A 71,739-nucleotide genomic window follows, 5' to 3' on the forward strand; every position below is an offset into this window, starting at 1 on the left:
GGTACCATTATCACCCAGGACCTCAAGTGGGAGAACATCAGCTCCCTCACCAAGAAAGCCCAGCAGAGGATGTACTTCCTGCGGCAGCTGAAGAAGTTCAACCGGCCAAGACGAGGATGGTGCACTTCTACACCGCTATCATCGAGTCCATCCTCACCTCATCCATCACCATCTGGTACACTGCGGCCACTGCCAAGGACAAGGGCAGACTGCAGCATATCATTCGATCAGCTGAGAAGGTGATTGGCTGCAATCTGCCATCCCTCCAGGACCTGTACGCCTCTAGGACCAGGAAGCGTGCATGTAAGATTGTGGCTGACCCCTCCCACCCCGGTCACAATCTCTTTGAGATACTTCCCTCTGGCAGGAGGCTGCGGTCCATCAGGACTAAAACGTCTCGCCATAAAAACAGTTTCTTCCCGTCACTGTCATTGACTCTTATACCCCCCCTGTATATAAAGTATGCATTACATTAATGCACCCATGTTCTTCTGCACAGCTTTCTCTTTCTCTTCTTATCTTTATCTATTTATTTTTTGAAAGTACTTTATTTTTCTGTGTGATTTGAATAATTGTATATTTGTATATTTGTATTTGTATATGTGTATATTTTATGCACCAACTGCACCAGGTTGGCGTAAAAGCCTACTTGGCAATAAACAAAATTCTGATTCTGATTCTGACCACAAGCTCGCCTGGGCCTTTCGAACCACTCCGCAATACTGCCTGTAGAGGCTCCAGTCCAGCCAGCAGATGTCCCTATGCTGCAGCAACCATCGGACAGGGTCTCCCCCCTGGCTATTGGTGGTGCCATTGTCTTCTCTCTACCTGTCCCTGGCACTGTCTGGGCAGCTGGCCAGCCCATACTGGGACAGCCGAGGAAACAGCAGGGTAACTCCCCCATCTCCCGTCGCAGGATGCTGAGGGAGGCGGTGATTAGATGGCCTTCCTCGCCCGGAGCCAACACAGTACCAGTCTTCCAAGATGGATCCCTATTGCTTTCACTCCCGACCACCTTAAAAACTATTATTGTTCACATAGGAATAAACATTACAGCCTTGAAGCTGACCAAACTTTTTAACCACCTTTGTAACCTTTTTCAGCAATGTTGTAAATCTGTCCCATTCCCACGTTGGGCTGAGGTGCTGATCGCTTCAAAAAAATGCTACTAGTGTACTCCCATTGTTACTAATGTTTGCACCACAGGTAGCAACTGTGCATCGCCCACCCAAACACAATGCCAGATCTCTAAATTAATTCTAACTGAACTGGGTTTTTAACATCAGTTGTTTTAAACTTTGACAACATTTTATTCTCTGGGGATTTTCATTTTCATGTGGACATTCAATCCAATGTCAGTGCAACTGAGTTTCATGGAACTATGGACTCTTTACACAAGCATGTTGCCTGCCCAACTCACATACCTTGAACTTTACTCTTGGTCTGACGATCGATGCTCTGGATGTGGAGGATCTGGGTGTCTCAGACCATCAGTGTATTAGGTTCTCCACTTTGTTTTAAACAGTCCCAAATTATAATTTACCTGTTTGTTATTGCTGCTCTTTAAATCATCAATCTACAGCAAATAATTTGCTTACAGGGCAATTGAGCAATACTGCAACTTCTGCTGAACACAGACCAATTAATTACAAAGGTAAACACAATCTGTAGAAACATTCTAAAAAACATACTGGACACTGACTTTGACCGTGCTCTACAAACTATTTTACAACCATTATCTCCCCAAATTCCGACGGTCCTAAAGCTCTGTTCCACACAGTCAATTTAGTTCTCTTCCCTGTTGCTGCTACCTGTCCTGCCAAACCACTGCCATTTGTGAGGACTTTTTAAACTTCTTAATCACAAAAGTCTATTGCAATCGACTGAATATGGCACCTATTACTATGATCCCTCTGTCTGCCTTCCTAAATGTCTTTCAGCTGGTGTCTCTGTCCCACATTTATGACATAATTTTGCACCACCTGCCCCACGCCTGCCACCACCTGCCCCACAGACATTGTTCCTACATACTTTTTAAAAGAAGTATTGGACACTAATCTTGAAAAAACAGAGCTAAGCCATTTTCGGCCCATCTCCAAGCTCCCATTCCTGTCAAACGTACTGTAAAAAAATATTACTCTCAGCTTTTGTCTTATTTGGATAATAATAACATTATGCAGAATTTCCAGTCAGGTCGAGCCCTGAAGCTCATCACAGCACAGAAACTGCCCTTCTCAAAGTACTACTTTTGTCTTTAGACTGTGGTAATTGTGCCATTTTAATTTTATTGTTTAATTTTGTTAGACCCCAGTGCGACTTTGATATGGTGGATTATTGCATTTATTTAAACCATTTTAGGGACAAGGTTAGCATCCATGACGATGTCCTCAAGTGGTTTACCTCTTACTTACATGATAGGGCCTTCAAGCTCCATTTGTTTGCTCTATATATGTTCCCTTTAGGCTCCATATTCCGCAAGCACAATGTCTCCTTTCACTGCTATGCTGATACTCAAATCTACTTTCCTTTGAATCCAGGGTATCACAACTCCTTTCTAAATTGCCTCCAGGATGTAAAATGCTGGATGTTAAAAAATAGCTTTGATGACAAAACGGAGGTAATTGTTTTTTGGTCCCCCCAACACCACAGGGAATATAGTTAGCAACCTGGGGCTGTTGACTTCAAACCTTCATGCCCATGCCATGAATCTTGGTGCCATCTTTGACTCAGCACAAAAATATGACAAGCAAATAAACTCTGTGGTGAAAGGTTGTTTTTTTCAGTTATGGATCATTGCAAAACTCAAATCCAATTTCAATGATTTGAAGAATCATTGAGAGAGAAGAATGTTGCCACCACATTAATCTCCTCAAGGCTTGATTACTGCAACTTGCTGTACTTGGGTGATGGCCAGTCCTCTTTGTCTCACCTGCAGCTTGTGCAGAATGCTGCAGTGATACTCCTCACTGGGACCAGGAATAGAGACAGCATTACACCAGTGCTTGCATCCCTGCACTGGCTACCTGTCAAATACAGGATTTATTTTAAGGTTCCTTAAGGTTCTCTGCCCCTACTCAAACTCCAGGCCTCTCAGATCCTCAGAAAAGCTGTTTATACGATCGAGGTTGGTTGGTAAGGGAGATCGTGCCTTTGTGGTGGCAGGTCCAAAGCTTTGGAATAGCCTTCCACTGTCATGAAAAGCGTCCCTCCCTGACTTTTAAGACGAACTCACCGACTTTTTTGGCTTTTTTTTCTTTTTTTTATTTTTAATCTTTTATTTTATATATTGAGTTTTGGTTTGTCTCTGTTTTTACATTTGTGCACGTATTTGTTATTGCCTTATGTTTATATATATATATATATATATATATATATATATATATATATATTTTTTTTATTGTCTTTATTGGCGTTAAGTGCCTTACAGATTTGCCATGCACTTGAATTTGTAAAGCACTTTGGTCAACAACAACTGGTTGTTTTAAGTGTGCTATACAAATACACTTGATTTGATTGGAACTGGATTTAATATGTAAAATTTCCAAATTAAAATGTCTAAAAACCACTAGACCTATGTTAAATATTTTGTTTAGTTGTGTACAAATAACATTATTGCAAATGTTTCCAACAATGTTCAGACCCTGAGAACCCTCTGTAATTTTATTGAAGGTAGCATATGTGAGAATCTAGGAGATTGCTGAGCCACATGACATGGTCACATGACTAGCAGGTAGTCAGGAAGTGATAAAAAGTTTGCTGTTCTCATTAGAGAGCCATTTGACTCTTTCAGAGGGCATCTTGCTGTGGTGGACTCTCCCTCTCATACAGGTATGCAGACTTGATTTCGGCCATATTAATTCTGGCAGCGTTTGTAACGAGTGCAGCTTAAGGTTGATTTTATGATTTTGGTCTCAGTAGGGTGATAGCCAGACGCGAGTGTCCCAATCTTCAGGGAGGGAACTGCTGTGTGATGCTGTTATGTTAATAGCATTTTTAACCTTTATTGAACAGCACCTGTAATAGTTTGTTTGTAGTAAATTTTATTTGTATCTTTCAGTTTACAACTGACGTGACCACCAACAAGCTGCTGAGGCTATAGAGACCCAGAAACCCTGGTAAATAATGTGCTTAATAATAATCAGTATATGTCAGTGTTTTTAGCCTTGTGATATATTATATTTATGTTTTATATGTGTTGCACTGGAATCCATCCTCCCTCTTCCTGCATTACTGTGCTACAGGAGTTGGTATATTTTTGCAAAGTAGGCTTATATTTTATTTTTTCCTTTTATTGATGTTTTAAATATGTATTTGGACTGGTAACTAATGTGCTTTAGTTGTTTTCTCAAAAGGGACATGGTCCTTTTTTTTTGTTAATTTATTTCTTCCAGCTTTCTAGTTGTTGGTTCCTATGGCTCACCACTCTGGCAATTGAGGTTTATATTTGGTAGCATAGGCCAGGTTTTAAGCCATTCTATGTTGCATTTTTGGATGGTAATTGTAATTGATGGAGGTTGCTCTCCTCTCTTCTGTGCATCCACAGCTTGACTCCGTACCAGGCTGGGTCTGAGTCGACACAGCTTCTTTACCGTGGGGGGACGACACAGGGTGATGCTCTGTAGTGGTGTGTATGCTTAACTCTGACATGATATTTTATAGTGCATATTATAGATGTTATGTGTGTGGTGCATACTTCCTTTTTGGTGGTGGGCCCGCTGTCATGCTTTTTCTGTCTCCCACAGTCGCCTGCTTAGGTGGTATGTGTGAGCAGACACAACCTTCCTACTGTGAGGAGAGTAAACTCCTTTCTTCCATCCAACCATTGATGTCTTGTAATAAATGTAACTAATTACGATATTAAAGGTTTAAGGTTCCTCCTGTCCCTCATCAGGAGGAGGCATTGTCAGGTACGGGAGGGTATTCCTGTTTCAAGACATGTTTCATTTGATCGTCTGTCAATGGCATTCATATCTCCATTACCCCCTGGCTGCTATAACTTCTGGAGAAACACAGAATATTGCATAGAGTGACAAAAGGGCTAAAAGGGTGAGTAAAGATAACATGAATAAAACTTTAATATTGCCTCGTCTGTTATTTCTGCCTGAATAATGTCAGATAGGATTTCATTGGCAATGGAGGTTGAAGACAACAACTCCCATTATGCCAGACTACTTCTGTTAGGGACCCTTGGCGTCAGAAATTACGTATGGTGCATTTAATCCAATTTTGAAAGCCACTCATACAGATCCCTTTAGTAGTTATGTCACTTGATTTCTTACCAGCCATCAGAACTTTTGTCTTAAATCCTTCATGTGTGTAGATCAGCGCTTCTACCTACTCTGAATGCCTTGCTGGAGAAATCCGATAAGGAACAAACAATGCTATTTTATCCAGAAATAACAATTTTAACCTTTGTGAAAGTTTGACCTGGTCTTGAACTAGTTTCCCTTGATATTAGTATTGATCTCTTGTGTTTTTATTGCTGCACTGTTACCTAACAATTACCTGTACTTACCTGCAATTGCCTAAGCATCAGAGCAACATCTCCTGTCCTTTTTAACTAACTTAAATATGGGTCTTTTCGGTTCAGCATTTTTTCACCAGCGTCTCATTCACTTCAGCTCCATGCCATTTTTTGATGCACAGGTGGTGTACAGTTTGTTTGAGCTTGTGAGCTGGCAGCTGCCCATGGCTTTTTATGCAGGGGCTGGTGAGAGCCATTGGACCTCAACCAGACGGACCAGTGAACCAAAATAATGAGCTGAAAGTGGCTGAGGGCTGCATAGAGCTGCAGACTGCGGTGTTACTTTTCAGTGGTGTTGGCAGTGATAGTAATCCTTTCACCTCACAGGGAGTCATTTGATTCAGAGATAATATCGGCAATGTCCCTTAATGGAGATGGAAGGTTTTTTTTCAGGTTTTATTTTAGTCATGGAACAGCCATATAGAGACAACCAGTGGTTCATTTGTCACTGTGCTGCAAACGGAAATTCTGTTTTACAAGAAAATATATGCATGTGCTTCTTTATGTTGAGCATGCGTACATTCAACAACTTACATACTGTATGTAACCGGTGGTATGCTGGTTCCATTTTATGTACATTTGTAATGCTATTTTACACACATAAATACAACTTTTTTTACTCCATTGTAGACCTGATTGCCCTCTTTACAACTTACGTGTGCAAAGAAAAGACTACATTTTAAATATGATTAAAGTATGGAAGTAAAGTTGAAAGTAATCTGCAAACCACATTCTAAGAAAGAACAAAGCAACATTGATTTTACTCAAATTACACATTTGTAGAAGCTAACAGCATAAAATACACAAAATAATTTAGTAATAAAATCCCTTCCAGTGTCTATTTTTCTTCTGTGAAATCTTTGAAAGAAACATGCAACATTAAAAATAGAAGCTGCTCCAAATTATACTGTACCTTGATTCCCTAATAGCCCACAAGCAAATTTGGAGGCCACAGTGTAGCCTTTGTCAGACAGTAAATGCAGATAGATGCTAGATTAAATAGGAAAAAAATGTAGGCATATAGAGTGGAAAATGCTACTCTAAGAACTACTTAAGGTGTTTCTTTGAGCAGTTATTTAGAAAAGTGCACATCTTATTTGCACCAGAACAGCAGTTCCACACATGACTGGTGCTAAATCATCTCCTGAGGCATAACAGACATTTGAGTATTGATTAGTTAATTTTCCTCTATCTGCCTCCAGCTCTACCAAACTACACTTCAGAAGAAGCAATGCAATCATGTTGCTGCTGTGATTACATAACTGAGACACAGTAAATTGTACTACATGAATTACACTGATACTTTTACAGCTTTAGGGAGGGTTTGGACTGATACTGTAGAACTACTTATCTTTTGAATTTAACACTTTAATGTTCACATAGATGACAAGTAGTTTCATTCACTGTGAAAGATATTATCTGATATGGAACATAATTGCAATACGTTGTCTGGCCTGTTTATGTTTTGTTTTATAGACCCATTTGTCCTTGGCTCTAGGACTCAGTGCAGTGCTGTTGCTGCAATATTGTTTAGCACTACCACTTTTCAAAACTGGCAAGTCCATTTGCGGAGAGCTGCAGAATCTCAGCAGAACTCTTAAGTCAAGAATTTAGAGCTCTCTGCATAAGCAAACAGTGGCTGAAACTTGTTAGTCCCATTTTCTAGCTTTCTATATTCTCTTTTTTTTGTTTCTTGTTTGTAAGTTTCATGAAAATCTCTCTTTAAAACTAATATATGATTTATATAAACTACTTAAGTTGAAAATTTTGCCTTGAGTTTGGCTTGTATGTGGCAAAGAGGTTATGGTTGACACTAAAAAGATTACCTCATGCAGAAAACATAGCTAGATTTTTGACGCACACTCATTAAAGGTCCATTGTGTAACATTTAGGAGGATCTATTGGCAGAAATGGAATGCAATATGCATAATTGTTTTCATTAGTGTATAATCTACTTATGGTTTTTTACTTTAGAATGAACTTTATATCTACAGATGCCAGGGGTCACCTTCCATGGAGTCTGCCACGTTGAACCATCACGTTTCTACAGTAGCCCAGAGGGACAAACCAAACACTGGCTGTAGATGGGGATATTTGCATTTTTAGCGAATTTCACGACCACCGTACTTTCTCCTACATGCTTGGAAGCAAGGGAGTTCAGATGTGATCTGAAACTACACCGTTAGATGCCACTAAACCCTACACACAGGGCATTTAAACACAACCATTAACACATAGCCTTCCTAACAACTACATGGCAGATTCATAAATGCAAATCCACCCATTATATTGAAAGAGTATTGCATTAGTTTAGCATTGCACTCCTATATGGAAAGTTAAAATTAAAAGGATCAAAATCGGTACGGCAGAACAAGAGATATGCGCTTTTTAATTTGCATTCTTATTCTATGTCAAAATCAGAGCTATAGGTGTTTTATGCAATTAGCGGCTAATGTAGTCTCTAGCCACTAGCCTCAAGCAAAGATGAGGAGTGGGCTACAGAAGTCTGGTAAACTCACTTATTTAACTCCATACCCCAAGATTTTCATTTTCAAACTTGTAGTCTTCAGCCCCAACTGAACATCACTTGAGGCAGTTATCAAACTTCACACAGTTCCCTATAGAGCCACAAAATACTTTTTTATATGCAGTACTACTCCCCAAGACTTGTAAACAGACTTTGATGTGTTCCCCTTTAAGTGCTGCAGAACATTTATGAAGATGATTGGCCATTGTCTGAACACTCTGTATGTATACATGCATGCATTATCATTGCTAGTAAAAACAGTAGTTAAATGTACCTTGGCGGCAGGACTGAGCTACCTGGATGAGGCTCTACGGCTGCATAGTTGCTATGGACCCACATTTCTCTCCAGTACTATTGTTGCAAGAATTTCATTTTCACTTGGTATTATTTCTTCTTAGAGGCGTTTTAATTAAAGCATCTAAGTATGTCCGGCTCAAAAGGCTCTGGCTCTTTCTTGGCTTACTGCTCCAATAAAGTCTTATAAAGTGTTTTATACGTTCCTTGCTCAGAAGCTTTTATCCAAAGTTCTCTAAATCTCTTGTTCCCCTTGCATTGATAATTTATTAGCCCATCCACAAGGTTTTGTTTCATGTTGCTGTAGTTTGCTTTTTTCTTCATGTGCCCCATGAGTGTGTTCATGGGTTTATGCATGTGCACATGAACATTTTGATTGTGACTCACGCTTCATTGCAGTCTTTCGTCATGTCATTGTTTTACTCAGAAACCTTTTATGAAGTTCAGATTGTTTGGGGATTTGGAGACCATCAGCACAATTGGCAAAGGCATAATGAATGTTTCTCTATTTTCCCCACTCTCGTGGCTAGTTTGCAGTTGTGGGAAGGTTTAGATGCACTGAAGCTGTAAGTCTTAACTGAAAATTTATTTTATTTCATTCATAAAGTGTACAAAGGGAAGTTTGGGCTTTGGAATTGAACAAACCTCAGGACAACTGAACAGATTTACAGACAAATAAACAGTCAGTAAACTGATTTATTTTTGCATTTCAAAAGGATTCCATTCAAAAACGTATTATATACTGCACATTTAGACGTGAGGAGAAGCAGGCAAAGGGACTATTGAAGGGGAAATGTAACATCAACTGGAACTCATAGTGCATTAATCATAATAGTGCATGGAGAACAGAGTCTCATATGTAAAATAAAATGAAGTAATATGTGGCTGTGGTTAGCCATACATTTAAAGCAGGCATGTTGACAACAAAATAACATTAACTTTCCAAAGTGAAATAAATATTCCTTATGGGTGATACTAGCTGAAGGTCACAAAGATCAGGGTCAAAACTGAGTACAAAATCCTGCTTATAAGCTTTGACAATGTGCAGGAGAGTGGAACTCTACTCTAATTCAGAGTAATCTCATTCTATGGGAAGGGAGGGAATAATAAGAGTCCTCTGCAAAGGCCTCTGCTGGTCACTTGTAACACAGGCTTCTGGCTATTAAACAGAACACAGGTATTGTTGAGAGGTCTACACTTGCTGGATTTTCCTGGGCAGCCATTTGAACAGGGTCTTGCACAGCTTTTTGCTTTTCACCTTTGACTTTGTTAAGTTCTTAATGATGACATTTCTGAGCAGGCTAAAGTTGAGGGGCTGGGATAAGTGCATGGTGAAAGCATTATTTCCTCTCGCTGAATGATTCAGAACCTCCAAGAAGCGTCTTTCCTGCTGCCTGAAGTCATACTCCACACTGGACAGACAGACATGCAGCTCAAAATTACTAAAACCCCAAAAACACAGATGTGACACAATACAGAATCTGTAGAATTCAGCTCTTGCCGAAGAAACCAAATGAATGCTTAGGTGTGTCAGATCTGCATTACAGCTATTTTTTTTTCTATTATGCATCAAGCTTTTTTAGCTACAGTCCCCCTTGCTTTGTGTGATGCTCCTCATGTGGGAAGCTACGTGCTCGTCAGATTTCAGAGTGGTTGATTGGTTTCGGCAGGAAGACATTACCCGGCAGGGTATTTTCTGAAGGTGCACACGTCTTGTTCGAATATCCTTATCTTCCACTTGGCCTTTAAGGACCAGATGCCAACACACACCAGTCAGCAGATCAACTTACATAACATGTTTTTGTCATGCAAAAGGGGTTTTGAAAATAAGTGGATCAAGAGGAATGTTTTGAATATTTCAAGATAAAGACCGTTTTAGGTTTTGCTTTGTAGAGCACAAGGCATTTCTTTTCCAAAAGATGATGAGAAGACTTCTCAGATTTCTCAGCCTCTCTTAGCCTCTTTTCCACATACATTTCTGGGACAATTGTTTTTCATTTCCATTTTTCTATTGCTTCTAACTGATGCAACATTTCAGCTAATGGGTGCAAACCAAGACCAAAGTTTGAATATTAGAGCTAACCACTATTGCATGATAAGTCTTCATGCACTACATCTTTGGCAAGAAAATTGGCAAGACATAATGTATTAAGAACTTTTCTCAGATTACATTCAAACAATATCTGTCATTATCTTTCTTTAATTACATGAGAATTACAGTTTCACCTTTGCCATGCATGCACATATCCAACAACCCTCATTATTGTTCCCGTCACAAAGGTGGATTTAAACTGATTCTTAAAATTGCTGCAGAATGTGTAAACATGCTAAATGTCTCATTTTAAGATACAGTAGGGCTACTGTAGATAAACTCCCCAGCTTCTTATAACTCACCTCATCTGCTAAAATATTTTATTTTTATATGAAATGAAATCACCTGCAAATTAGCAACTCTAACAATAACCTCAGTAAAGTCAATAATCTTTGTAAATCATTATAAACAAACCATGCAGGATGCTTTGGCATGACTTGTTCCTCTTTGCTATCTTGAATTTCTCAATCTCAATCTCCATCAGTCTGCTGTGTGAATAGATTGAGTCACATCAAGTGAGTGCTTAAACTTGACAGTTGTTTCAAAAGATTTATGGTTTGCTCAGAGAGGAAAATGTAATCTCCCTATGTATTCTAAGCGAGAAACAAATGAGCAGCACAGAGCTTTTCATTTGGTAAGCTGCCCATACAGTAAGTCATTAATTTCCAGTGAAGTGAAGTTTGCAGGCCGGCAGAGAGCTGCATGGCAACTGGAAATGGGAAATGGACTCAGCCTTGTTGAATTCTGTCTCATCCACAAAGGAAACTTTAAATAAAACCTACATTTTGAAATTGTCCTTGAATGAAGTGATATATGGTCCCACTGCTGCATATGTCCAAATGTTTAATAAAGTAATCCTGAATTTGTTGGACTTGCAGCCTATCAAACATAGTGTTGTTCCAAAATATTGATTTCATTTTAATTGTTTTCTTAATATCCTTTTGAAAATAGCTCTTGTGGGAATGTTTTAAGTCCAGACATCTTTATCTAAATGAACACTTTCTGCTCCACCCTTTAATCAACACCAAGGAGTAACACAAAGCAATGTCCTACTATATATTCATGATATTCTGCAACCATAGTTTTATATTTGGGCAAGAGCTGAATTATAGAGCTGCTCTCATCACTTATCAGTTCAAACATTGTATGCAGGCAAAATTGTCAATTTCACTATTATCTCACCTGTAGACAATACAAGCAGTCTTCTGGCAGGTTGAGCAGTTTTTGAGATCCTGTCCGGTTTTGTAGCATCGCCGACTAGGATAACAGAAAGTAAATTAATGCATACGGTAAATAAGGAAAACTTCCAAAACTCTCGTCCTTTCAGATTTACAAGTTAATATGCTCTCCACTCATCCTCTCTGTCTGATATTAATGCAGGCTGCTGTTGGCAGCAATGAGCTGTATAACATGCATTATGTCAGACATCAGTGGGTTATTAGGAGTTGGTTATTCTGAAACATGACCTCAGAGGCAGTCACAACTTATTAGCACACTACAGTGGATGAGAATGATTGACAGAGACACATTGCCAGAAGGCGGTTTTTAATTCCTGTTATTTGTCCCAGAAGAGTTATATGGCTAAATAAATCTCTCTGAGACGTGCCCCCTTGAAATGCCCAAGTAGGTTTCTGTCACACTCAGGCACACATTAACAGGCCTGTTTGCAAACTTGTAACAATGTTAAAGCTCCACATCATCACACTACGATCCCTGTTTTATAGCACATTCATAGTGGCCACAGAGCCAGCTTTGTAACATTTAAACAGTATGTTCGCTTTTAAAAGGTGTTTGTGCAACTTCTTACTTCATATGTAATAAATGGTCTAAATCATAATTGCTTCCTCTTGTTCAGGTTTTTTTTTCCAGTTTGGATACTAGTTCAATGTCAGCAGAAAGTCAATAATCGATGATTTGCTGCATCTAAAAGAAACATCAACTTCATCTATTTTACATTTTGAGATTATGTTTTGGAGGGAAAGCAGTGCTTTATATACGTATATTGTTCGATGTATCAGACAGGATGACCATATATGTGACAAATATGCACTGCCATTATATGTCACTCTGTTATTCTGCAACGATATGGGGTGTGAAATAAACATATCTGTGCCTCATATATAAATAAAAAAATATGTCTCCCCTATACAGTGTGTCCTCAGATATAAACTATAAGTAGGTATAAACAGCCAAGAACCTGGTTTGCTATTGCAAATGGTTTGTTATTGCCATCACAGTAACTAGTAGTTTCTTCACTAAACCATACATATAATTACACAAACACACATACAAAACTTTTAGATTGCAGTTTTTGCTGATGAATTACAATATCACTAAGTGGTTCTGGTAAATGCAAGTGATGAGTCACTGGAAAGTCAAAGATCAGCACTGCAGGACGGCTTTTAAAGTAATTCCCTGGACCAAATTCTGGCAAACAGCTATACGTGTTATTGGACTGAATATAGAGTATATTGATAAATCATATCTGACCCCACCGCTTTGGTGACATAGTTAATGTTTAATAAGCATCGTGGAATAATTAATGCATTTCTATCACAAGTGAAGTACTACCACAGGCTGGTAGGGCAGGTGAAATGTCTGAAGTCATTTCATCTGCCCTACCACACTTACAAACACACACACACACACACACACACACACACACACACACACACACACACACACACACACACACACACACATCCCCTTACCCACTGGTGGGAGTGTGGCATGTCTCCAGGTCATGGATAATGTTAAGCAGAGTAGTGATCCTGTCCTTGTTGGCTGCCAGGCTGGCCTCAACAGTCTCAAGCCTCTGTTGTAGGGCTGCTGATTTGCAGCACTGTGGGGAAGGAGGCAGCAACAGGGCTGCATCAGCTGGGTGGGCGTGAGCCAGGCTGGTGTCCTCTGGGCACGGCTGAGGGGGAGCAGGGCTAAACTTTGAATCCGGTCTGACGATTGCCTCTGCCTCGCAGGACTGGGGGCGGGGAAGGGATGCCAAGTGCATTGTTGATGACGGCAATATGGAATTACATTCAGGGCCTGTGTCCATACAAAGCTCTCCTTTGCTGTTAAAAGGGGCTGGTGCAGTGAAAGAAAGCTCTGGACTTGTGTGTGCTTGTGGTGAAGTATTTGAATCAGAGTTTTGGTGGACTGAGGATTCTGTGATGGGAGCGTCATTTGCACTAGCATTTTCCAGGGATGATATAATGGGTTCACAGTTTGTTTGTGCCATGACAGAGGGTGTTGGGTTGTTGGGATGTGCCTGTTTATCTGCATCAGATTTAAATTTAATATTTGCATGCCTGACTGATATTCCCAAGGCAAACCTTTCTGTATTTGAATTCATCTCCTGGGCTGTTTTTACTGGTGGGCATGTAGCACAGTGTCCCTCATGTTCTGTTTCTGTGTATCCTTGATAATGTGCAAGCCTTTGTTGTTCTGTGTTTATGCAACCCTGCAGACAAGAGCTGCTTGACTTAATTAGTGAAATGTAATTCTGAAGGCTAGTGACCTGTGATAGATTTGAATTTTCACGGTCTTTTGACTCATACACAACTAATTCATTGATTAGATTACCATTGAGTTTGTCTTTATCAGTATGCAATTCGGTGTTGGGAATAATGGTTGATTTAGGATTGCTTGCACCACTGCCTCTGTTATGATTTTTTGACACATTTAGCAGCTCAAATAAAGCAGCTGGAGTTGTTTTGGAGTTGTTTTCCTGATTTGAAACAACACTGCACAAACCAGATTCGTTATTGGTTTGAGTTCTGCAGTCTGTTGCTTGTGTGTGACCAGGTTGATTTGTGTGGTGCGCTTCGTTACGACTGAGTTCTTTTCTGTGTTGTGTAGTGTCTGCTGATTGAAGTAAAGTTGCACCTGATGCACAGACATTCCTTTGGTTTTCTGACAATGTAGATAAAGACGAGGTGGTTGTGGGTGCTGAATTTTTCAGATTGATTGAGAAGTTCCTGAAGGCAAAATTTTTGTATAGAGTGCTGTTACCTGTAGATGTGGAACTGGGAGCTGCATTTGAAAGCAACCTAGCCCTTGAGTCTAGGGGTTTTGTTGCATTAGGAGTTGCTGTAGAAACATGAAGTGTTGGTTCAGAATTTGAGTAGTCAGGTTGAATTAGGTGAATTTGTGTAGCTACAGATGTATGTTTAGTGCTGATATGGGCAATTTGATCTGAATTAGAGTTACGATTCAAAGTGCTCTGTGGGAAAGTACTGCTGAGAGGTGGATGTGGTGTAGTTGTGGGTGGTGTTTTAGCAAAGATGGGCAATCTAGCTGAGTTCATTACAGTGGCAATAAAAGATGCTTTACCTGGGGAGACCTTTGAGGACGTCTTTTCCTGATTAGGTGAAGTACGTGGGGGACTTGGGGGCTCTGTAGTTGTTTGCGGCTTATGAATGCGGTTTAATGCTTTGGCTGCCAGTGGTAAGGTGGGACATTTAGGGGTCACTTGTGGGCTAGCAGTTGTATTTGTTGCTATGTTTACTCTTGTTGTAAGCATTGAGCGCCGGGTGCCATGTTGAGCATTGGCAACTTTTGCAGGTATACTTTCAGTGGGCGTCAGTGTATTATTAAAGGTAGTTGTTTTGTGCGTGTTGGTGATGGATGTCTTCCCATGTCCAGCAGCTGTAGTGTACAAATGACAAGGTGGTGACAGAGTATTTTCAGGTGTAGCATGTACAGATACACATACATTTTGAGGCACATTATGTGGTGTAGAGTTGTGTTGTGGTATTTTCAGGTGCTTAGGGTAAGTATGTGAATATGGGTTGTTTGGTTGGGTGGCTGTGGCCATCTGTGGAGTCAACATGAGACTCGTAGGTCGGGGGATCTTACCGTCCTGTAAAAGTTTTGCGAAAGGTTTTGTAGTGGAATCGTTTTGTCTTGTTTCAATAGTTGCTTTAGTGACGGTGATGGTTTTAGCATGTAGGATGGTTGTGGATTGGGTGGAGATTGCATCACTTTCAGCATGTGTTTGTGACAAAGTGACCAAATTGTCCCTAGAGTGCACTGGGCACGCTGGATGGGGTGTTTTTTGATATTTTAGTTCTTCGCTGAAATATAACAGTTGTGGATTGACTGTAATGTGTGTCCCTTTGTCGCTGTTTGTGATGCTCTCAGAAATTTCTTGATGGCTTGGTTTAATGTTTCTCTCAATATGGGGCATCTCGAAATGCGCTGTAGTCGACAGTGAGGTGAGGGCTGACTTTAATGGTTTCTCTCCAAGGCAGGCGTCAGCAGTAGTGTTCTTCTGGACCGAAGTGACAACTCCGGTGGTTACAGACTGTCTCCCGCCGCAATGGCTGCATATTTTTTGTGGCATACCGAAAGGTCGGGTAGCAGATAACAGCAGCGTCTTCCCAGACTGCTCTGCATAATGACCTTGCAGTCTGGTCTGGCTTCTGCCACGAGAGGTTGCACTCTTTACAGGCTCTGCTTCATCGTTATCAATGCTAATACCGCCGATCGCCTCTGAATCAACTACGCTACCGTTGGTGTAGCGGGTAGCAGATTTTAACTTCGGCCTGACATTTGTTACATTCCCTGCAAAGTGTGGGTTGGTCTTGATTGCCCTGGCATAGCAATAAGTCCCACTAGTGTTCCTCTGGCTGCAGGTCACATCCTTAGAGGCCTCACCTCCAAGTGCTTTGAAAGTCACTTCCTTTTTGGTCTTGGATTCCCCACTTCTCTGTTTTAAAATAGCCCTTTTCTCCTTGTCACTCTTTGTAAGCAGGAATATCTCCCTGTACTCAGTTGCCTTGGTAATATAGCTGTTGGATGTTAGAGTAATGTTATCTGATGGCGTAGAGAGTGTATCAGTTAGCTGTACACTGTGCTGGGTAGGTGGTCTGCTTATCCCTGGGGACGTCTGAACACCAATGCTGCACTGAGGTCCCCACGTGTGCAGCAAGGCTCCTCCGGTTCTGTCGCCTCCCGTTGTCCTCCAACCACGCACTCCAACCAGGGCAGGGACACCTAAAACTGGAACCGGAGTTGTCAGGTCAGCCGCTCGTCTCCCCATCCCTTCTCTGACTCACTCAAAAGTCTGATAGGTCAAGAGAGCTGCGGAGTTTCCACACCATTACATCCGTCTAAAAGTAAGAGAGGAACAAGTTTACTGTGAGAGGCATTTGAGATGGTGATGTGAAAGAAATCCATGAGTAAGCAGGACAAGTTGAAACAATGCACAGAGCTAGAGCTGAGACAAGGAAGTGATTCAATACTGCAGTAATGAGGGATAACTAGAGCTGTCAAAAATCAATTGCAGATTTGAGATAAGACAAAAGAGAATCATGCTCTCATTTTTAAACTTTCCTGACAGAGTGTGACTGGGATATGAAATAGGACTGTCAATCTGTTAATGCTGATAATAAGGGGAGGCTGTTGCTATGAAAACAAGTGTTCTATATTATATTAGCATTTCAAACATACTGCACTGATCCCCTTTCAATGTCTGACAGCGAAAAGAATAATTTATTTGTGGGATAAAATTCAAAACATAGCTCCTGTGGTGAACTCTCTCTCCTTTCTCACTGAAATGTTTGACATAGCAAGCAGCTTCCACTCTGTTGTCCTCCACATTCAGCTCACCTTGGAAAGAGGCCATAATGTATACACTGATGCTACAGTATAGACTTCATTAAGCTTTGTGTGCATTTAAGTGGAACACCCTTTCACAGAGGTGGCAGTTTGTGTGTGTGTGTGTGTGTGTGTGTGTGTGTGTGTGTGTGTGTGTGTGTGTGTGTGTGTGTGTGTGTGTGTGTGTGTGTGTGTGTGTGTGTGTGTGTGTGTGTGTGTGTGTGTCCATGGCACCCATGAATTCACATGTGCCAGTTTCCTCTTGTGTGCAGGAGGTCATTTTAATGATTTACGCAACAACAGTTCAGTAGTCAACAACGGGGCGATAATGTTGGGATTTCTGCATATGAGCAGGCATTTGATTACTATATGCTAAACATTCAGAGTGTGAATGTGCTGCTTCGCAAGCTTTGATTTATGACATAAATTTCATGCAAACACATTCTGACAAGGCTCCCTTCAATCCTTCCTCCTCTTCATCCTCCCCAGCAGCCTCCATCCAGGGATGTCAAAATTGCAAAAAGGACATTTAGTCACCTATTAATTTGGCTCTCGTGTCATCCAGTGTTACTTGAGCTCAGTCATGTGACCTATGTCTGTTGTCGCCATCTAACGCTAAGTGACAACTGTCCTGCCCTGTTAATAAACCATTAAATCCTACTATACAGGAGAAAAACAAAGAAACATGTTTTCGCAGTGCCACACACTTTTTAAATGATCAGGACTACAGAAAAGAGCTGTTTCTTGCTTCAGTAGAATTGCTACCTAATATGTGCTTTTGTGATTCTGTTTAGCAGGCATACCTGAGTGATTATTTGATCCTGCTGCAAGATGTCTTGTTTTCTTGAGTCCAAATTGTCAGGAGCTAGTTTGCCGCTTTCTGTTTTATGTCCTCGTGGGTCCTCAAGGTTTAGAGTGACTTTGTCTTCATATCTTAAATCCCCTTGATGGTAGAATTCAAACTCAAAGGAGTCTGCAGGCAGTCTGCAAATGCTCAAATTCTGAACTAATCTACCTTTTATTGATCAGGCATAAAGCCAAGCTGTGTCCTCATTGTATCCCCTTCTCCTCTTGTTTTGGTCCTGCTGCTCCATGCTCACTCCATAATCACAACACAGCAGTATGCTACAGTATGCTGCCCTCCAACACACTCTGTCCTACTATGTCTTGCCTTTTTACCTCCTTCTCCTCCTCCTCCTCCTCCTCCTCTCTCTCTCTCTCTCTCACCCCCTCTCCCTCTCTCTCTCTCTTATTTCTGCCACTACCCTCCTTCCCAGCATTCATGTATCCTGATCTACAGCTGGGTGGAGAAAGAGAGAGAGAGAGGAGAGAGAGAGAGAGAGAGAGAGCGAGAGAGAGAGAGAGCGAGAGAGAGAGAGAGAGAGAGAGAGAGAGAGAGAGAGAGAGAGAGAGAGAGAGAGGAAGTGACTTGCATCAGTGGGGTAGGGACTGTGTGTAAATTACCATGCAAGTTAAAAAGCAGGAAAATGCACTGACAACAATAGTAGTCAAATAGTAGTTGGACAAAGCAATAAAAAAAAATAATAACAGTGAGACAATGATTTTCCCCCAGCTCTGTGCTGTATTTTTAAACATGAACATTTACAGTGTCTCAAGATCACTGCTATCAGGACACATTCATTTCAAACAGGTATGTACCCTCTGGAGTCACTTTATTGGCAATGAGTTGGTGAGATTTACATACAAATGGATTTTATTGCTGTCTTTACTCTTAAACAAAATGCTTCCAATTACCAGCACTAAGAAAATCACTGTCATACTGTTACATATTATCTGGACAGGCATGGAGCTGGTTACATTTTATACACGACTAAATAGGTGTACAATATTAATATGCATTTATTTATAAAGTATTTATAATATGTCAATTTATTTTCACATTGTGACTGTATTACCTTTGGACATAAAATCTGAGGCTAGTTTCGGAAGTATTTGATGCTCTGAGATTGAAAGCAGGGTCAGTTTTTATAAATGTAACTATTTAACTATGAAAATTCTCTGACCAACATTGTTTTGGGGGATAAATCTCACACACATATCATAGGTTGCTACAGACAAGGGTGTAGCACCAAAATCTGGATTCTAGGCATTCTACTATCTGTTTGGGCCTTCCTCACATGAGAGCCTTGTATACTTTGTCCACTTGCCTCCCCAGTCCTACTTCACTGGCTAAACACATTAAGCACTTTCCAACAATGATTAAAGTGAACAATATTGCAACTAATGACAAAAGGGGGGGTGCAGGCAGAATAATGTATGACACAGATGATAAAGGCAACTTTAAATGAAGTGAAACCAATCCATTCTCTTGCCCAATTAATTAAAATATGATACCTAAACATTTCAATCAAAACCAATTACCATCAAAAAAACAATAATAATGAATAAACAATTATGACGAATTGTGAAAATGACAATCAGGACTAATTAACATGAAGTCAGAGAAAGTGATCTCAAGCTTGATGATCAAAAACTTCCCTATTTTTTTACTTACTTATTTTGAAATCCCCCACTAAGCCACAGTGTGACAGCTATGCTTGGGAGTTTGTGGATTTATTGAGTCCACTTAATTAACATCCTACTTTTCAGCCAACTGGTAATGTATACTCCAGTTGTCCATTCTAATATCACTATACTAGCTGCAGACATAGAGGGTATCTTTATATTCTTGTGGTTTATCATAATAGACAATATAAATGTGTAGCATTTCTGTATCATTTCTTGTAAGATCATCTCAAATAGCAGGCGGTTTACAAAATTTGACAGCAGTTATCAGTAATTAATAAAATATACAGTTACATTGTTGAAATATGTTCATAATTGAGGATTCCTGAGTGTGCAGAGTTTAATAGATTGCAGTCTTATTCCATCACTACAGCCCTGGGGAGCATGAGGCTGACTTTGTGAATAGAAAACTGTTCCATAGCCTCAAGGTGATTACACAATAGTGTATCAGTGAGAATGCCTATTTTGCCTTAATAATATGGCACAACAATTTTACTCTCACTGTAAGAATTATGTGTGTTTTGCATTTATTCATCCTAATAGTTTGTTCTACTACAGAGAAGTGTATAAATGTTAGTAGTGTTTATTTTATTTCTCACTTTTAGAGTCTTCTTCATCAGACCCTAGTCCATAAATGTGCTGTATCATCAGTTCCAGTGGTGATAATGGGCTGATAATGAGTTAAAAAGGGCCACCAGGGAGCTGATAAAATATATATAACCAAAGAGGAAGGCAGAAATTGTCTGCATACTAATACTTGTTTGCGTACCTACATTGAATCAGGGTTTAAACAGTTGCCATTTTCTTTGTTTTTGCAACAGCGAGACATTGATTTTTTAGTGAAAGCTAGCAATATTTTACAGAACTAGTTCTCTGTAATAATGCAAGGTCAGTAGTACATTTGCCAGCCAAAAGAGCCCCATTGTAAACCTGGAAATGTTGAATACCCCAAAGTGTTATGTTAGAAAGTATGGCTCCCCAGCAAATAGACACTGCTCGATTCTAATTAGCATATGTTGGGCAATTAGTATAGTTAGCATTAATTAGCATATCACCTATATGGACAATATTTCAGCAACCAATATTGTCCAAATTGGCCAAGCAGTTGCTGAGATTTTGTCCATATAGGTGATTATACTAACTAATCCTAACTTTAATATAATATAAAGGAAATCACTGACTTCCAACAACTTTCATTGTTTAGTTGAATATGTGTTTGCGATGGTGCTGGTGCAATTACTAGTGTATTCAGATTCAAATACATTTGATACAACAATAATATGTAATGTAAGAGCTGAATGAAAGAGCAGGATTCTACATTAATCTAAAGCTGCATTTTAAAAAATGGCCACTAAGGGGCAGATGAACATCAAACAGATACTCTAACAAAGCTTTTTAGTACAATTTTAGTTGGGAGTTTGAGTTATTTTCGACTGCCCAAAACAGAAATCTCTTTCTTTTTATTCATGCATTTAATTTTCAAGACCATTGAACCCCTGAAAAGATATTTAAAGAAATCACTGAGTGTACAGAAAGTAAAGAAGAACTATATACTGCTTATCCACAATTTCTGCCTGATATGAGTGATAATAGGGCCTATAGGATCTTTTTGGGGCTATTCACTGACCAATTTCTCTAAGTTATCCTTGAATTGTGTCAATATTGAATGTTAAGATAAATAATTACTTTTTTGTGTTTCATTGGGATATTTGTACTTTCAATTCATTTTGAAGCTAAACAATAGAGAATGTGAAGTTGTAAGAGTTTGTGTCATCCAATCTTATACAATAAGCAAATACAACAACATGTCTGCAAATTATTGTACGTATTTTTTATTTTTTACAGCAAAAAACATTTATCAGACATTATTTTCCTGTGTTATAGAATATGAACAATGTGGGTCAGTTGCCGGTATTAGCTTTCATCAGTAGGTGTCAGTATTGCTGGAGAGATGGAGGAAGGGAGGCGTGAATGAATGATTTCTCCAGTCTACAGGCAGATGGAGCCTGTGGCACAGACATCAATAGACCTCTCCCAGACAACATTCAAAACGGGAACTCTTTGTTCAAACAGAGGAAAAGATTAAGTTCCCATGTTAACCAGCATACAACCCTCTGTGGTTTTCTTTGAATCTGTGCCACATTGAAATGTGCTGATATGTTTCTGACCCTCCAAACTGAGGTCAGTGGAGAGTTCAATAGGCTTTCATAAGTGACCAGTGTCAGATTTTAGTATTGTTTTTCATTCCATTGATGTGTTTTCTCAGTCATAGGTCAGCTGCTTGGATGATGATTCCCTTCTGTTGTTAACATCGGGTTTCTGTTGATCTCGATCCGTTTGTCATTTGGCAAGTTTCAAATGGGTTTTCTACAGCCAAAAGAACAGAATATTTATGACTTGGCTGAGTTGAACTTGAGTGTTTAGGGAGGTGATTGAGTAATTTTGTGTGACTGAGCTGTTTTTCAAATTAAGGACAAAATGTTTCAGTTTATGGCCAGAGATTTCCAGTAACACTTAAGACTACAATATTGTTTACGGGAAAGATTCAAAAGTATAGCCCTGTTACTTCCTGGTTTAATGGGCTTTTTGCATACATTTCCACAACTGAACAACAATGTGGTGAGAATAAATGTTCTACATCTACATACATTCTACATTCTATTCCACCTAAATCAACAGTAGTAACCAGGTTCTTCCTAATTAATGCCACAACAGGCTGTTATCCAAACTCTGCCTTTGATACAATTTATAATTTATTGTTCCAAATAATGGCCAACTGTGCCAACAAAATCTGAAGACTAAAAAAGTCCCATGACACATAAGTACAGAAGGAAAGCAATAGGCAGGAAGCCAACAGCAAGGAATACACTCTTCTCACATCAGTTAGCACCCCTGTTATCTGAAATCAAGTCAGAACACAGCTTAGATATTAAGATATTTAAGAAAAACTTTATTTGTGACTTATTAACAAAACACATTACCAGATTGATGAAATCATAAGAATCACTATTATCACCTTTACAATGATGAAGCAGGTGTACAAAAAAAGTTATTAACAGATCTGCACTGTCACAGTCTACTGGTATGTGCCACTCACTGCCACACCCAGTGACTGAGGAACATTCACTATACACAAGCAGAGAATACATCGACATATTTTTTTTTTTTTTTAAATACCATTTTATGTGTTTTGATGTTTTTTTGTTTTTTTTTTTCCTTCTTTTTCATTTTTTCTCTACTGGGCGAGGGATAGATATGGAGGGTGAGTAAATGATTTGATTTCACAATAGTGTTTGTTTGATCATCATTTCAAAGCTTAACACAACTTTAAGGGTTGATTTACTCATCTATGAAAATCATATGGGTAAAAACAGGGGGGTAAAAGCATTTCATAACATAACACAATAGCATTATGTATATCTAGAAGATTAAATTCATTTTCAACAGGATAAAAAATGTGATTCTTTTAGGTTTTTCCACAAGTTACTGTTCGCAATAATATGTGTGGGTGAGTGTGGGTTCAATGTGTGTGTATTGTCTTTGAGAATGTGTATCAGGTATATGTATTCCAATACGCATTTCCCCGTGGGAAAAACATATCTATGTATATATATAGTATCTATATAGTATCTGTTTCCTTTGCTTATAACATGCAAACAGCCACTTGGTGATCTGACAGCACAGAAGTACACCTGAAGGACGGGGCACAGGGGGAAGGAAACGTGTGCATGGGAGGGATTGAGCCTGATAGCAGCACCTATACACCCCTACTGTGACTGGAAAGACAATGGTCTAAAAAAAGGAACACAGAGGTGAGATTTTATGACACTTTTCATCATATTGATGCTGTTCCTACGTATATATATATATATATAAATATACTGCTCGCAAAAACTTTTCTTTACCCTGCTAGACCTGGGTTTCACAATGTCAGGGCCAAATAAAGTTATTTCACACAGTTGACACTTGAGTCGCTGCAACTTGTGAGTTACTCCCAGCAGCATAATTTCTGATGTTTATTTTTTAGCAATAAAGCAAAAATAAAAAAAAGTATAATATTAAGTTATTTCCAGCTGTGATTGTTGATCTTTGCTTGCTGGTATCGTCTTCCTTTCTTCTACCATATCATGTTGTTTCTTTTCACTGGTGCACAATAAACAATGTCAACAGTGTGCTTCACCTCCATTAATCCCTAAGTGGAATTCCCCCCCCTTTTAAGTCAACCACCAACCTCTTTCCACTGCTGCTGAACTGCACTCCACTTATTTTGTAAGTGGTTTTTGCCTATCCCAGTTGATCAACTGTCACTAATGGCTGACACACAGGAATAACTACAATACTTCCGCCAAATTAACTCTGCAGTAGTTTACTTATCTACACAATACACTACAATGACTGCTATATTTCCAACTCCTCTTTTGCCTCTCCATCTCATCTCATCACATCTCAGTTTTTGCTAACCTGTCAGACGTCCTTACGATTCAGTGCGTAAAACCAATGTGAGAGATGCACGAGAGCTGTCCACAGTGAGCAATCAGAGGAGACACACTAGCTGAAGCGTCTAAGCTCAGTTGAAGTTGAACCTAACAAAAGATGCGTGTGTGTGTGTGTGTGTGTGTGTGTGTGTGTGTGTGTGTGTGTGTGTGTGTGTGTGTGTGTGTGTGTGTGTGTGTGTGTGTGTGTGTGTGTGTGTGTGTGTGTGTGTGTGTGTGTGTGTGGTATATGTGCATGTGTCTATGTGTGTATTCTGTGTGTAAATATGCAAATACACAAATGTTACTGTTACAACGGCACAGTTCGTTGAAGGAGAGTGACTTGAAAGATGTCATCCGACCATGTTGATTTTGAAGAAACAGGAGCAGAGGGAGGAAACAGGCAGCGGGCAAGCAAATCCTACAAGCACTGAAGCAGTCGAGGCGGTGGGGCAGGGCCTGAAGAACAACTACTTAACATTCAAAGACAGAAGTAGAGGGATCAGGCTTGAACAGAAATGAAGCAACAAGCAACGTTCCTGCGTCCCAGCCATATAATACACTCCCATATTAGGGATGACACTGGCCTTCAGTCTTGGAGATTCCAGAAAGGGGTGTGTAATTTTTTAGTATATATTTGTGTTTGTATGTACTGTATGTCTACGTGTAAGAGAGTGCGAGAGAGAGTGTGTGTTTGCATGTCTGTATGTGTGAGCAAAAGGCAGAGAGAGTCAGTGTTTGTGTAGATTAATGTGCGTGTCAGACTGGAAGTGCAGATACACAGTGGGATTAAGACCCCATTGACCTGTGCCGTATTCCAAGAGAAGAGGCAAGGTCAGGGGCCGGTTGCATCAGCTGCACGTATAGGTTCCCTAGTTATATCCGAAGTAGCCACTAATCCTGATTCACGCATTGCTAAAACACAAGCGGTAGCACCACAAAAATCTGTTACAACGTAACCTTAAGTAACAACTAAATAGTTAAGCAAGCAACAAAGCAGGTGCAAATGATACAAAATCACACAATTGCACTCACTAACAGTAAAGCAGGATTTTTTTTGTTTTTTTTGCTCGCAGCGTATTTTTTTCTTAATCACTTCCATTTTTGCAAGTTAAAGGACTGTAGCAAGGATTTTGGATGTTTCCACCCATTTTCTACAAATTACACACTACTGACAACTGACTTTCCAATTGAGTTTTTATATTTTTTAATGTGTCTTTTTTTTTTATGCAGTCTCTGGTTTCCATCCCATTCCATACAATATTAAAATAAACGTGCTGAGACTTGCTTGACATACGTAATGGATTATGTCCATGTTTAATTTAGCCATATTACATCACTGTGATTATGCAGAGCAGTTTTTGCATGAATCTGCACTTCATCTACATTACCATGTGATGAAAATGTACCTTAAACAACAATAAAACTAAACTTCAATGGATTTTGTAATGCAAAAAAGTTCAGTCTCAGCTAATTTATTTTTGTGTAAAAAACTATGGAAAAAATAAAATATCTTTTAAATTCACCAAATACAATGGTCTGTGACGTAAAGTGGATTGGTAGAGAATGGTTTAAAACATGCAAAAACTTGTATTGTCCTTTAATAGTCAATTGGGGATTCTAATAACCAATCGCAATTTCTATACCAATCTAGTCAACTACAAATCCATGTGGTTTGTACCCATCAGCAAGGTAATGCTATATACTGATTGGCTACTCATCTTAAATCGTAATATTATAACTAGCTACAGCTGTAGTATTCCACCCTATCTACCCATGGTACAATCGAATTTTTAACTTGCTAATTGCAAATTAACTAGCAGTTATGAAGCCACTACTTTATACTCTAACCTGGGAACGAACTTGCGCATAGTTGTTGCAACCCAGTCCAGGTCCTCAGCCTCTGCAATGTGCTATGTTACACTGAAACAGAGCTATTTATTAGAGTGTGGTCCTGCTTGTCTCAGCCACCTCATTCTCTTAAAGGTGCTAATCTCATGGTACATATACTGTATGTTGTTACTTTTTCATTTTGTTTTTTTTACAAAAGACCACATTTTCTGAATTTCTACAAGGCCTCCACAATACCGAAGACAAAAGCCTCTGTTTCATTTTTTTTAGTTTGGCTTCCACTTCACCTCCAACTAAGTGAGGCAAAAAGGAAGGGGGGCTGCATAAAGACCGAGATGCTGACAGAGGCAGCCTCAGCTGACAATGGTCAGATACAAATAGTACACCTTCTCAGGTGTTTTTGTTTTTATTATACAAACTGGGGGCAGGGGGCGCACTAAATGACAGAAAGGTTAATCTAATCCAATAAAACCCTTTCTGTTTCAATTTGGTCCAGCCAGTAAACATTTGTTTACCATAAACATTGGACGTTTATAGGCCAATGTTATGGGCCAAATGAGCCAAGAAAAAGAGAGAAGCATTTGTTTTGCAAGTTCACATGGTGTAGGAAGCCAGGCCTGGTCTAATAAGGGTTTGGCCACTGTACAACGTCTATGCAGATATGGTGCAAAGAGGCTCCCTGGGTTCTACAATATGCATTTGGCTTTTTTTCTGGCTCTGTTATGGGAATGGTAGATTGTTGGTAGCTCTGTTTTCAAGTCACCCCTTCTCCTTTAATCATCTCCCCCGTCATCCTTTCCTTTCTCCTTCTTGTCCTTCTTGTCCTTCTTCTTCTTTTTCTTCTTCTTGGCCTCCTCCTTCTTGCCAAAGCTTATGAAGTCACCTTTGTCATCCACAGGGCCAGCGTCATGGCGAATAGAAATGATGGCTGGGGATCCGGGGATGATAAAGGCTTCAGGGGGAATCTCTCCAGGCTTCAGGGCCTGAGGAGGGCCGTAGCTTTGTCCGGCGCCATACCTGAAGTGCCAGCTGTTGCTGTCGACTCCCGCGCCCACTGGGGGTGATAGCTCTCCGCCACCCTCTCCATCTACACAAGTACGTATGAAAAAAGAGAGAATGAAATTCAATCATCACTGTTGCCACACAGCTTTATTCAAGGAATAGTTCTATATTTTGCAGAATGTTCTATGAGAAAATCAATACGACTCTTATGTGCGTATGAAAAAATATAAAGCCACAGACTGCAGCCCATTAGCTTATCTTAGTACAAAGACTGAAAGCTTAGGGAAATGCCTAGCTTGGCTCTGTCCAAAGGTAACAAAGTTCACTTCCCAGCACCTCTACAGCTCACTAACAAACATGTTACATCTCCTTTTATTCATACAAAACTGCCTTTTACCATTTTACAGGGGGTTATGTATCCTACTACTACTAGACTATTATCTGGGGAGATGTTGCCAGGCAACCAGCAAATAATCCAGGCAAGAACTGAAATTTAAATTGCCAAATTTTCAATTTGAAACTTTTTGTAACAAATAACACAAACAATATATACCATTTTAGTTTTTCAGCTTTAAGTTAAGTTAAGTTATCCTTTATTAATGCCCGTAGGTAAACTCAGAGGTGTTGGTAGGCAGATTTTGTTAGCCTACCTTTGGATAGAGCCAGTCTAGCGGTTTCCCCTCGTTTCCAGTCTTTGTGCTGGCTCCACCTATTACCACACAGAAGAGTGTGGCATTGATCTTTTCATCAAACTTTACGGCAAGAAAGCAAATAAGCATATTTCCCAAAATCATCAAGTATCAGTCCCACAGGAGCTCTTTACACATACTGGTAATATTTAAAGTGCTGGCATGTGGTAGAAGAAGGATAGTTCATTCTGACCTGGTCTTCGCAGAGGAAAATATTCCACTGCGATCAGCTTTTGCATTTTGAATTGTTTTTCTAATAACCACTTGTCTTGCTTGTCATGCTTTGTTCCTTACTTTATTATCTCTGAGATGTTCATAAAATCTGAAATTTAAGAAATAATTGAAATCAAGCAAAAGTGAGTACAATAATAGCCTGACATGGAGCGATAACCACAGGGAGAGGATATTTTCAGGACAGCAATTCAGAGACCACAGGAAGGAACACTGAAGGGGAGTAACCTTTTAAACCACAGGGATGTTTAACTTGGCAATGTGATTTGTGTTTGTATTTGTATTTGGATGGTGGCAGCAGATTAATCCGACTCTCACAGGAGTCCAGAGACAGGGATTCAACCTTTAGTGCTCCAGCATGGATGTGACAGAGAAAGGAACCCAGACAGCAAGTCGGAAAAGAGATACTGGAAAAAGAAGCCTATATATAGAAAAATGATTATGTAAAATGAAAATAAGACATGCCTATTAAGGTCAAAAGGTTAAAGATGCCAGAATGAAAAAGAAAGATGAGATGAGGAGAGAGAGAGAGAGAGAGAGACAGACAGAGAGAGACAGAGAGACAGAGAGAGACAGAGAGAGACAGACAGACAGTAAGAAAGATGGGGGTAGGCGGGTTTTGCAGACACGGTGCTCTCAGGCCCACACCAGTTCCCTCTGCACTGACCTACTTTCCGTCTGGAATTTATTTAGATCAAACACAAGCCCTTTTAAAAAGATTCTGTTTGATTTTTCTTTGTAGGCTATTTATGACATTGCTGGAGAACTGAAATGATTTCAACCACTGTCCCGTTGGGAAGTACACTATTTTGAAAATACACACTGTCCATACGCACAGTGTCCCACTGATTCCCTACAGTGAGCTTACCAAGTATGAGAATGAATAATATAGTGTAGGATATAATAAGAGCATATGTAATGGGCACTACCACACTGCTCAATAGATAGCTCTGCATGTTTGCCCTGTTTAACCACTCCTGCAAAGTGGAGCACCTTTCACAGAGTGCTATCGTATATTATGGAGCCATGACTCACTAAGAATTGATCATATATTGACTCATGAAAATGTAATAAAGAACGTAAGGACACACGCACATAAATAATTTGTTCTCTGCTTGCAAAAATAGAAGTATTCATTTTTAAGTTACATTAAATAATTAGCATGTGAAGGGCCAGGATAACAAATAAACCACTGCGGAGGAAATTCCAGATTCAACGCAGCTAATTTTGACCTATGTAATTTATCTTGTTTAATGATTAGTCAGTGTCAGATGTTATCATCTTATCTTACCATTAGTGGAGTTAACGCTTTAATACTGTAATGCTAGTCTGTTTCTGAGGATTATGACATTTGATGGTACAGACAGAGCTGTTTGTATTTAATCTGGGTATTAAACCCAGGAAGAGGATCTGGTATTTTAAGTCCCATTCAATGGCTCTCAATGGTTAGGAAGATTGCTTCTCATGTGGAGGAGGACAACCATGCTTAAAATAAACTGAAAAGACAGCCGGTGAGTTAAAGGAGATGTGAAAAATACTGTGAGGCAGAATGTGGATGAGCTTATCGAGCCAGTTGTGCAGTGCATTGCATTGCTGTACACAAAGCACCTCCATTTTATATAACTGACACACAATTTCCTGTTACCTGATGCTACTGTTTAAAGGATTGTGATTTGATGTTCAGTCAGAAGAATTTGGAAGTTTTGTACTGACAGATTACAAAGGCTACTTCCTTTCACATTTTACATTTCATTTTTAGGCTACATAATGCTATATGTAACCATAGCATTAAAACCTAATCCATCCTAATGAGGGTGCTAGAAGAAAGTCATGGGGCCATTCAAGTAAAATTACAATATATTTCATCCTTGTTTATTTTACATAAATGTGGCCTTTGTGACTATGCATCCTGCTAACTGTGCTGTAGATATATTGGGGCAAGCTGCTCAAGCCTCGTACTGCTTTCCAAGTAAGTCAGTCCAATCAAAAGTAAACACAGAAAGTGGCACAGTGGAGTAGCCATGTTGCATGGGGATTAAAATGTAGGCCTTTTTCATAATAATTTGCCAGGTTGAAATATACTGAGACATTCCCTTAAAACAAATAGGGGAGCATCTGGGAGCATAAATGTGTCAATCACTATGTTTGTTAGATTACAAAATATTTCTGTGTGCAAAGTTTACATGTTGGAGAAGGTGAGGGGTTCACTGAACCATTAGGTTTCATCCTCTGCGGCATTAATGGAATATTAACTTATTACAAATCTGGCCAGTTTTAGATACTTTGATTTGATCACAGTGTGTGGCTGTTGGGTCAGCTAATGGCTAGATTGAGTGCTGGACAATGTATTATGGTAGAATAAACAAGACGTAAAACATGGTTAAACTTGTGCTGTTCACAACAGTATAGTTTTTAGCTTTATGTACACCTGATGGGGCTAGAGAAGTTCATATCCCTTTGCATGACCAACTGGAGCTAGAATGTCAAGTGGCTGTGTAGGGCCTAATCAAGTGAATATTGTCTTGGCGTCTTGGGACATCCCCGGGCTCTCTGCACTGACTGTGACAAATCCAAACCCCTGACATTGTTAATTAGAATCCTAGCCCAGGTATTAATCTGAGTTATTCCTGTTGTGTGTGTGTGTGTGTGTGTGTGTGTGTGTGTGTGTGTGTGTGTGTGTGTGTACACGTGTGTGAGAAAAATTAATTTATAACGAGCAGGTCAGAGGAGTCAGAGAGAGTACAAATATGAAGAGCTTTGCTTCCCCTGTGCTACTGTTTCTCTAGCGTGGAGGATTATTTGTAACTCTGCCACTGCTTCATAGTAGCCCAAATTTCCCAGCAAACACGCATCTGAAACAGATTATCGTGTTACTGCTGCTAAGCAGGTCAGTACAGCTCCTTGTGAGGAGGTTGCCATGACACCTGATGTAGATATGTGGGCGTTTGAACCCCCTTCCATGTAACCTGATGTCCTACATTTAAAATAGGCTGTCTTATTTCCTGTCTAGTCCAAGATACCATTCCATCTAAAATGAATCCCTCTGGTGGTTTGTGTAAATATATGCAGTACATCGCATGTATTCTGCATGAGACCCATCTACCCAAAACCATTCTTTCAGTATTTCCTCTGAATTACTGCGTGCCCTCTTTTTGCTCTTAATACCTGCCCCTTGCTGACTCCCCTTCCCTTTTCCGCTCCCTACTCCTTTTTTTCTGTCTCTAAATCTTCCATTCAGAGATATGACCGGTTGCCATGGAAACTGCCTTCGCCCACTCCCTGCTGATGGAGGGTGCGGCTGCTGCAGCAATCTCTCAGTTAGACAGTGTTGCCAGGCAACAGGTCACATGGCGTTCCCTAGCAACAACACTACTGCAGGAACCTGCCAATCCTCTTAACCTTTCTCTTTCTCCATCCCCCCACACCTCGCTTTTTTTTTTCCTCCATCCCCCTGTACGTCTCCTCTGCTCTTCCTCTCCAAAATTGCTTTTAATGTTACTGGATCCCTCTTTTTTTTGAATGGTACTCTCTTATTACTGATTATAGCTTCTCTTCCCCTCTGGCAGTAGACAAATGTCTCCTCATCTGCGCCATGGGTCACTTACATAAACACAGTTCTGAGGGTGCCGCATTTAGATGCATCCCAGCATATCAGACAACTTAATCATAATAACAATTTACCGCAGACATGAAAATGTGTCACAAAAAAGGCTCCACCTCTTCGTGCATAGTAAAGAGGATCAACCTGCAATCCAGTACATGTCTGTGTCTTAGCACTGAGCCACTCATAACAAATCATTTCCTAATGCAACCATGCACCTCTGATAGGTCGGCAGTACACGCTGTGCACTCTGTTTTAGGGCAATATTTGAGTCTTTACATGACCATGAGAGCTTTCCATCTGCTCTAACAAAAAATACACATTTCTCCGCAGCAAACCAACAGAGAGACACTGGAAACTGGTACAGCTTGTATCTCGAACAATTCCCCAGCTCTCTTTTCCACAGAGAGAAAAGCTGACAGACAGTAAGACATATTCTGTCACTGATTTGTTGAGTGATTGACTGTGATGCTACCCCTCACCCTCAAGTCTGTACCTATGTTTTAATTCCTGCAGCTAGACAGAAAATCAATGAATAGAAGCTTGGCTGAAGGGCGGAGGGAGCAGCTCACAATGCTCCAAACACTGTTTTGAAATCGTACTTACAAAGGTCTTCCAGTAAACCGACAAAAGCTGTTAGTCATTAACTCTGAGACATTGTGTCTGTGAATGGAGAAACACAGGTCATATTTTAGGCCAGTTCTGTTTGCACTTATGTTGTGTTGCTACACATTTTCAGTGTTGCCACCCACTCAGGACAACTCATTTTGTCATTAAAAAACAGTTGCCTTTTCAGTCTGTGGCTCTCCATGCTGCCAGCTGCTTTTATGGGAGGACGCAGTGTTTTATCTGTGGCTCTGCATAAGGGCCCCAGGCTTTTGGCACCTCAGCTAAGCTCTGCATGAACATCACACTGGAATTCAAGATCATGTAGATATTCAAAGGACAATTCTCGCAAATCACCAGTTTTACCATATTATCTGAACCAAAGTAAAAACAATGATGAATTCAACATATTAAGTAGACTTTAATTAAACGGTCAAATTTGAATTTGTGATTGTAATGGGCATTTAGGTGTGTTGACACTAAAATGTGATCGTCAGTGATCGTCTCACCCCTTTTGTTGTGTGCCCCCATGGTTCAACCAATATTATCCTACATATTAACGTACGCCATGTCTGTACAGTAAATATGAAACTAGAGCAAAGAGACTGTTAGCTGTGCTCAGCATAAAGACCAGAATTATGGGGAAACAGCTAACCTGACTCTGTCCAAAAGTCTGCCTCTACAGCTCACTGATTAAACACTATATATTGTTTATTTAATGTGTACAAAAAACAAAATGTAAAACTGAAACCTTTACACTGCAACTTTTATTTGTATTATTTTATTTTTGTATTTTTACACTTTGGTTCTTGTATGGATTAAACAAAAGCGATATAGTGTGTCGATTAGCAAGCTTTAGAGGTGCTAGTAGGCATATTTTCTTTGTACCTTTGTACCTATCCAGTCTTTATTGCTAAGCTGTCTCCTGGCTCTGGCTTCATATTTAGCATACAGACATGAGGGCTAAATCAAACCTCCCACCTCAAGAAAACAAGAATGAGAAGCTTATTTTCAAAGATGTTCAACTTTTACATTACATTTACTACTAAAGTTACTATAACCAGTATGAACGAGAGCCAATTGCATGAGAATCCAACACAAGTTGCAAGAATTCTTAATTACCAATTGAGCAAGATTACCATAGTGTAGTCTATCTTCCTTCAGGACTTAACTTTGTCTAAAATTATGTCTTGCTTATTATGGGGCACGACAGAACATACATCATCTAAAAAATATTCATATTCAACTCATTCATGGTTGCCATTGTCTAACTATACGATTACTCAAATAGCTAACACAATAGTTTTTAGTATGGGCAGTGGTAGGTTATGTCCTTCTGTGTAATTTGTTTTTGGTATATATTAATAGCTTCCACAGTACTATATTTATGAACCCTATTATTGATTCTCTTCACCTGCCAGCCATTAGCTTCTGGGAGAGATAATACAAGTCACAAGTGCAACGACAAGAACAAGACTCGCTGGCTTTCCCATCCATTATGTTTTTGACAGGCACAACCACGGTACCAGAGGTTCAACTCCCAGATGCCTGTGGTGGTGGGCAAGAACTTTACTCCTGGACCACCCGAATTTTGATTACTGTCACATAATTTTTGACTGGGGTGGCACCAGTAGGACATGATGTATGTGTTTCAGCTTTCCAGTCAATCCCAATTCATTTAAAATTCCAGTACTTTTTATGGACCCCAGTATGCAGAAATATTCCAATATAATATATATAGCAAAAATAACACATCTACACCCCAAAACTGTGATTAGCATAAAGTGGGCATGTCTGCAAAGGGGAGACTTGTACCCATACAACCAATTTTCATTCAGAGATCTTGAGGTCAGAGATCAAGGGATCCATTTGAATATGGCCATACAAGTTTCTTCATTGCCAAATTGTTGCCTAACTTTGCAGCATTCTTTTCCTTCTTTAAATGCCAGCATGACATTGGTACCAATAGATGCATTAGGTCATCTAGTTTCATATGATATATACAGTATATATAAAGATATTTCAGTACACCTGACTTAAACATCCTCTACTTTCAATACATTTTAAAGCATCTTGCTTAGTTTCCTTCAATTTAAATAGATGTGGTAGTACAACAAGGAAAAATCATTTATCCTCCAGTTACCCTACACTCATACTCACCTGCAGCGCTGGACACAGTGGGCCAGTTCTGAACCAGCATCCCCTGTGCTCCCTGCATCACAGAGGACTCCTCCATGTGGACAGAGCTGAAAGCCAGAACACATTCAGCAAACTTAGTGAGACACATCAAATAAAATCAAAATCAAACCTCCAGCTATTAATTATTTCTTCTTTAAAGAAGTTTGTTTTCCTTGATAGTATAGATATTTGGTAACTGAAAATCATAATCCAACACAAGAAATAGCTTACAGTGTAAGAATTTCAAGCAGTATTAGTCACAGTTTCAGGCCTTGACAGCAATAGTTCCCTCGTTGCCTGGGGAAACCAGGTTAAGCCTACTGTCACCCATTTCTTGTGGTCTTGTTGCCACGAGCAACAACTTTCCACTTTTTGTTTTTTAAAAAAAGAAACCATCCCAACCTTCATGTAAAATACTTTGCCTTAATATAACAAAATACCTTTTTAGTGAACACAAAGAGTTAAATAGAATTCTGCCAAGTCAGGTTTCATCTTTGGCATTCATCTACACAGCAAGCAACAAATACACAATATGTGTTTGTGTTTTATTGTACATCTTGTGTTGTTTTGTCAACATACTTTGAATAACATTTAGTTACATATTCAATTGGGATACATAACATATTTAATGTCATTAATGGCATGCTGTAAGTATTTTCAGCTGATCATGTTGCATAGTTATATTTTAATAATTATGTGTATAAAAAGTAGGACACTCCTACTACACCCAAATGAAAAATATTAAAATTTCACACTACAAGCATAACATAGACTCCCAGGATAGCATCAAAGTGGAGCTCTTAATTTTTTATTTTATTTTAAATTTTTTCAATAGAAACCCTGAGCTCTACCTTGTCATTCTACTTAGTCCGTGGGCATGCAGCACACTGAGAGGTGGCAATGCAAGTTGGGGCCGATCCGGTCCAATATTGTTATCAAGTGCTGCTAATACACATATCTGATATCGGACTGACGTCACCGATCCAAGTAGCGTTCCAGATTCCATATTTTGATAGTTTTATGAATTGTGGAATAATGCAATTTTAGGCCCATAGCCAAAATGTTGTAGCACTAGCTAATTAAATATCCAGTACTGAACTGACCATGAACCCACCGTAACATGAGACATGAGTCTACTACTGAGTGAGCTAGAACAGTTGGCTAACTCAACATGTAGGCTATTTGCATTTCCAACATGTTGGAGATATTTATTGTCTCAAAAAACACAGAAAAGCAACTTCTAATGTGTGTAAAGCCAACATTCCAAGGGGTGGAAGTTAATTAGTTCAGTATCAGCAGATATACAAATTCAGGTTTTAGATTTAGATCGCAATTTAAAAAAAAAGTGGATTGGTGCATCTCTAAATGCATGAACAAGTACTTTCACTGTTACGGTCACCTTGCGTTAACCCTTACAGGAAAATGGTCGGTTAGAAAATTGTATTTTGTAGACACTTTTTAATATACAATGTTTCTGGTTCTGTCCAAAAGTTACAAAATCTGTGTCTTTTAGGAGTCTTGGTGTAACAGTGAAGTTGCCAGGCAACCAGCAGAGAATCCAGGAAGTCACTGCACCTGGCCAAGAAAGAGTCCCACACATAAGCCCCCGTGAAACCACAATGTCATTTGCACAGTTCCGCTTTTGTATAGGCTTAATGAAAGAGATGAGCTTGTAAGCTTTTTAGAGTCTTCACACTGAGCTAAAATAACTGACTGGTGTCTATAACTTCATATTTAACAGACAGAGACACAAGTGATATCAATCTTCTCATCTAACTCTCAGTAAGTGTAAATACGCCTATTTCCCAAAATGTAGAAATATTCCTACATGAATGTGTGTATAAATGTGTTTTTTGTAAATACTGAATTGCTGAGCAAAGCAAAGGGAAAACAGATTTAAGCAGTTTGAATAAGGGCACTCAAGAATCACAATAATGTTAGCAAACACCTATAGCTAAAGACAAAAATCCCAAGCTTTCCTTCAGAAACATAATAATAAAGGCAAATTGTGACCAACAGAATCAATAAAAATGGGTCTTTAAATTTAGAAACTCTCATAATGCTGTAAAGCCAGGTGCATGGACGTAGCTTCCAACCCCGACTGAGATTCCCCCCATACATTCATAATGAGTATAGAGCTTTCTGTATAGGAGGACCTACCCTGACTGGGTCCTCTGCAATGCAGCACATCCAGCATCTATCTCAAACTGCATTACACACTTGTTATGTTGAATAGGGATTTGTCATGAATATCAAATGGCAACGGTATATTCTGAGCAGGGTAGGTTTTTAAGCTTTTTCATAAGCAGAGGTGCTGGTTTAATGTGTGAGAATATGACACAGATAGGACTGGTGTTTTCTACACTGACTGAGTGACTACACCAGGAATGTGGGTCAGTAATGTTGGTGCTACATGCTGTGTGTAGTGTGATACATTACAGTATGCGTGTGTTGGGGTTAAGCGTTACTATGAGACTCTCTGTGTCTATGTGTGTTACGGGCATTGCCATTTCAGAGATGGCAGCGGCAAATTGCAATGATGATTTATGTTAATCCATGTCATGTTACAGTGACTTGATGACATGATGCACATTATGATACCCTCGGCAGCATAGAAATTAACACTAATATCCGATTAAATCAAACTTAGACTGAGCAGAAGACTGCACAACTGAGCAGTAAGCATTGTTAGCATGCAATTATGAAAATTCAGTACAAATGATAGACATATGGAGGTCCCTGATGTTCCAGCTGTCCTCATATCAAATTAACAAAACACTTCATTACATATTTTAATACAACTGTTGAGATTTGATCCTTACAAACTTTAAGTGACAGATGTAGATGCAAAAAAACCTACTTCTTTACCCAAACTGTTGACGGATCCTCCTAATCTGGTATTCTCTGATTTGTAGTAGGTAGCTAATGAGAATGCTTACATGTGTAGCACTTCATTACTAAGACGAAGATGGGAATCTGCAAATATTTTATTCTCATTTTTAAAATATAATACTCCAGACCTTCTCATTACTGTTGGGAGATGACACACTTGTTTAAACCTGAACCCATTTATAAATGCTAACAACCTAATTAAGTCCTGTTTCAGTGTAATAATTGGCATATTGTGTTCAACCATAGTGTATCTATCAATCTTTAGATCAATCTATAATTGGAATTTGGTCAAGCACTAAGGCCTTATGAAGCCATATCTGGAAAAACAGAGTGCATGCAAGCACATCCAGTGAATTAACAACTATTAATGGAGTCCAAAATGTCCTCTGCTGTCTTTGCACACACACAGAAACGCACACATATGTGCATGCTGGGCAGTTGTACGTGCAGACACTGTTGCGTGTATGCATCTGATAATCTAAGAAAGGTCATAGTCAGCTCATTTGTCCTTCATGCTTCCTGCTTAAAGACTGTAAGTGGGGGAAGCAACGCTCAGAATGTAGATGACCTATATAGTATTACACTGCAGAGGAAGAGTGCTATGCATCCACTGATGGGAGCAGCAAATGGCTTTTCCCAAAGGAAGAAGATGGGGTTAAGGTTGTCAACAGATGTCCAGAGAGGTCATTTTGAGGCGCAGATATCTGTGGGACGTCTGTCAATAAATATTTTGCTTTTAGATAAAATGCATCGCAGCTGTAAGCAACATGAGGGCTCACTGTAGTAGTAACAGAGACTGGGTGTAGACAGTGTGTGTAGGATGAATAGGTGTTAACTTCTTCTAGATGATCAAAAGTTGCAAAAGAGTTAAAGATGGAAAGTGCTTACCTCTGCATCCCTGCCCTCAAAGATGCAGAATATCGCCAGTCAGCATTCGGGGCTTTTGGCTGAGCGAGCAAGAGGTACAGAGAGAGAGAGAGAGAGAGAGAGAGAGAGAGACACAGAGAGAGAGAGAGAGAGAGAGAGAGAGAGAGAGAGAGAGAGAGAGAGAGAGAGAGAGAGAGGAGGGAAGAAAAAGGGTTTAGTTTGATCTCATACAGTGTAGCCTGGCTGGGCCATGGTCTCATCAATTAATCATGACACATATCCCAGCTCTGGACGTGATAGGAACACTGCAGTCGTGTCCCCCATTGCAAGTCACACACACACACACACACACACACACACACACACACACACATGCATACATATTGATATTTACACACAGACATGGACAAAAAAGGACTTTAAAAAGGGCACTGACTGAAAGCCATATTGGTGAGTTCTTGGACAGTCTCTCACTCTGTGGCTCTATAAATGTGAGAGCTGGGAGAGTTATGCCTTTCCCTGAGCGCGAGGGTGTTTGTGTTTATGTGTAACTTCAGTAAATCTGTCCACTCCTTATGAACCTGGGCCGAGTGCTTGAAACTCCCAGTAGTCTGCTGGTAGATTGTTGCTTTAAAAACCAATAAGCAAGAGCCACCATCACCAGGGCAACCACATCCTGTGGTCTTCTTTAGCAGGGCAATCATATGTACAAATATCATATTACGTGTATAGAAGACGATGTGTGGGATAAATCCTTAATAGTAATTTACAAATGATCACTGTATAGTCTTGTATTAACTGATTCCATCTTCTTCCATCTTTCTTCTATTGGAAACGTACTTGATTATGATGACTGTATTCAAAACTTTACTATCATTCAACTGAAACTACTGTATAGACAGCTTTTTTGGCAGTACACGTTTGCACTTAAGACCTGATAAAGAAAATGACACTTATTCAAAGTACTTGTACACATTAACTGCTTAGTCACATACTAATTTAACTATTTTAATGTATTTTAAACTACCCTACATTAGTTTTGGGCTATTGGAGTCAGCATGATAAGGCTGCCAGGACTATGATGATTATGCCTTAAAGAACCATAGGGTGAAAAGTCATATTTTTAATGAGCCAATCCTCCATGGCCATTAATTATACTCTTTCATAATTATTTTCCTCATGAGTAGGTACTGTGCATATGCACCGCATGAAACAAAGGAAACATCTGTATTACAGTTAATGCTAAAATCTGTCAGCATCATGTGGTTTGCAGCCTTAGACATCAAGAGGACTGAATAAAAAAAGCTGTGTTTAAAGCACAAACCTGCTCAAGCAGTAGCAAGTGTCCCAGATAAAGATGGCACATTATGTTCCTCAGTTCAATTCAGAGGGGAGTATTTTGTGCTGGTAGACCCAGCCTCATTGAGTAAATCTAATTTGCAGGGCTGGGGAACAGAGGCTGGAGGTTAATTTAATTTACACTGCTACACTTGTCTTGGTAAGAGTTTTTCATATAACTAATGTACCAGTGACTGGCACCTGATAATTATGATGATGCATCCAGTGATACCCTCTTAACCCTAGAAGCCTTTGCCTCAATAATCTGACATTAAAAATGATATTATTCCAATATTTGAATCGCCAATCTCTCTATAATTTGCGTAATGTAGCCTTTAAGAACAAAAAATAAAATAAAAAATAAAGAATCTGTATCATGATTAAATCTCAATACCTAGTCTCACCACAGTGTCATACCCACTTGCACTGGGAATGAGCAAGTAGTGAAGGATATACGTGACCTGTTCTCAGTGTAAATGTGATGACGACCTCAAACTGAAACACAAATCTCTGAATCATCAGAAATAACACAGGACCCTGAAAAGCATCAGGCCTGACACTAATGCAGTGTGAGTGTTGAGCTAGGCTGGGCTGAGTGACTGCACAGTACAAGTGGGAACCGAACAAAGAAAATGGGGCCTGCAAGGAGTCAATTCATGGCAGGGGGTATCAAACTAGACAAACAGGAATATCATCACAGTGCTATAAAAACATAACACTGACAAACATTACGCCAACAATGCATGTTGTAGCAGTAACCTTAATGGAAAGTCATGTCTAGTATGTACTTAAAAGGGGATTTCTATTGTTTGGAACTAAATAAAAAATTCATTAAAGCCCCTAAATTGTAAACATGATGATTCATGACCTTCCAGTTATGCGGACAAAGGTGAACATAAAAAATTAATGACAAACCTCTGGGCAGAGTTGCATCGAGGCATCAGGCATACTCAGTCTGCGTACAAATCCACTTCCACTGGTGAAGAAGCGGTCGGCACCGCTGCCCCAGGTGCCACTGATGGGACGTCCTGTGTTGTAGAACATGAAAGTGTCACTGCCAGAGGTGGCTGTCAGGCAGGTCTTGTAGCAGTAAGTCTTTGTTAGGGAGCCATTCCCACGCACTTCGATGTAGTGAGGCTCCACTTTAAGGTCTCTCCGAAGCACCACATTGTTATTAGGCTGTGCCCCGGCTCCACCACCGCCGCCTCCCCCACCAGCACTTACGCTGCTGCTCCCACCATCTGGAGGGGGCTTCTGTGACACACAGCAAGGAGAGCAGGATCCAGGCTGGGTGCAGTAGGCATGACAGCGGACTATTGCCAGCACCACCACAGTGACCAGGAAAACAAAGGTGGTGGCACTCAAAGCCACAATCAGGTAGAGGGTCACGTTGGAGAAGAGCAGCGTGCTGTGAGGTCGGATGATCCTCTTGGGATCGGGAGCCACTTTGGGTGGGACCTCCATGACTGCCACGTTGATGGTGGCGGTGGAGGAGAGAGTAGGCTGCCCATGGTCTTTCACTACAACGGTTAGAGCAAAGGAGGTGAAGTTGTCCTCCAGGATCCTCCGAGTGGTTCTGATCTCACCGGTGTGTTCGTGCACCTTGAACAAGTCCAGGTCAGTGGCCGTCTCCAGTACGTAGACCAGCCAGGCATTTGGACCAGCGTCTGCATCATATGCCACCACTTTAGTCACCAAGACACCAGGCTCTGCGTTCTTTTGTACAGTCTCCAAAGAGCGTGTGCCGTTGCCGGGAGGGTTGACTATCAATGGTGAATGGTCATTCTGATCCATTATGTAGATGTAGACTGTGGCAACGCGGCTGAGCGGAGGAATGCCCCCATCCTGGGCTTTGACCTGGAAGTGAAACTCTCTCAGTGACTCATAGTCAAAGGCTCGCAGGGCATAAGCCTCCCCAGTATCGGCCTTCACAGACACATACGAGGTGACAGGGATGCCATGGTTGTTGTCATTGAGCACTGTGTAGGTGATGCGTGCATTTTCTTTGATGTCTGCATCTTGAGCTTTCACGGTGCACAAAGAGGCTCCAGGGGCATTGTTCTCAGCCACATAGACGGTATATGAAGTCTGCTCAAATCGCGGTGGGTTGTCATTAACATCAGCCACATCCACCTGTATGGTCTTCTGGGAGGAAAGGGGAGGGTTCCCTCCATCTGTGGCACTCAGAGTGACATTGTAGGCATCGGTGGTCTCGCGGTCCAGGAAGGCTGAGGTAACCAGAGTGTAGTAATTTCTGAATGACTTGATCTTGAAAGGAAGGCCTGCTGGGATCTCTAAGCTCACCTGCTTGTTAGCGCCAGAGTCTCTATCAGTAACGCTAATGAGGGCCACGACTGTGTCTGCACGGGCATCCTCCCTCACAGGGCTCGACAGGGATGACAACACTATCTGAGGGACATTGTCATTCACATCCACCACCTCTGCCACTACCTTACAGTGTGATGCCACGGCCCCAGGGCCCTTGTCCATCGCCTGGATGTACATCTCATAGGAGTTGGTCTCTTCATAGTCAACATTGCTCCTAACTCTTATTTCTCCTGTGTTAGTGTCCATGCTGAACATCTGCCTCACTCTCTCTGGAGTGTAGCTGCTGAAAGAGTAGTAAACCTCTCCATTTGTGCCCTCATCTAGATCAGTTGCATTCAATTTAATTACCAGTGTGTCTTTGGGAGAATTTTCCAACAGTTTCACCTTGTACACGGAGCTGTCAAACGTGGGCATATTGTCATTAGAGTCCAGGACCCGGACATTGATTTTAGCCGTGCCGGTTTTCTCTGGCGTGCCACCATCCACAGCACTTAGAATTAATTGGTGGTAAGGCGTCTGTTCGCGATCAAGGGGCTTTTTGAGCACAAGCTCGATGTGCTTCGTATTGAGGGAGGGTTTGTTAGATACCAGCGCGAAATGGTCGTTTGTGCTAAGTTGATACATACGAACTGAATTGGACCCAATGTCTGGATCTTGCGCGTTTTCAATCGGGTAACGAGATCCTGGTAAAGCAGACTCTATGATTTCCAGTTGGTACTCGTCTCTGGGGAACTGCGGCGCATTATCATTGGCATCCACAATCTCCACCTCGACAGGGTGCACCTCAGTGGGGTTTTCGACCATCACCTCCAGGTTAATGACGCAAGTGTTGGACAAATCACACAGTGCCTCTCTGTCGATCCTTTCATTGACGAGTAATTTCCCGTTTTTGGGGTTGACAATCACATAGCGTTTACCGCTGTTGGAGGTTACCTTAATTTTTCGGGTGGCGAGCTTTCGAATATCCAGCCCCAAGTCATGCGCCAGATCACCGACCAGTGCCCCATTTTCTAGTTCTTCTGTAATAGAATATCTCAACTGTCCAAACGAAAGGCCACAAAATAAGGAAAATATCACAAAATAAAAAGGCACATTATTCCCTATCCAGTTGCATATCCCCGCCACAGCCATTGCAAGCTCATAGGATCCGCAGACGGATTAAACGCAGCCTTCCGCCTTTTTAGCTTGCAGTATCTTGCATCCCAGCACCTCATTAAGGTGGGCTAATTGGTCTCCCGGTAAATGAAAGAGAAGCGGCTCATCCATTGTGTTACCCGGCTGAGGTGAATCCTCTCCAGCGCACCCATATTTCCTTTGTCCGTGATGCGCTTTTTTGTCTCCAATGCGCGCTGCTGACGGGTGTGTTTCCCTGCCTCTGGAGCTGTGAAATCTGTCAAGACTGTGGAAATCTGCGCCAATGAAACCGGAACAGAAGCGTGTGCCTTTCGAAATAAAATAATTAAAAGCGTCACATTTTTTTCTCTCCAGTAAATTCAGTTAGCTCTACTAGAGGGAAGAAAGGAAGACATGCGTCCAGGAAGCCCAAAACTGGAGAGATTTTAGTTAAGTGGTTAAATAAGGGACTGGGAGTCATAGTTTGTCAGGTTTTTCATCAAATCCTAAATCAAAGTTTAGTTTTTAATTGTTTTTCAATTACACATAGTCTTACACTTACTTTTGTGCAGTGTTTGCGCTGTATAAATACAACTTTGCTTATGTTGCCATGGACCATGTACCAAAGGTTCCTGTGTGGATGTGTTTCACTGAAAATCCAGCAGCAGAGCATGCCTTTAGAGAGATTTTATTTTGAAAACGCATACCGGAATTCATGTAATCCAACGCTGCTGACTTGACATTGGAGGGACAGTATCCCACCCTAGCGCGCACTCAGACTCCAGCTCTCTCCTCTCCACTGTGGCGCAGCTCCCCTCCTCCCTCCCCACCCATTTCTCTCCTCTCATCCCTCCATTACGATGTCGGTATAGGGTCTGGGAGCTGATAGACGACCGACACATTAAAGCACCTCCAGAATAAAGAACGGTGGCCACACAAAACACCCACACACATACACATACACACACTTCTGTATTCCTCTACACCAGCCATGCATCCATCAGAATTGCGGTGCAGCACATGACTTAAGGATCTGGGATTACTGAATGGGAAATATAACCCGCAGATGTGGCTAAAACATTTAATTCCCCCCTCCCTGTTAAATGTGTCTGGACTCTGTTGCTCTTAAAGGCAAGGTCAAAGCGTAATGTGCATAAATATTCAACATCACCCCCTTCCCCAAAATGGAAGAAATACGCGAGAGAGAAAAACAAAAAGCGTGGCCACACAGATAGACACATGTTTTGGGGGACAGGCTTATGTTTGTCTTCCTTTGTCTGCACTGGAGACGCAAGGATGGTTCATTTGCCGGTAGCGATTCCGCAGCGCAGCCTACCGCATGGCGAGCGTTTGGGCAAGGCGTAGCAGAAAGAAAGCATTGCACTGACAATCACAACCTTCCCTGCACATGGATCACTGTCAGTGGTAGACCTCGGACTGTCAGGTCACATAATCGTATTTAAGATGCCCGTGGTGGACCCCACAAAGCACATGTCTAATTTCCTCTCTACAGTAGGCTGTATCCTGGAGAGAAACATGATATAGGGTCATATATGGGCACGGAAACATATAGAGGCTGATAGTCTGTTGAATACAGCCTAATATAAAGTAAAATAAATAAATACTGAGGTTGTATTAATCGACATACATGATTCAGGGGTAGACCATTTGCCTTTGTCACAGGAAGGTTCAGCCTACAATTCAGCTTTCTGCTTCCAGGGCTCATTCTTATATTTCCACAAAATGCAACAATCCCCCCTTTTCACTTATTCTAAGAGCTGAATTTCTATGAATTAGCTTTCCAACCTTACAGCTGGTGGTCAAAACTCAAGGAAAAACATGATGAAATTAGGGATACACAAGCAAGTGCTCACACTGTGTAATGTGAGTATATGTGGTTGACCACACTGATACTGATGGGCAGAAGAAGCTTTATGAAGCCTTTCTTTCAATTTGTTCCAAAATCAAATTCAAAGCTTTGGGGCTTCAAACCCAGAATGTCAACCTCTCTCATTTTAATAGTTTTAGTCTCATATGTGTCCGAGAAACCTGTGTGTTATTATTAAATCTGTAAGACCCTTTGTTTAATTAATGTAGATGTTATTGTGCAATATGTTACAGTAAAATGATTCATACATGTATAATCCAAGATATATAGGCCTAGATATGATATATTTTTTCTGATAAATGTACCTTATTGGTGTAATTGAGGCCCAGTGTAACTGTGGTCTCAGTCGGACTTTATGGTTGATATCTATTTAACGTTTCTACGTGATGTGATTGGAGAGCCTATTACTTTTATTACATTATTACTTGACATCAGGTGGAATTGTCTTCATACATCTGATTATGTTTTGCCCACTAATGAACCTATCGCACCATTTACCTGCAAAACGTTTAAAACATCCGAACTGAATGAAGCTGTCTGAAGCACCAGTGGTGTTTGAAGCTTCAGACGTCATCATCATTCTCTGTTTGACACAGGCTCTGACACAATGTACTGAAACAGTGAAACTCACAGGAGTGAACTGTATCTCACCCTGTGCATGCTGAAGTAAGCCCAAGTCGCTCAAGACTTGTATAATTGAAGAGGTCATAGAAAATGGATGGATGTGTTAGAAGGGTTACCTGGTCCACCTTAAGCCTGATTAGGCTCAAATAGGCACCAGGTGAAGCTTCCTTATGCTCCCATATATATGCTCTACATATACATTTTCAGGCTGTTGAAGACACTGCTGCTTATGCCTTGGTCCTGTGTTAAGAGCTATTTTGAGCTACTTAATAACCCTTCTATGCTTTTGGACGACTGGCTGACTTGTTTTAATGTCAGGTCTTCCCTTGACTGCCAGCACATTCCCTGGGTTATTTGTGACTGATGATGACGGAGGTATCGAGGATACTCTGCATTTTGGCAGCACACTTCTTCCAGTCACTGGTTCCTTTATGCAGATGTCGCTGACTGCAGATGTGACTGACTGCTCCTCCCCTGGGTGAGAACCGATGGAACACATTTGGTTACAGTAGAGGTAAAACGTAAAAAAAATGTATGTCATTCTTCAATGTGTAATTGCTTTTTTTGTTCTTTTCTTGTAGAAAACTTGCTGTTTTGCCAAAGGTTTTGTCTATACTGTGTGTGTTTTACATTAGAGGGTTTTATTTAATCTGTTTATTCATACCATCTACCCACCCTACCTGTATCTTTTTTAAGTGGATCTTCCTCTGTATCCCCCCTATCTTGGTGCATCCTCACCCTGGCCAGTAAGTAAGATGAGAGTTGTACACATTGTCTCTTTATTTTAGCTATAACCCAGCCAGCTCTTTTAACATGGTCTCTGGTTTAATCCTCTGCTCACAGTGCATGTATTGGTGTTTATTTGCATGGGTGGATCTAGGAGGTAGCAGCTTCTGCCCCTTAGAAATGCCTGTCCATCCCAGCTGCCAGCCCAGGTTGGTGACAAGTCCTGTCAGATTTAACAAATTAATTGAGATTCATTTAAAAAAGAATGTGTTAAAAACAAATGAACACATTTAATTCAATGATCTGTTATGGCCACATTTTAGACTGTTTAGAGTTAAGTCCAACAAAAAAAGACTATTTGTAAGAATGCCACCATTAGATATTTCTATTCAGTGCTTTCTATTCTGTGTTACAATAATGTAATGTTTTTGAGTTCAAATATCTTAGTTTAGGGAGTTTTCCAAGCTAATATTGATATAAATATATTGTAAATATTGTTTAAATCAGCATATTTCTGCCACCCCTTAACGTCTCCATGGCACCCTCTGGCCACCCCATGAGCTCTGCCCTGTTGGTGTGTGATGAATGGGGAAAGTTTAAACAGAACACACATGCAATATCCTGATGACTTGTGGTCCATGGTTAATTTCCCTGCAGAGACCAGGTAAAAAAAACACACTATAAGAAGCAGTTCTGGTGCAGTGCACATGTATTTTTTGCGAAAGCATTAATGGGAGTGGCGTTCTCAAAGATGTTGTCATCCACAGCCTCTAAGTGCACTTAATGGTTACACATGCATACTGCTGATGTCTGTCTACCCAACCTACAACTCAATTAGAGCATTTTTTTTAGAGCAGAGCCAGCATATTTTTTTTTTTACAGCTTTACTGAAATGCAACATGATGATCTTCAAATGTGACAATGAAACTGCATCTTTAAAATGCATTTACCAAGGTTACAACTTGTACTTGTGGTACCGCAACACCATTTTTAATTGTCCACTTGTCACTCTCCACCATGATCTTACACAAACCTTTCTCTAAAATAGTAAAGAATGAAGGTGATAAAGCATGAGCAAGAGCTGCATGATTATGTGACTGTTATATTTACTTTTCTTTTTAGAATTTTATGGCAAAAAAGTCCTGACTTCAAGAGACTTGCTCCGTACTGGCTTTATGGTTTAGAGGGAAGCTGTTCATGCTTAAACTGAGCTGTTAAGTTAATTAAAATTCTGTTTGGCTATATTTATGTATTATATATTTGCTGATACTCACACAAACCAGGAATGTGTGGCATAGCGAAGGAAGCATCCGTTAAAGAATCACTTCAGCACCAGGGTCAGCTCCTCATGCTCAGGCAGGTTCAGGGGGCAATACGCAGCCACAACTAAACACTTGGTGTGTGCATAAATCTCGGCACAGGCATATAATTACTCACTACATGCAAAGGTAAATATGTTTGTTGTCATTGTGCATTTAACCCATTTTTGGTTCTTTGTATGTAAAATTCCAGTTAAGGTCATCATCTAATTAAGATTGATCTAGTGAAGATGTACGGCCTACTCCAATTATTATTAATTATAATAAGTAGTTATTTACTTATATTAAAGCCAGAAGTTGTGTTCATTTAGATCACAATCCCCATTTACTTATTTTGAAATATAATCTATAACTGGCTGTATTAGTTGGATGAGAAAAATCACATGTTAATGCAGTTATGATTCCACACAGCAAACAATATGACTGGATTAACCACAGTGAGACAGAGACAGACAAAGACAGTCTGTTTGTATGAAAGTATCTTCTGATATGTAAACACCATGGTTACAAGCAACATAATGTATTTTGCTTTCTTACAGCCCTCCAAGGATGTACAAAATTGAAAAATGCGTAAACATGGGTGAATGTATTTAAATTACCTATTTTATCTTTACTGTAAAATATACCTAGATTACTACATAGAATTGTTGAAAATATCCTTTCCTGCTATGTTATAGCATGTTTGTCTCTAAAACAGGACTTGTTATGGAAACATATTGAAGGAGCAACTGAGTCATAAAAAAATAGACTAAAGAGGGATTGCTAGGTCAGTAACCATGGCTCTCTTGTGTAAAATTTGGGGTAGAGCCTAGAGATAACAACGTTCAGGCAGTGAATGAATTAGCAGCCACTGCTTCGTGTACCAAAAAAGAAACTGGCAGGACACCACTAAATATGGGACACACATAGCTTTTAGTAAGTAACAAGAAACAGTAGCTGTAATTGATGTCTTGTTATAAGCAACCCCTAAAAAAAAAAAAAGCAGTACCAGCATTTCTCTGTGAGAGTGAAGCTAGATTATTTTTGGCTGACTCTAAGGGAGTCTGGGAAATTCGTCCAAAACAGACAAGTAAAGTCGGTCACAACATCTGGCAGGGCAAGGCTGTCCTGATAGCCTTGAGCAGAATAGATCACTGGGTGAATGCATCTAATGGAGGAGAGCCACAATGGCTCCTTTTGAATAATCTATGCACAGTCAGCTGGACTACTATAAAATGTTGTCATAATAACAAAATAATAAATACAGTTTACAAAATGTTTCTCCCAACAGTATATCTGTTAATTCATGCCAAATTTAAAAAAGAAACAGAAAACATCTGTAATATAAAGGTCAATCAAAACAAGAACAGGGAAAAATGAAAGAGAAAACTAGAAATATAGCCAGAAAGAAATGTTTTTAAAAGATACATTGAACATTGATTGATAAGATTTCACTGACTCTGCCATCTCCTTAAGCTGCTCAGGGATCTATATGTGTTTCACCTTGACATAAATTACAGCCTGTGGTAGATGTGGGAGCTGCAATATGGTGGGAGCTGCAATACAGTGGGAGCATTATGGTCCTGACTGATTGTGTTTGGTCCAGTCTAGCACCAGAATTCTACAACGTGAAAGTTACTGGCCTTGTTGATTATCAGTTGTTTAGGGGAGCAGGAAAGTATCATATTAATTAAGGAAAAACATGATATAAAATCATATGCAAGTACTTACAAACAGCCACTGAGCTCCTCATGTTTAAGCGTCACTTCTGGAAATGACCAGTCACACACTCACCCCCCTGCACTGACTGTACAACAGATATGCAACAATTATAGACAGAATATGCATTCCCACTGAATATGCACTGTTCACCTGCTTTGTTGTAGGAACCGTTTTGGATTTGTTGCATAAGACTCAGAAAACTGTGTTTCCATAGCAACAGCAATTTGATGAATGTTTCTGTGCCAGCTGTGATCCACATTCTAAATTTTTTGTGCCGTCCCCGCACAAAACTGTGCTTATTTACATCCCAATGTAATGAAAAGTATGCATACCAAAAATAAAAAAAAAACTGTGACATTCCTTTACAATTGACATTTTTTATTTAAATGTCAGGGCAGTTATTGGGCAGCAGGGTGGAGTGATTGTAGAGTCAGACAGATGCAATGTCCTTAAGCAAGTCTGTGTCTGTCCGTCCATCTGTCCCTCACATGTGGTACCAATTGTCTAAAAGATTGACAAACACGACTCTTGCAGTATTAAAGATTATAATGATCCACCTTTCTTTAAGTTTAGATTCACACACTCATTTTGCCTTCATGTAGAGTGTTTGTGCTGGACTCCAGTCATCTGAAACAGCCAACACAGAATGGCCGACACAGAGTAGTGCAGCAGTGACCCCATGGCAAGAGCAGCCACACATAAAAAAAACCAGCCACAGGCATCACTCAAGATGGGTCCTAAATCTAACTGCACTTTACTCCATCATAGTACTCCATCGGCCTGGCCATCAGATCAGACTATTTCAGTTACTGCTTCACACCTATGACTATGAAGCTTGTTCCTTATTCATGCGTATACTTCTATATTTAAATATTACAATAATCGAGACATATATTCTCTCAAATCTACAGCAGCGTTTACTTAATCAAAACATGGAATTACAGATGTCATATAAAGGCCAGACAGATTTTGTCTGTGGAGATCTTGTGTAGAAAAATCACAGACTTTGCAGATGTAGCAACAGATTAGTATTCCTGCTGTGTCCGGCACGCGTGTCTCTAAACAGAGTGACAACCTGTTAATGTCCATTTCTGCTGCAACAGTGCAACAAATGTTTTATCGTTTCACACAGCAGTGCTCCCTCTGACTTCTGCTGGAGCAGTACATTAGTGGACACTTGCTTGAGACCTCTTTACTTCATGCTTGCAGCTGTGGTGGAAACCGAGGCTCTAGGTTTTATAAGACTAATGACCCCATTGTGCATGGGCCCCAGCCAGGGTATCTACTCTGCTGATCTGACTCACTCATACAAATGGGTCAAGCACCCACAGCCTGTCTCACACTTTGACAGATATTGTTGCAACTGTAATTGTAATAGTGTAATAATACTGATTTGCACTGATTAGGATAATACTAAAATCCTTGACACATCACTAACCCTCTCATCCTCCACGTACTCCAGCCCAGACAGCACAGACAGAGGGCACCAGAGAACCCCTTTTGCTAAAATGCCACTGCATGCCAAAGTTTGAATTAACTATTCTACATCTACATCTACAGACTTCAGCAGGGAATTGGCCTCCAAATACTACTATTAAAGAATCAACCAACATTACACATATTGATATAAAAGTAGACTATAGTTTTAAGTTTAAGATTCATGTTGGAAAGTAATGCAAATACATACAATGAAACTGATTTAAAACTGACTTTTATACTGACCAGATCTAGACAGGATTGTGCAAATCCATATAATCTGGTTAAATTATGCTTAAGCGGCTTGCACCCATCTCTGAAAATCTCCATTTATAATATTCTAATCCGGTATTCAATAGTGAAACAGACAGTACTCAATAGTGAAATACTGGATCGATACACTGCTGCCGCCCTGCGCTAGTCTAGCTCTATGCAAACAAAAGCAGTTCTTTGTTCGTGAAGATTTTTAAGTGATTTATGATGAAGCCCAAAGACTAGAAATGAAAGCACTGCAGCACTCCCCACAGAAACCCTGATGGTGTATAATGGGGTGCCTAATTGCATACCTCATCTAGACCATAAATCATCTGATAAAGCTTCTACTACTTTACTGTGGAGATGAGAAAGTTTTTTCAGTGCTGCTGCTTCTCTGTGATTGATAAGTACACTATGAAGGCTAGCTTCTGAGGGCTGCTGCCACCAATTGAAAAACGGGGTTGGTGGTTCTGTAAACTCCTAATCCCACCCACCCATAATACACATATATAGACAATACTAACAACAGTTACAGTGTATTTTCTAAACTGGCCTGTTTTTGTTCGGGGTCATGTGGGAACTAGATTCTAGCCTAGCTCAAACTGAACTGCCATTTAATGTCACACCATTCATGCTATTTGAATCACAAGATGTGGGTGGCTATTCACAGCTGCCCCACATACCATGCTTACCTAAGATACTGTATAGAGAAATAACAGAAATATAAAATATATGCAATATGTATATGAAAACCTTTTGCATGGCACGGAGTAAACTGTTTTACTGTAATATAAAGCAGTCTTTAGCACCACAGCTGGGTCGCACAACACTTTCAGCACCAGCTCTGAAACTGCAGTTCACTGGGGAGGATGAATTGATGGCAAGTATTACATCAGTACTCAGCACACATGGATGTAAGCCACAAGTGCACTGCTTATTTCTTCCGACCTACTTCCAATCCTTTTAAAGAACAAGTAACCAGAACACCTTAAGGCCTTTAATATAGCGTTGCCAGTGTTGCAAAGTGCTGGTGAGATGAGTGGGTCACCTCCTATCCAAAATATGATGTAAGTATTTTGAATTTCATGTCCCAGATTTAGCTTTTTACTTCTTTATTACATCTCAATAGACTTTCTCCCGTAACTTTATTATTCTATCAGGAGTGCTGTGAAAATTCAATTTACATTTTAGCACTAAGATACATACTCTATTTAGGCCCCAGCTATGTGCAAATGCACTTCCAATAATTAGTAATAATGCATAAAAACCCTTTTTAAACTGAACTATTACAATGGTAGACAACACAGGATTGATGCAATACAAATATACCATACAAATGCATGGGGCCCTCACACATCAGTCTCCTGTGGGACTGCTGACTGATAGCCCTGTGTGGTCACAGTGAAGAGCAGACTGCGCAATTTGACTCTAGGCTTTTACTAATCCTGACAAAGCTATTATTTGTCTGCTTCTGCGATTTGAACTGCAGGCACATCTCCTTTATTTAGTTTTCAATTTCCAAGAATTAGTACAGAGCGTTATACAGAGAAACTGGGTCAAAATGTGTGTATGCAAGGGAATTTCAGAGAGAGAGAGAGAGACAGAGCATGTGTGTCACATTCCAGAAGTCACTTTTGATAACCCTGTTTCATTTTTCATCACAGACATGACAGAAAGACAGATTAAAAAGCTTTATTCAAACTAGTATGATCAGGCAGAACATTTAAGCCAAATAAGCAACATCAAAATCCGACAATTAACCAGACTTTAAAATAAAGCAAGACCATTCTCTCCCATACTGTCTCTGATCCACCAAGTGGGATGGAACTGGATTCGGTTTGATGCAACTCTCGAAGCACACTGTACAATCTGACTGGCAAATTAGCAGAGGAAAAAACTGAGCTGTGTACACAAATGAGAAATAACACACTTTTACTATGCCAAGCACAAGCGCCTCCTGTGCCATCTGATCACAGTGAATACAGAAGATATCAAAAAAGTCTACTGTATAAAAAACACAAAGTATAAAGCAGTTCAATTTACAGTAAATGCATCTACTGGTTCTTCATAGAACATCTGCTCTGAAACCAAAAGGCTGAGCCCGTATCCAACAACGCCTTAGCAAGGTACTTGATCACTGGGGTAACTGTAATTTGTAATACTGTATGACATGCCATTATTTCATTCATCAACAGTCATATACATCTTTTACAATGCAGAAGGCACGCAAGGAGCTCATCATATGTGCAATTTTTCAATTCTTCTAAACAGTGTTGGAATCAGCCGGTTCAGGCATAGATTGCACACATAACATGTATTCCACAGCAAGAGATCCCTCATTACGTGACATCTTTAGTCTGACAGACAGACAGCCAGCTGTGTTTATGTCTGGGCAGCCTGGTGTAACACCAACACCGGGCAACAGTGAGAGAGGAAGAGAGAGGTTAGATTTCACTGACTCAGAATAATGCAGCAATACATCTAGAATAGTCACTGCATTACTGAGTGAGTGCTGCGATCACATTTAGATTTGGTGCATATTTCAAAGTGCTGTCATCTGCGTAATACTCTTTATGCACTGTCTATGGGTTCAGCAGTGGGCTTTTCTTACTCGCAAAGTCAGCACTATAATACTGCAACTATAATTATCGCTATGTTCTCTCACAATCCAGTCTCCTTACCTTACCCAATTAGATCTGATCATTTAGCACCCTAATAAGTGGTCCTAATAAGCTCCTTGTTTCTGAGAAAATGAAAGTCCTGGGCTTCACAGTAGTGCAACGGCACTACCTTTGAGGTCAAGAGATGTACTCTAGTTTCAGTTTTAACTTATGTACACTATCAAAACAACATCATATGCACTAAACTACAAATATGCAACACAAAATGCCCTTGAAGAAGCTCACAAAAGCAGCATTAAAAGTTAATACATAAAATATCTATAAAAACATGAATATTCATAAAACAATACCTTGCCTGGACCTTATATTCCTTTGTACCATGGCAAAGATAAATACATTTCAATATTTTTACTCTTTTTTCATTACAAAATACTTTTTTTGCCACTGTAATTGTATTTTTTTTTAATTGATTAATAAGATTTGCACTATGTGCAATGAATATTTGGGCTTCATATTTGATTTGCCAGCTTTATCAGCCAGGGAAAAACATGAGAGAATGACATTGGGTACATAATAGCTAATATATATGATAATATCTTCTTACAAATAAAGTTGAATTGACATTTGACCTTGTTGAGAAATGTGGTTGTTTTACACACTGTCCACCCAAATTCGTGATGTCACAGTGCCACTGAATGAAAAATTGAATCTGAGGCCGCACCTCCCCCCATGCACCCTCACTACCTCACCCCAACAAACCCGAGACAGGCTGAAACAGAGTAGACTAGATTTTGATCATGAACGCGATCACATGATCAGAAAATTCAATACAACTGTTTCAGTCATGTTTCCCCAATACAGCCAGATAACTGTGTGCCCTGTCAGATGCTTTATATCTGCACAGATGTGTGTATAAAGTATGACTAGCACACCTGATGTTAGTGATGGTGTTAAAATTATTTTTGCTCCTCTGACCTCCTCATGATTTCTATAGAACTATGGTATCTACAATCAAATAAAAAGAGAAACGGTGTATCTCCTATTTTTGTATATATATATTTTTTTCCATTTTACAGTTTTCTTTCCTTTCATTCTTTTTTTGTCTTTTTCACATTCATAACTGTTGAGTACGTACATTGTAAAAAAAGTTGAGAAATCTAAAATCAGATCACTGGTTATTTCATCTGCAAGTTTCTAGTTGACAGTGCGAGCCTTGCAGAACAGCAAGACTCATAATACAGTAGAAAGTATTGTTCAAAAGAGAAAAACACCAAGTGCAAAGCCTGAATCAGTGACATAACCAGCTACAGTTCAGTACTCATTAGATTTATGGAAGAATTCTATTCACCCTGATTCGTATGTGTATTTGTAAATAGGCGTGTCTTGAACTTTTGCTTAAAAAATGTTGCATGATGGCGACTTACGTACGTGGTAAGCTACAGATGGTTTCTAGAACTACAGCACACAGCGTAAACCCTGGAGAGAAGGCAAATTTGCCCATTGAGGAGTTTCAAAGCGTTAAGAAGAGAATGATTTACTACATGAGGCAACTCTAGAAATGTTCAAATATCCTGCCATAAATGGTTTCAATTCTCTGTCCAAATAGTTTGAACACGTTGTAGAATCATGCAGATCCATGCTTAAAAGGGAAAAGAAGGTAGAAAACTGAGGTGATTAGTGGTCGATGATTGTATGGGGGATTGGAGGAGCTGGAGAGCTAAAGAACAGCTGGAGCAGAGGGACTGAGGGAGGACAGTTGTTTTACATCTTCTTTGTGAGTCACAGGGTTTCAGCCAGAGACTCCCATGAAGAGATGATTATATCATGGCAGTTCTCTTCTGGGTTCCTGCTAAAAGAGACAGAATACAGAATTAGCCAAAATAGAAAGTCAACCTCAATATAAACTTATAGAAAGTCCTCACTCATGCAACAGTGGATCGTGACTGGTTACTGCCACCATCATTGACATATCATTGGGTTTCAGGGACGTTTGAATTCAGGGCTAAATCAATAACTCGTTTCTATATTTAGGTTCCTTTTTTTTTTCTTTTCCAAATGTTCGTTGCGGAGTTTTCACCAAATCACCCATAGAAATCAGACTAACACACAGCTAAAATAAAATATGACAATGCTATTAACTACAATAGGGAAGCAGAGGGTGTAATTAAAGCATGCACAAGCAGGCATCACAATGTGCTATTTGGTATTTGGTGGGCCAATATTACAACTATATACTAGACTCCACATTATTATCGTAGGACAATAACCACAAATTTGAGACATGCCCAAACAGAGCTCATGTGCAGGGATGTGGAGTTGATAGTCACTGCTCTCAGGTATGTTACATGCTGAGAACCAATTCAGGACAATTCATTCCCTAATCCCCCTTTTCCTGTCTGTGCCATCGCTCTGCCCTGGATCTCCACCAAGCCAGCCAGATGTGCACAACACAAAGTCTGACCAGCAGCCAATTTTATTCTAATCTCAGCTCTCAGTAAGCTGATAGGTTTTCGCACTTCAGAGACCGGCCAATTTAAATTTGAGTGCTCACAATGGCATTGCACTGGAACAGAGTGTCGTATTTGTGAGGGACAGAGTCTGACCGGTGACAAATGGAAATATTTGATTCTGCTCTATTTAATCGGGAGAACATGTTGACCAAAGGATTACGCCTAAGGTTTGCATTGGGAACTGTGACAGGTTATCAAACCAGATTTTTGAGCCAAACCAAGAATGTATACCAAATAGAAAAGGATAGAAAATGTCTACATAATTATAGTGGCTCTACAGAATGTAGTTAGCAACCAGCATACCTCCAGTTGTAGAATGGACTTCCTTTCATTTTGAGTACTTAAGAACAGAAAAAAGAGACAAGTTCAGTTGTACGTGTGAAATTCAAACACAACTCACACACATACACATCATACACATCTCTGTCTCTCTCTTTCTCTCTCTCTCGCTCTCTCACCACATGCACCTGTGCATTTATGCACATTCATATTGTTTAATCTTTCAGTGGATCACTTGTTGCAGTCTTCAGGTCCAGCTGTACAAAAGCAAACAACATCTGGATCAGTTTCAGCGGTTCTACACTGATTACAGTCTACTGTCAGCAGGAGCGCTGATAAAGATTCAACAGACACCCAGCATGACGCATCTATACATATCTCTTGTCCTTGAAGAAAAACCCCTCCATGTCTGGGCTTCTTTGAAGTACCCCCCCCCCCGTCCTCTTTTACACCCACTAGTTATGCTCTGATTGTGCATTATGCATCTGCTATAAATTACCTACATACTGCATAAGACATCGAACAGCGGCACATTTTCTGTTTGGGGGGTTATTTGTTTGGCCTAATTATGCAATGAAAGTGCAGATATTTTGCCTAAAAATACAATGATAATCAGTGTTTATTCTTGTCTGAGTTGGATCTTTTTTTTTAGTTCCCATTGGAAAATGGTGCATTTCAGTCCATATATATATATGTGTGTGTGTGTGTGTGTGTGTGTGTGTGTGGTTTTAATTGCAAATTTCAATTTTACTTAGACTACACAAAAAAATGTCATTGCCCTCAGTGTGTGTCAGCTAGTTGACATGTCATGCTTAAAACACTCAAAAGACTCATACTCTAAACAATAATAATGTTTGTTTCAGTGATGTTAGCTGAAATGCATTTTAAGTACTCAAATCCTTGAGATGAGTAAAAATCTTAAAAATACTAATTGCCAAATAAAAGTGTTAGTGGCAAAATGTACTTAAAAGCATCACAAATAAAACTTCTTGCTCTGCAGGAAAAGTGGTCACTGTGACTGTTATATATATTATATATTATATATGACACTATTACATTTCTGCACCAGCTCGATGCACCAGAGCAGTAGAGTTTTAATGTTGTAGCTGGTCAAAGTGTTTTAACTACTTTATATTGCAGACTGTACATTAAGAGCTTTATATGCAGTTGTGTAGTTAAGTGCAGTAGGTCCCAACCCAGGGGTCAGGCCCCCTGCATAGGGTCACAAGATAAATTCTAAAGCTTTTCAAGTCTCAAACAGTTAAGGCAAACCCATCTGAGATGTTTAGAGGGAAATATTTGTTATAATAATTGTTGTGTTACTGCTAACAACTCTGAAACATGACATGGGGCCCCACACTACATACTGCATTTTTGTAAGGGGTGTAACCTAATCAGAATGTATCAACTACAAAATGCTTTAACTATAACTTACTGTAACTAACTTTAACCAACTTGCATCCGCAGTAAATTCAACAAAACATCTGTTGCTCATGATATGTAAGATCTTTTTATGCTATAGTAAGTCCCAGAACACACTTATTAGTATAATCAACAGTGTGTTTTCTGTAAGCACCCCTGAATAGAAGTGTGTTTCCCTCTTTCTGCTCCATCAAAAGCTGCCCTTCAAAATAATGTCCTTCACCTGTTTGTCAACCAGGATTAATGACACTAAATCCCCTCCGAACCCAGCTGCCACTTCTTTTATACATACCTCCAGCGTGGATGCTCTGGAGTCTGTGGTCTCACTTGGCCCTATGCTCCTGGGTATACTGGACACAAAATACCCAGCTCCTTTTGGAATTATTGGCTGTCTCACAACCACTTTGCCCTTCCTGGTCTCTGCGAGGAACAAACTGTACCAGTAGGCATCACTGGAGATCAGAGTGGAATCTGCGATGGTGGAGCTTCTCTGGCTGATCATGCTGTTCCTGCTGATCACACTGTTTCTGTTGGCTGGGGGGATCTTGATGGCCTTTGGCTTTGGTTTTTGACACTTCAGCACAATAATAACCAAGATAGTTATCAGTAGCAGAAATGACACGGCCCCTAAGCCGATTACCAAGTACAGGTTTAGGTCTGTGAAGACGTCATACTCTATTGGCAACTCTGTGGTCTCTGAAAAGGACATGACATGTTCCACCGTTGATATCTTGATGGTGACGGTAGCAGAGAGAGCGGGTTCGCCGTTGTCTTTGGCGACAATCACCAGCCGCTGTTGTCTTGGGTCTCTGTAACTGAACATCCTCGTTGTCCGGATTTCACCGTTGTACTGATCCAGGCTGAAGAGGGTTGAGTCGCTGATCTGCAGGAGCTGATATGTGACCCTGGAGTTCTGCTCAGAATCGGCATCGATGGCGATCACTTTGGCTACCAAGTGCCCCTTATCTGTGGACCTCGGTATCACCTCCTCTACGACCGAGCCCTGCGCCCGCCAAGGTGACACTATGAGAGGAGTGTTGTCATTTTGGTCCAGGATGATGATGTGAACTGTCACATTGCTGCTGAGCGGGGGCACACCAGAGTCTCTGGCCTCGATGTGGAAAAGAAATTCCCTTTCTCTCTCATAGTCAAAGGTCTTCAGGGCGTAAAGATCACCATTCTCAGGGTTGATGGAGAACAACATTGACATAGACGTGTTAACAATCTCCTTCTCCATTATGAAATAAACCAAGTATTGGTTCTCATTGAGATCTGGGTCAAACGCACTTAGAGATGTCAACAATGCCCCTGGCACATTATTCTCTACAACATGGATAGTGTAGAAGGACTGGGAGAACGCGGGTGCGTTGTCGTTGATATCCAGAATCTCTAATGTGATGGTTTCATCTTCAAATAAGGGAGGCGAGCCTTTGTCTGTCACCCTCAGTGTGATATCATATTTGCTTGTTATTTCTCTGTCCAGTGGCTTTGAGACCAGCAGCTCAAAGTAACCCTCTGAGGACTTGTTTAGGAGGAACGGTAAAGACTTTTGCTGATTCAAAGTGAGCTCCACTTCCCCGTTGAGACCGGAGTCCCTGTCGCTGACACTGACAACCGCGATCAGCGTCCCTACAGAGACGTCCTCAGTCAGAGCACTTTTCATAGACTTGATGGTCACCTCTGGGTAGTTATCATTCACATCTGTGACGAACACCATGACTTTACAGTGGCCTGACAGCGGGTTGGCCCCTCTGTCCTGGGCCTGTATGTGCATCTCAAAACTCTGACTCTCTTCATAGTCGATCACCCCCTTCACCTTGATCTCACCTGAGTTCGGCTCAAGGGAGAAGAGCTCTTGAGTCTTCTCTGAAGTGTACAGAGTGTATGAATACACCAACTGAGCGTTAGTGCCTTCATCCAAGTCTGTTGCGTTTAAGGTCATGACCACTGTCCCTGCAGCCGAGTTCTCGGAGACGTTGACTTCAAATGCCGGCTGACTGAAGAGGGGGGCGTTGTCATTGATATCCAGGACGTTGATAATGATGCTGGCTGTGCCGGAGCGGGGAGGCACCCCTCCATCCACAGCGGTTAAAATCAAATTATGAATCCCATGCTCCTCTCGGTCCAGATTACCGTTCAGCACTAAATCGACATATTTGGAACCGTCACTGCCAGCCTGTATGTCGATGCTGAAGTATTTGCTTTCGCTGAGATAGTAGGTCTTGATTGAATTCGCCCCCACATCCGCATCCACGGCGTTTGTCAATGAAAATCTCTCACCGGGAGGGGTTGCCTCCGAAACGTCCAAGTGCATTGTCCTTCTGCGAAACACCGGCGCGTTGTCGTTGATGTCCATGATTTCTAACTCGATGTTAAAAATGCGTATGGGGTTTTCGAGTATGACATCCATTTTCAGAAAGCACGAGGTTGTTTTAGTCATGCATATGTTCTCCCGGTCGATCTTCTCGCGGATGATCAGCTCCCCCGTTTCTTTGTTGATGTCAAGGTAATTTTTGCTGTGGATGACATCGAGCTTTGCCCTGCGCTGCACCAAACTGCGAACATCCAGACCCAAATCCGTTGCCAGATTGGCAACAAAGGAGCCCTCTTCCATCTCCTCCGGTATAGAGTACCGAGTGATGGAGAGCGCACATCCCCATAGTGCAGTGAATGTAAAAGCAGCCGCGATCAATCGTGTCCGTAAAGGTGCACTGACAGGCGCCATCATCGTGGTGTTTTTAAATCTAGAAATGAAACAGATCCTTCCTTACGATCAGGTTGTCTTCGTGTAGGAGAGCGCCGGTGTCATTCTTGCCTCCTCCACGCGTTGTAGCTGCAGTAGGCCATATACAGTACAGTACCGCTGGAGGAGCGAGGCTCTCACACCAATGCTCTGCAGGGGCGTAGGCATCATCTGCGTAGGCTGGTCGGGTGGCTTCATTCAAATGAAGGGCTGCACATATTTATAATAACAGAATTTCCAGAAATGAAAAATTTAAGTGTTTTTCAACATCTTGTGCAGCAACTTGGATTTTATGTTGACCTAAATACTGTATGAAAAAAGAACAGTGCTTGGATTTGATGTGATTGACAAGTTTTCCTTTTGGTTTGTTTATTTGTTTACACATATAAAGTAATCTAATATATAAATTAAAGGAGAGTTGTCTAAAAAACCTTCCACAGGCTTGAATTCTCCAGGCAGCAAACAATTATTTCACTAAAGTAGAATCAATTACACACATATAACACACGCAAGTATTCACAAACACTATCATTTATAGACCAAGAGCATACACTCATATGATATAGCTTAGAGTTGTCCTTTGAAATAAAAAAAACAAGTCATATTCATAAAAGTAATTTGTAAAGCCTTAGTTCAAAGCTGATATTACTCCATTATTTTGTTCTGAGACCATTTTTCTAAAGTTAGAATACATTCACTTATAGTTCTTTGGAAATGTTTAATTTATCACACCTGGAAGACACCTTTGTGGAGCAATGCACAAAATAAAGTTAAATGTGTAAATGCTAGAAGCATTTACCTACATAACATTAAGAGATTGTTACTTTATTACCAGTGTTATTTAAAGTTACATTTTCTGCTACTCCCCACAAAATTAGGAATTGTGTTCTTTTCACCATAAATTCAGACTTATGACAATTCAAATTCTGTTTGTTTGTTAAAATCAAAGTCATGGAATATTTCCAGCTGCTGAATATAAGCGTTTCCATCTACCAAGCTAGTTTCCTCCACGATTACAAAAATGAATTCAACGATGTGATAGGGTTTATTATTGAAATGTGTTAGTAATTAGTTACACTACTAGTTACTGGGTAAAATAGCATTATTACTGTAATATTATTACTGGTAATGAGTTGCAGTGCTGTTTATTACTGAATTGTTGAATTCACATATTGAACAAACCAGGATATTCCCAGAATCTCCTTTGAAGGCTACAATCAAAATATTGCCAAACAGGGATAATGAGGAAATAATAAGGAAACAGTAAAGGATAAAGTATATATGTTGTGTCATTCCTTCTTTGGCCCTTTGGTGATTACTGCCAATAGTATGGAGCAATATTGTCATACTGCAAGAGGCTCTTGCTATATGGCTGATGATGAATAGTATTGGTATTAAAATGTGGTCCTGTATTAAGAGATGTAATATTCAAGTTCAATTCAATTCAATTCAATTTTATTTGTATAGCGCCAATTCATAACAGAAGTTATCTCAGGACACTTTTCAAATAGAGTAGGTCTAGACCGAACTCCTTTGTTGTGTTTGCATTTCTCACCTCTGTCTTGTAACCCATTTCTTCCTCAGTCTAACTGACCACTGTGCAAGGGGAGAACCATAGAACCATCCAGCATGCAGCTTTTACCCCCTGTCATTATTTGTGCTTGCTGCTGTATTTTAATGCGTTTGGTTATACTGACATGATGGGCGATAACGTGACAATGTTACTCAGCATTCCTGTCCTTTAGCTCCATCCGGTGACAATTTATAGAATTACAGGAGCATCTGGAATTCACACACGCACAATATTATCTGTTAGTTTTAATACATTTAAAGGTTTATTTTGGACTAATTTACCGAACTACACTTTATACAGTTACACTTTATAAAAGGTACACCTCAGTGGTATATTCATTATAATATCAATTATATTTAATATTTTAGATCCCTGATTTTTTTCTCCCCTATCAAAAGTTTGTTTCACTACACTAACTTTGGCTAACTAGTATGGCATAAAGACAAAGATGCTTTAAATAGAGAGATACTTCATGTCAACTGCAATTTGTAAATTGAAATGTTGTTGTATTGAGTGAAGTGAAAACAACTCAATGATGAGAAAAAGACTTACAGTATTAACTGTAGACGGACTTAACCACACTAAGCCTTCATCACCTCCCTGAGCCCATCCAGCACGAGCCCTACAGCATCTTAATGATCACGTGTACAATGACGAAGAACTAGCAATGAACAAAAATGCTATTGTAAGCATTTTTAATATTATTACTGTCACCTTTGAAGGTGAAGTTGTCTATGGACTCAATCTAAATAGTATTTCTTGTTCATTTTGTGCAGGTACTGCCTATAATAGGGACGTGCTGTAGTGGGTGGGGTATGGGGTAGTGGCAGAGTCCTGTATGCTTCATATTGATTGCTTTGTTTGATTGCTTGATTTATTATTGTTGTCTATTTATTTTATTCTTATCTTTATTTCTTATTGTCTGTCAATGTCCATGTCATACAGTGCCCTTTTTTGTTTGAAGGGCATGCATTTCCAGGGGCTAATTGAACAAGAGAGAAGGAGAGAAAGGATAAGTTAGAGCTCTTGGTTTATAAGAGAAATGAAATCAGCAGGTTTACAGTACATACCATATATATGAGTGTATGTGGGAATTTTAGCATGTTAAGTGATATACAAGTCATAATCAGACCCTTTTATGATTTTTTTATATATGCATGTACAAAAGTAAAAAAAAAAGAGAAAATAGTGTTTTAGACTATTATGGAAATAAAATAGTGAATGCCAAAATGCATAACATGCACAGATATACTTTTGGTTCAGTATGGTTAGTTTCTCACAGAGGTATCTGTGAGGGAAAGGCGCCCTCTAGTGGGTAAAAAGGGGCAGACCTCTCTTCTCAACCGGGGTTGGGGAAGCTATGGATTGTTGGGAGAGATAAGAGGGAGATTGAGAGAAATAAAGCGACACAGATTGGGCTCTGGCACAGAGGCTAGACATATGTTATGTGCCTCTGCTTATAGCACATGGGATATGTTGTGATTGCTAAGCCTGGCTGTTTTTGGTATTGGTTGATACAGTCAAAGATAAATCTTGGCTTGATTGCCTGTAATTATTGGCAGGATATAGTTATGGGCCTATCTGGATTTGTATTTTCAATTCCTGGTAGTCTCTAAATGATACAGATATATACTCTTTTTTTTTTTTTAATCTATCTTCAGAGAGTTCAAAATAAATCTGAAACTGGCCCTTGGCACTCAGCTTTTTGAACATGAAGCAGTTCACTGAGGCAGTCAAGTCCAAGCCCAAGATTAACCGACTAGTCTGCAATAGCTCAGAGGCAATGGATCTTGAGGATTATCTCCAGAGTAGTGGTTGAAACCCTGGGTTTACTCACCAGAACATCAAGAGAAAAAGGTTAAATGACACTCAGAGCCATAAGTCAGAACACAACAATAATAATAACAGCTTCTTTTCCCATAGGCCTCATATAAACAGGTCAGGTGTCCAGGTTGTAGAGTGACAGCCCCCCCGAACTAACTAATCCTGGGCTCTTGCAGGCTGAAATTCCTACACTTAATTCTATCTCAGCAGGGAACTGGGGTAAATGGTTTAAATCGTGCAGTGGGATTCATAGTAGGTGTCCCAAATATATCTCCCCTCTTGAGTCAGCATCTGGGCACAAAATTACTGAATTTCAGGTCTTTTACAAACACCATGCAAGGCCAGGGCAGGTAAGACGAGTGACAGCCTTGCCAGTTCTGTCTCCTCCGCCTTGTTTTCTGTGAGTTAGATAATCGGGATCCTGACACTTTTTATTCAATGCTCTCAATGCCAGGAGATAAAAAAAAGACTTTTACTGTTTTCCTGCTTTTAATTTATTTATTGACTAATAGTGGAAGTTACTCTAGCAGTTATTTCAGAGCTACATACACATATCGGTTCAGCATATGATCTACCAATATTAGGAATAAAAGTATGGCTGTTCTCTCAAAAAACCACAAACACATAGTTGAGGACAGATTTATTGATCTTAATATATACAGTACATAAGACTATATACAGAGCATTTAGTCCCATAAAGCACAACTGTGTAATCATCTTTAAATATACAGTTCATACCATACAATGATAAATACAAATATGGAATGCATATAACCTGTTTCTGAGCATCAAACAATTTGATACTCTGCACAAGCCAAATGAGAAAAATGACAGATGGGATGCTACTCCCTGCAACACAATAAATCCTGATTCCTGGGTGTTTACTTTCTGATGGTTACACTCATCATTTCAGTGTCATATATCTGAAATTTGAGTTGTGTTCTAAATGAATCTGTGCTGCATAACGTTTGTATTATGTTGCCTCTACCATCTGCTTGCATTGCTTGTGCATTGTGCCTGGACTGCATTCACCCTTTTGAACAGATGACCTGTCACTAAATGCGCCAGGCATTATTGGAAGCTCAGTGGAAGCTGAACTCATAAGACAACCGCAGCTGTAGCACAGCTTAATTATCCAACCAGGATTTGCAGCATTTGTGAAAAATAATGCCCACAGAGGTTCTTCTTGCTGTTGAGTATAGCAGTTATACTGAGCTCGCTGCTGGACAAGAGAAGTCTTTTTCTTTTTGTTCCAGTTTACTGCCTTTAAACTACATTACAACTTAATGATGAGGAAGTCTATGTCTGCTACATGGAGATCCTACTATGCTTCAAAATAGATTTTATTAACTTTATTTATACTGTATTCCAGTATTTACAAAAATAAAAATATACTTGTGTTAATGAGTGGCATTAAATTCCACTGTAAAATGGAGAAATGATAGTCTCCCAGCCTCCGAGAGCAATACTTCCACTGGAGAAGCAATTTAAAGTTGTTAATGGAACTAGTTAGTGGCATAGCATACACAGAATACACACTAGCTGGTGTATCATTTGAAAATGGCATTGCTTATGAGACCATCGTCTCTGTCAATAGACTGTTCATAGTGTGAGATGAATCTCTTTTTCTTTCCAAAAGTAGAGAAAGTGTTGTACACATCCAGTTCTCCTCTGGGTGCCAGCTTCAGAGTACTGTAGTCAGACGTGGTGCCAGGTATGTATACATTGTGCTGGTAATCTGGTGGCTCTGAGTGAGGCTGCGTGTACTTTGGAGCCCATGAGTAGTGAGGAACTGCTTCCTCTTGAAGAGACATCTTGCAGTCTGTAAAAATGCACATAAATTACAGTTTGTATTGGAAGATTATTTCTTCAAAGAGCCCATATTTACATACAGTATACCTGATAGGAATACGATGACTTTAAAGGCGTCTTCTAAATTTTTGCATTTTCACAAAAAAACAAAATCACTTGCATGCAGGGACTTAATTCTTAAGAATAATGAGCCCAAATAACACAGTTGCCGCCTACCCTTCATATGGTTTCCCCAGGTCCAGTACTGGGGCGGTACAGAGCAGGAAAACCCATCGGCATCATATTTCTGTTGACGAGAAAGCGTGCCCTCCATGTTTCCTGAACTATACCTGAAGAGATAAAGATACAGCACAATGATAATTTTAGCAGTGTGTGTGTGTGTGTGTGTGTGTGTGTGTGTGTGTGTGTGTGTGTGTGTGTGTGTGTGTGTGTGTGTGCACGTGTGCGCACCTTGGCTCTACTATTTACCTCTTGTATGCTGAGTTTCGTTGGTTCTTGGTCCAGGTCCAGTCCTTGTTCGAATACTTCAGCTGCGCAGTTGAAAAATGAAGAAAAACTTAGTGGCCAGCTCAAGTACATCAATTCCACTGCATTTGTGTCTAGAGCTGTCATGTATCAGATATGGGAGGTGTCAATACATGGGGGCTGTATGGTCAAAGTCAGATGTCTGACATGCCTTTTTGTCTGTTGTTCACGTTGAAAGCGTTATGAAACAATTCACAAGTTCCATAGAAAGAAAATCAAAGTCACGTTTTAGTGCAACATCTGGAAAACTGGAGTCTATTAATTTTTCACCACTCTATTAATTTCCACTTCATTGTTTACACTGAAGAATGACATAAATGGCTCTCTAATGCAACATTATAATGAAAAATAAGATGCCACATCTCCTAAAAACTGAAAAATTAGTAAGTAATTAATCTTCTCATGTGACTAATGTGAGGTTTAATGCTGATGGAGACTGATGCTGCTGACTTGAGCACAGATACAACAGCAAGATCAAGAGTTAGAGCGTCCCCTAGCGTGTCAAATGCATTGTGACATTTGCCCCTGCAGTCAACTTTTCTGTCATTTCTAATCGACGTGAAGCAGCAGGACGACTAGTTAGAGACTTGGCAGAGTGGATAGACTTTTTGGGATGAGTGTCATTCTTAAAGTGTGATGATAAGAGAGATAAGTCCTCTGTTGTGTGTCAGTACACTACCTCGTTCGGGGTCATTGCTCTGTTGTTGGCCAGTTCATTACGATCCAGCGCGCTCCAGCCAGAAGTCAGGTAATCTGTGCTCTTGGCGTTATTCTGTTGAACTGACATCACCGGACTGCAAGGCTTGAGGAACATGAAGTCGCTTTTGGACGATTCCGGTGTCAGACACATTTTGTAGCAGTAGACCTGAGGGAGGGCACCGTTGCTGTTCGCCTCCGCGCAGCCGGACGCGCCTGTGGACATCCTCACATTCAAGTTGGACTTTTTGAACACCTCCGTGGTGGTGGACGTTTCGGAGCGAGAGCAGCAGCAGCAGCACCCGCTGATGGAGGAGGGGAAGTTGGACTCTCTGTTGGACGGTCTGCCCTTCAGTCTCCGCATGGCAACCAGGACGATGATAGCCACCAGGAATGTGAAGGAGATTGCGCCCAGAGACACGATTAAGTACAGGGTGAAGTTGGAGCTGTGATGCGGGCTTAGTGACAGGTCACCCAAATCGGGCTGCGAATCTGGCAGGCTGTCAACCACTGACAGGATGATGGAAACTGTGGCCGAGAGCGGTGGCTGACCATTGTCCTTCACGAGAATGACCAGTCTGTGCCTCGCGGGGTCTTTCTCCACCAACTGGCGTATTGTCCTGATTTCGCCCGTGTACAGAGCGATGCTGAACAAGCTCGGGTCCGTTGCTTGGAGCATTTGATAAAAAAGACGCGAGTTTTGACCTGCGTCTGCGTCCATCGCTCTGATTTTGGTGACAAGGTGACCGGCGTCGGCTGATCTGGGCACTGCCTCGATGGGTGCCGTGCCATTCTGGGGAACTGGTGACAGGATCACAGGTGTATTGTCGTTTTGGTCCAAAATAAAGATATTTACGGAAACGTTGTTGGTCAGAGGCGGAAAACCGGCGTCTTGAGCTTGAACTGTGATCTGAAAGTTTTTAAGTTGCTCGTGGTCAAAGGATCGCAGCGCGTAAATGTTACCGTTGTCTGAGTTTATGGACACGTAAGTGGACACGGGCATTCCCAGGATGTCACCTTCCTGTATAGAGTAGGACAGGTATGCGTTTTGACCAGAATCTGGATCCAGAGCAGTCACAGAGCAAATGGATGCTCCGGGCGCGTTATTCTCAGTCAAATACACAGTATATGAAGGCTGTTTGAAGTGAGGCGCGTTATCATTCACATCAGACACTTGGACCAGGATAGTTTTCCTGGTGAATAAAGGTGGGGAGCCCATATCTCGGGCGGTGAGGGTGATGTTGTACTCTGCCACTGCCTCTCTGTCCAGAAAATCACAAGTTACTAATGTGTAGTAGTTCTTAAAGGATGAGTGCAGCTGAAATGGGACGTGATGGGGGATCTCACAGTCCACATTCCCGTTTTCACCTGAGTCTTTGTCCATCACACTGATGACTGCTATCACCGTCCCCGGGGGCGCGTCCTCCTGCACAGGTGTGGACACTGATGTCAATATCACCTCTGGGAGGTTGTCATTTTTATCCAAAACGTTCACCAGCACTTTGCAGTGAACTGCTACAGCGGAGGGGCCTTTATCTTTAGCCTGCACATAAATTTCATGCATCCTGGCCTTTTCATAATCGATCACTCCTTTGACTTTGATTTCCCCCGTGCGCGAGTCTACGCTGAAAAGCTGGCGCACCTTGATGGGAGCGTGGCCACTGAACGAATATGTGATATCAGCATTGGGGCCCTCATCTAAATCGGATGCATTGAGTTTTATGACAACTGTGCCTTTGGGTGCGTTCTCAGCAAGCCTCACTCTGTAAAACGACTGATCAAACACAGGCGCATTATCATTTGCATCCAAAACTGTAATATCAATTTGCGCAGTGCCGGATCTCTCCGGCGCGCCCCCATCCACCGCCGTTAGTACCATTTGATGCGCACTTTGCTGCTCTCTGTCCAGCGGGGTTTGTAGGACTAGTTCTGCAAATTTACTGCCATCACTGCGCGTCTGTATATCCAAAAGGAAATGTTCATTAACACTAAGCAAATAGGTGCGCAGCGAGTTGGATCCGACGTCTAAGTCCTGTGCGCTCTCAAGTGGGAAACGTGATCCTGGTGCAGCGGACTCCGATATGTCCAGATTAAACTCGGTCCACGGGAAACTGGGAGAGTTGTCGTTCACGTCCAGAATTTCCATCTCTACCCTGTACAGTTCCAGAGGGTTTTCTATGACAACTTGCAAGTGAAAAGAACAGGACAAACTCTGCTCGCATAGTTCTTCACGATCAATTCTTTCATTGACAAATAAAACTCCGTTTTCTAAATTTACCTCCACATATTGCTTCTTGGCACCCGATACTATCCGGAATCTACGCGCAGAAAGCTTGTCCAAATCCAAGCCAAGGTCCTCTGCAATGTTGCCAACAAACGCTCCATGCTCCAGTTCCTCAGGGATTGAGTAGCGGATCTGTCCCCAGACTGCGTCCAAGAAACAAGTGAACAGCGCAAAACGGCACACATGCCATCTCCAATATAGTCTTTTCTTCGCCCCTTGTGTGTCCATCTGTAGGCTGAAGCGATCCCGCAAACTCACACCAAGGAGGACTGTGTCTGCTGTGTACTCATACGAGATGATTAAGGCAGAAGTGTGCAAAATACAGTCTGGAAAAAACTTGACATTGGTGAGACTGGAACAGCGACTGTCTGCCTGTGAGAAAAGAGAGGAGAGAGAAAGGGATGTGCAAGGGCTACTAGCCTATCTCAGATTAGTGTGCGTGTGTCTGTGTGTGCGTGTGTTTATTATTGGCCCTACTATTCCAATAGGGGGGGAACAACATCTGGTCGGATAATCTTTCCTGCCTACCAGCCCGATCAAATTCATGTCACAGTCTCTGGGCTCTGACCGCAGGTCAAACGTACTTGATTCAATTTCTTATAAGAGTGTTTCATTATTTTGAACTGATATAGTTCAGCATAATCGGATACAAACAAAGTCTTCCTGCAGCATAGTCACTAACTCACACAGCTCGTGAAAAGTTTCTGTGGTAGACTTTTAATCCATAATCATGCTACTTTTATTGTTTTTTTTTTCTTAATGAGAAATTACTATATTACTGTGCTGGAAAATGAGATGGTCCTTTTAGAGATTTGGAATGAAAGGATTCTTTAAGAAACTTTTCAACTCATTGTCATAATTGCTCATTTTTGTTTATGTTATTGGAAGTGAGAACTTCAGTTGAACCTTCATTAAATCAGAGAGAAAAAGAGGAATAAAAGAGGAGTGGAAGCCTCAATTCAAACCAACCTTACTTAATGAAAAAAGAATAATAGCAGTCCTTTAGAAGAGACTGTATTAAAGAATTTTCATTAAAAAAAGGTCGTCCATATATTTAGTATAGACACAGTTACTATAAACGTACTATAAAACAACTGAAGTCTCTAAAGAAGAATGTTATGGTACTATATAGGATTTAAGTCAGTAAGTTGTAAAATTGTCTTCAGGGAGCAGCTCAAATTCACATAAATTATCATGGTACTCCTGTTTCCACCATATTTCAGGGTATTAATACTCAAATAGAGCAGTTCTATTTGTTTACCATCCACCTCAATGTATGCTCCACCCGTTTGCTCTGAAACCCCAGTTCCCTTGGTTAAAAACTGAAAACACAATCTGTCTGCAGGAATGAAACTGCAGCAGATGGTGAGGTTTTCCATGGGCTCATGCTCTTTTTAATTAATGGAATGGAGATTAGAGGGCATTTTCCCTGGATCATTAGTGAACAGAGGAATTAAGACATTTTGTGAGGAATAATCCCAGGGCTATCCATGTGATGCACATGTGGTTTTCTCTCAGTGGTCATACTGACCTGCTTTTCACAGCCTAAGTGCATGGCATCACTTACGCACTGCAGAAACTAAGTAGCTGGGATAAGGGGACACAACCACCACATTTAGGGATCAAAAATACAAAAGAGATTATCTCTCTGTCACTCTCCCTCACACACACACACACACACACACACACACACACACACACACACACACACACACACACACACACACACACACACACTCTCTCTCTCTCTCTCTCTCTCTCTCTCTCACTTTGTCCCTTTCCCCCTCCCTCTTTCTCTCACTCAAGGGCAAAAGTAGAATATCAATCCCTTTGTCTTTAACTACTTTCCAGCTTTAAAACTGTAGGATTAGAATAGGTTAGCCTATATTCTGCAGCTTTTAACACTTAAGCGGTTTTAGCTGGAAACAGTGTTGTGCATTCCACTTAAATGGAAGGAAAAAAATGTCTGTCATGTAACATGTTCTGAGTGCAACTAATTACTCTGAATTCTATTTAACCTCTTGTGAAACAGTACAGATGCTCTGCACCACCTGGTATGAAGAGCCAACAGCAAACCAACAGCAAGGACTTCTCACATGATTGACTGCTATGGTTATGAGGGAGATTGTAACAACTATTCTCCAGTTTGTCTTCCCACATAGTATGCAAATGCATCTTGTATGTCCCTGTTGTATTACTGACAGACATTGCTGCAGGACTGGTGCTAAACAGAGACATGGAATAGTATGGGGATTGTTACACACAGTATGATTTTCAACAGTATGGTGAACAGGGAAAGGTTCTGCCCTTGTGTGGGAGTATGCACACACATTCAAATGTGGGTTGGTCAGGAAGAAAGTGATGGTTTGAGTTAATCAAATGCACTCATTAGAACAAATAACGCTACCAGAAAAGGGGATTTGGATCCAATTTGGGTATTCCATCTGTAAACATAGATTTTCATTAATAAATTAAGCAATTCAATAGTCTGCAAAAAATCCATTTGGATATTACCTCATGCATATGGTTGATTGTATTTATGATTTAAGTCTTTGTTGCACCACAGAAATGTTCTCTTTTCCCTCAGAGTACAAGAAAATCACTGGGAATTAGAGAAGAGCAGATGTAACTTCCTTTGTCCTCAATTGATTTTTACAGAAATTGTAATGGAGCCAGTATTTTGATACTTATCATTATATCAATATTCTGTTCATAGGTATTATAACCAACATT

General features: G+C 40.4%; 4 protein-coding genes across 9 annotated transcripts; all 4 read right to left on the minus strand.

Moving 5' to 3' along the window:
• Positions 1-9,042: 9,042 nt before the first annotated feature.
• LOC127364603 (uncharacterized) lies at positions 9,043-18,270 on the minus strand. Of its 2 annotated transcripts, XM_051402241.1 has the most exons (5): positions 17,838-18,270; positions 15,292-16,547; positions 13,149-15,081; positions 11,620-11,694; positions 9,043-9,757 (listed from the first exon to the last, which is right to left on the minus strand). In XM_051402241.1, exons 2-5 carry the CDS (start codon positions 16,475-16,477, stop codon positions 9,538-9,540), a joined length of 3,414 nt encoding a protein of 1,137 aa, XP_051258201.1. In that variant the 5' UTR covers positions 16,478-16,547; positions 17,838-18,270; the 3' UTR covers positions 9,043-9,537. The 2 variants fall into 2 exon arrangements, with proteins under 2 accessions (XP_051258201.1, XP_051258200.1); XM_051402240.1 differs by having other exon boundaries at positions 13,149-16,547.
• A 4,219-nt stretch (positions 18,271-22,489) lies between these two features.
• LOC127363940 (protocadherin alpha-C2) lies at positions 22,490-43,013 on the minus strand. Of its 2 annotated transcripts, XM_051400910.1 has the most exons (5): positions 40,203-43,013; positions 37,971-38,029; positions 34,173-34,258; positions 27,536-27,594; positions 26,661-26,970 (listed from the first exon to the last, which is right to left on the minus strand). In XM_051400910.1, exons 1-5 carry the CDS (start codon positions 42,744-42,746, stop codon positions 26,860-26,862), a joined length of 2,859 nt encoding a protein of 952 aa, XP_051256870.1. In that variant the 5' UTR covers positions 42,747-43,013; the 3' UTR covers positions 26,661-26,859. The 2 variants fall into 2 exon arrangements, with proteins under 2 accessions (XP_051256869.1, XP_051256870.1); XM_051400909.1 differs by lacking the exon at positions 27,536-27,594 and having other exon boundaries at positions 22,490-26,970.
• Positions 43,014-52,394: 9,381 nt separating this feature from the next.
• Positions 52,395-60,450, minus strand: LOC127364397 (protocadherin alpha-C2-like). Of its 4 annotated transcripts, none has more exons than XM_051401893.1 (3): positions 57,842-60,450; positions 56,152-56,188; positions 52,395-55,184 (listed from the first exon to the last, which is right to left on the minus strand). In XM_051401893.1, the coding sequence occupies exons 1-2, from the start codon at positions 60,275-60,277 to the stop codon at positions 56,177-56,179; spliced, it is 2,448 nt and encodes an 815-aa protein (XP_051257853.1). In that variant the 5' UTR covers positions 60,278-60,450; the 3' UTR covers positions 52,395-55,184; positions 56,152-56,176. The 4 variants fall into 4 exon arrangements, with proteins under 4 accessions (XP_051257853.1, XP_051257852.1, XP_051257851.1 ...); XM_051401892.1 differs by having other exon boundaries at positions 52,395-55,187; XM_051401891.1 differs by lacking the exon at positions 56,152-56,188.
• A 3,864-nt stretch (positions 60,451-64,314) lies between these two features.
• On the minus strand, positions 64,315-69,497 carry LOC127364446 (protocadherin-10-like). Its single transcript, XM_051402005.1, has 4 exons — positions 66,706-69,497; positions 65,970-66,031; positions 65,718-65,830; positions 64,315-65,511 (listed from the first exon to the last, which is right to left on the minus strand). Exons 1-4 carry the CDS (start codon positions 69,232-69,234, stop codon positions 65,240-65,242), a joined length of 2,976 nt encoding a protein of 991 aa, XP_051257965.1. The 5' UTR covers positions 69,235-69,497; the 3' UTR covers positions 64,315-65,239.
• Between the last annotated feature and the right edge of the window lie 2,242 nt (positions 69,498-71,739).

Source organism: Dicentrarchus labrax, unplaced genomic scaffold (assembly GCF_905237075.1).
Source record: "Dicentrarchus labrax unplaced genomic scaffold, dlabrax2021, whole genome shotgun sequence".
Taxonomy (NCBI): domain Eukaryota; kingdom Metazoa; phylum Chordata; class Actinopteri; family Moronidae; genus Dicentrarchus; species Dicentrarchus labrax.

What these genes read in the sequence shown, in the direction of transcription:
- LOC127364603 (XM_051402240.1), bottom strand. Translation starts at nt 16,477, where the DNA reads ATGGGGAGACGAGCGGCTGACCTGACAACTCCGGTTCCAGTTTTAGGT. An exon ending in TGCCACACTCCCACCAGTGG is followed by an intron (nt 11,695 to 13,148) that starts GTAAGGGGATGT and finishes CTGTTATCCTAG; the next exon opens with TCGGCGATGCTACAAAACCG. An exon ending in ACTGCTTGTATTGTCTACAG is followed by an intron (nt 9,758 to 11,619) that starts GTGAGATAATAG and finishes CTGTCTGTCCAG; the next exon opens with TGTGGAGTATGACTTCAGGC.
- LOC127363940 (XM_051400909.1), bottom strand. Translation starts at nt 42,746, where the DNA reads ATGGCTGTGGCGGGGATATGCAACTGGATAGGGAATAATGTGCCTTTT. An exon ending in TTGAGGGCAGGGATGCAGAG is followed by an intron (nt 34,259 to 37,970) that starts GTAAGCACTTTC and finishes TCTGGCTTTCAG; the next exon opens with CTCTGTCCACATGGAGGAGT. An exon ending in CACTGTGTCCAGCGCTGCAG is followed by an intron (nt 26,971 to 34,172) that starts GTGAGTATGAGT and finishes GTACTTGTGTAG; the next exon opens with ATGGAGAGGGTGGCGGAGAG.
- LOC127364397 (XM_051401890.1), bottom strand. Translation starts at nt 60,277, where the DNA reads ATGATGGCGCCTGTCAGTGCACCTTTACGGACACGATTGATCGCGGCT. An exon ending in CCAGAGCATCCACGCTGGAG is followed by an intron (nt 55,188 to 57,841) that starts GTATGTATAAAA and finishes TGTCTCTTTTAG; the next exon opens with CAGGAACCCAGAAGAGAACT.
- LOC127364446 (XM_051402005.1), bottom strand. Translation starts at nt 69,234, where the DNA reads ATGGACACACAAGGGGCGAAGAAAAGACTATATTGGAGATGGCATGTG. An exon ending in GAGCAATGACCCCGAACGAG is followed by an intron (nt 66,032 to 66,705) that starts GTAGTGTACTGA and finishes TCAACTGCGCAG; the next exon opens with CTGAAGTATTCGAACAAGGA. An exon ending in CGAAACTCAGCATACAAGAG is followed by an intron (nt 65,831 to 65,969) that starts GTAAATAGTAGA and finishes TTATCTCTTCAG; the next exon opens with GTATAGTTCAGGAAACATGG.